The following is a 58,944-nucleotide window of genomic DNA, read 5'->3' as shown; positions in this document are numbered from 1 at the left end:
TGTTCTCCCTGGTCTGTTTTTAGAAGATTTACTATTTCAAAGAACAAGTCATTATTAGAAATGTATGAACAAGTTGAGCCCACTGTTAAACTTCAATCTGATTACCAATTTGAAGTCTTAAGTGCTTAGATTGAGGAACTCAGAGCTATGGTCTATGCATCAAAAAGTTTGAGACATTCGATCAGTTTCCCCCCCTCATATTAATTAGTGATTTGTGAGACTATAAGTTAATAGGAGTGTATATTAACACCATTCCCACTACCAAAAGTTTGTGTCCGTTCTACCCTACCCCCCAGTGAAGCTGACGTCTATCCTCACCCTCCACCTGGAGATTTTTACTTTGGTGCCATACTGCAATCTCAGTCAGATTCTGTTTTGAGTTTCCCTTTCTGTTCTTCTTTCTCAACTTCTGTTTATGAGTGGGATCATCCCATACTTGTCTTGTCTTTCTGACTTCACTTACTTAACATAATTCCTTCTAGCTCCATCCAGGATGGGTCTGAGGTGGGTTCATTGTTCTTAATAGCTACATAGTATTCCATTGTGTAACTGTATCAGCTTTCTCAGCCATTTATCTACTGTTGGGCACCTGGTTTTCTTCCAGGTTTTAGCTATTACAAATTGTGCTGCTATGAACATAGATGTACACATATCTTTTTGGTTGGGTGTTATGGAGTCCTTAGGATATATCCCTAGGAAATTACTGGGTCATATTGGAGGTCTGTTTCTAATCTTGTGAGGGTTCTCCAGACTGCTCTTCAGAGGTTGGACCAATTTACATTCCCACCAGCAGTGTAGGAAGGTTCCTTTGCCCTCACAACCTCTCTAGCATTTTTGATATATGACATTCTCACAAGGGTGAGGTGGTATCTCACTGTTGTCTTTATTTGTATTTCTCTGACAATCAGTGACCTGGAGTAATTTCTCATGTTTGTTAGCCTTTTGGATTTCTTCGGTAGTGAATATTCTGTTTATATCCTCTGCCCATTTTTGGATGGGGTCATTTGCTTTTTTGTTGCTAAGTTTGGTGAGCTCTTTGTATATTTTGGTTATTAGCCTCTTGTCTGATGTGTGGCATCTGAAGATCTTCTCCCATTCTGTGAGGGGTCTCTGTTTGGGTGATAGCTTCTTGTGCTGTGCAGAAGCTCTTCACTTTGATGTACTCTCGTTGATTTATTTATTCCCTTTTTGTTGCCCTTGTTGTTTTATTGTTGTAGTTATTATTATTGATGTTGTTGTTGGATAGGACAGAGAGAAATGGAGAGAGGAGGGGAAGACAGAGAGGGAGAGAATGATAGATACCTGCAGACCTGCTTCACCACTTGTGAAGTGACTCCCCTGCAGGTGGGGATCTGGGGGCTCGAACCAGGATCCTTATTCTGGTCCTTGTGCTTGGCACCACATGTGCTTAACCCACTGTGCTACCGCCCGACTCCCTTTGTTGATTTTTTAAAAATCTTCCTTGCAATTGGGTTTGTATTATCAAAGATGTTCTTGAGGTTTAGGTGGGAAAGTGTTACACCAATATTTTCCTCTAAGTATTTGATTCTGATCTAACATCCAGGTCCTTGATCCATTTGGAGTTGACTTTTGTTTCTGGTGAGATAAAGTGGTTCAGTTTCATTCTCTGCATATTTCAACCCAGTTTTTCCAAGCACCACTTATTGAAGAGAGCCTCCTTCTTCCATTTAATAATTTGGGTCCCTTTATCGAAATTAGATATCCATAGGTGTAGGGGGTAACAAAACATATTTGATGGGGGCAAGCCTTTCATGATATGTGTGCTTAACTGAGTGTGCCACCTGGCTCTTGGGGGCAAACTTTTGAAGCCCCAGACATCCCTGAAACAATGTGCTTGGTTCCTACTGGAGTTACTCGTTAGACATGTGTCTGGAGGCAGAAGGGGAATGCATTGCAAGGGGCCAAGTGCCATGGGTTTGAGTCCTTGCATGTGTTAGCATTGTGACCCTGGACTTGCTGCTGAGATCTGTGAGCCTGTGACCTCAGTCCTAGTTTGTAGAGATAATGTTTAAAAGGATATCAGGGTGCCCACTATACAGTAAACATGTAGGAAATAGATAAGATCCTGGCCAGGGGAGGTACATGTTAATTTTTAAGGTGCAGTTTGTCCCATAAGGGAGCAGGGGAGTCAAGAAGAGAGACCACACATTATAGTTCATTCCATCTCTAGACACAAACGAGAGTTTATCTTTCTTTTTTCTTTTAATTTTTGATAGAAATTTAGAGGGACGAAGACATGGAGCACTGCTTCATCTCTCATGATGCTCCCCCCTACTTATAGGTGGGGACTGGGAGTCTGAACCTGCATCCTTATGCATGGTAAAAACTATCTTTTGAAAGGATTTAGTCATATATTTTATTGAGAGAGACCAGAGCCTAGCACTGGTGTTTTAAGACCTCATGTGTACAAATCCTGTGCTCTACCCATTGACCCACGATCATGGGGCGGCTTTTTTTTTTTTGTGTGTGTGTGTGTAAATCTGATATCAAATGCAGTTTCTTTTATTTTTAAAAAATTTTATTTATTTTCCCTTTTGTTGCCCTTGTTGTCTTTTTATTGTTGCTTTGGGGGTGGGGGTTTTAACAGGATAGTCCCTTGAGTGGGCGACAAATTAAAAATCTTACTGCTACATTCCTCCATCGGCAGGCAGGACACTCATTAGTGTGGTTTAGAGTACTGGAGTCCACCCTCTGTGAACTGCAGCAAAAGTGAGTAGGTGCTGGTTGGTCCAGGGAGGGCAGGGAGTGCCCCATTCCTGCATTGCATTCCTAATCTCCCACAGTATGGTGGAAACGCACATGGTACTTTAGTGAGTGTCCTTGGCCAAACCAGAGCCTTCTCAAAGCCATGTATACCTTTGGAAAAGTGGGACTATTATGAGAACTAAAAGGGAGAAGAATATCATCAGATCTATAAACCTTGTGTATGAAGAGAAATCCAAGACATATTCTCCTTTCTAAGAATCTGTCCAAGTCTGATAAATTGTTCTTTCTAGGAGTCCCCTAACTGATCAAATGAAGATGTTAAATACATTTTAGAAAAGTTTTTAATTTGAACAATTTATGATTAAAAATACATTTTATAAATAATTTTTCCATAGACTTGATTGAGGATTGTTGCAAACTTCACAAAAAAGACGTACTGTAGCAACAATGGGTTAAAGAAATTACAAAAAATATAGCTATAGCCTTCCTATTTAAAAATACACATTATACATCACAGTGTTTTCTTTGTGCAAAGTTTGAGTGTTGTCACATATTCACTCAAAGGGAAGTAAACTTTAATGGTTACTTTGCATAATAATAGAGGCACAGCTGAAATAATAATTCTTTTTCCCTTAGAAGTTAATATACCTTAGTTCAACATTTAATTTTTATTTTGTAGGACAGAGGCTGAGCCTAGCTTTATACACGTGTGTATGTGTGTGTGTGTATGTGTGTATGTACGAAAACAAATGTCTGTTTTGAAATTAAGTAAACCACCAACTTATTTACAGTCTTTTCAAAGAATATGTTTTCCGAAGTAGTTCTCTATTAAACAACTCTGCCAGTTAGTGAACATCCTCCGTTGAGACTTCCAGTTTTCGTTGTGGGACAAAGAGTGTTCCTATAGAGGTTTTACTAGCACCATCGAAATCCATGCAGGGTGAGCCCAGCAACTTGGTTGGTCCACCTGGGGTACGGAAGAAACTTTCGGCCACCAATTGTGACCCTTTGGGTGTCACAGGAACAGGCTGAATGGAAAGAGAAGGATGTATGAGTCAAACCTGTGTACACCAGTACAATGGCCTAACAGCCTGAGAAGATTGGGCTGGAAGGATGCATTGCATGGTGGGAGCCTAGCAGACATTGCAATCAGCCTTTATGAGTTCTACTTTATTTTTGTTCAGCTGAGACTAAAAGTTCATAACAACCCAACACTCTACCTGGGCTCAGAAGGAAGGCAGACCTTCATTTTCTTATCTTTCCTATCTCCCTCCCTCACCTCTCCAAAGAAAAGTGAAAGCAACTTTTCCATTATACTGAGATTTAGGGTTTAACAATTCTAGGGAAAAATAATTATGTGGAAATACTCTCACCTGCTGTGCTCCTGGTACAGCAACTGATTGTCCATTCAGCTGGTTCTGGCCTGGAGCTGGTGAATCATACTTGGTGCCCCTTCCTTGTTGTTTGCCTGCATTTTCTGGGGCAACACTAACACCCTCTATTCTTGGAGACATGGGAATAGTTCCGGCCCCAGGGCTGGCTGACACCTGCATGCTGGGGGAGATGAGTCCCAAGTGCTGCAGGGTGAAGTTTACAATGGCTGAACTTGGGTTCTGCATGGGAATGGGGTGGCTCGAAGTGAGAGCCGTGCTGTTCCCGACAGGTACAGCGGCCACGGAAGTTGGAGAGACCATTAGCTTCAATGGTGTTACATGGAAAGAGGGAAAATTAACAGCAGTGAGTTCGGATGATGTCACTGGAATAACACCTGGAAAGAAAAGTGGGGGGGGGGGGGATATCTTAAAAGCACAGACATTTATCTAAGAAACTTACAAGGCGTAAGTGAACTTGAGGCTGGCCGACGGGGCTAGTGTTTTGCACACACTCACCTGTGATTGGGGAGCTGTAGATCCTGTGGTTTGGGGAAAGTGTACCTGAGTTTTCTTTACTGGACAGAATGGACTCTGCCCCCAGGGAAGAGCACTGAGTGAGAGGGATTAGATATCCTGATGGGAACAAGGTCTAGAAAACAAGAGAAAAGGTTTATTTTTCACATAAGTCATGGGGAAAAAATCTTTTTAAAGGAACAATTATCTTTTGGTGCTTATTTGTGTTCTCAGACCAAAATCCCCAACAGTGTAGGATACAGGTAGACACCTCTTAAGCCCATCCCTCCCCCCTCCTGTAGAAACCATTTCTTTCTTTACCTCTTAAATGCCATGTGCTAGGCAGTGTCCTAAAGATAGCTCTGAGTTTGCTTAAGGATATACTCTCACACTGGCATCCTGAGTCCATCTATCAGGTTTATTCCCTCCCCTCCCTCCTTCCTTCTTTCTGAGAGAGACCAAGCACCACTCCACCAACTCTATGCTGTTCTATACCTGTCTTTACTCTCTTAAAGTTGGGGCCTCACATGTGCTCTGTTACTGAGCCATCTCCCCAGCTCTAGATTTCTGGGTATGATGTGGTACTATGAGAAGCAAGTTTCCCACAGGAGATTACTGTACTGGTACTGTTCATGATAATCCGACGGATCTGCAGTCACACAGGATGGCACATCCCAGTGTATTCTGAGGAATCCAGCCTCATGAGATACAGGCAGATACTATTTGAATCATGGTCAAATATGTTTGGGGAATGTTGAATCAAACAAAAGAAAATGGTGTTTTTACTAGAGAATTTCAGACAGACTCTCATCATGAGAGTAGGACATCTAATATGCAGTGTTTTTCAGGTTATTATACAATTAACTTTTTTATTATTATCTTTATTTATTTGATAGAGACAGCCAACAATGGAGAGGAAGGGGAGATAGAGAGGGAGAGATAGAGACACCTGCTGCCCTGATTCACCACTCATGAAACTTTCCCACTTCATGAGAGGACTGGGGGCTTGAATCTGGGTCCTTGTGCACTGTAACATGTATGCTCAACCAGGTGTGCCACCACCGGGCCCCTGAGAATTAACTTTTTATGTTGATATTCAGGGAAAGCATTAAGAACATGTTGAATTACAGAAAGGAGGTTGCCAAATTACAGACCAAAATTTAGCCTCTTGGCTGTTTTTTTTTTTTTTTTTTATGTTAAGAAAAGTTATGTTGGAACACAGCCATGATTTTGCGCCATGGGCTCTTAACCCACTGCACTACTGCCTGGTCCCCAACACAGCCATGATTTTTATTCATTTAAGTATTGTGTACCATGACTCTTATTTTCTCACAATGGCACAGTTAAGTAGGTACAACAGAGGCCATGGGGCCCAAGAGTCCAGAAATATTTAGTATTTGTCCCATTAGAGAAACTTTTGCTGACCCGTGATTTAGAACAAAAACCACCGTGAATTTTCTTTCTAGTATTTTAGGTTTCCATGATATCAAACAGTTTTATAATGATACCCAACAATTTTATACTGTACAAACTAAAGGGGCAACATGGCAGATTTAAAGCAAACTATAGGTAAAAAAGAAAGCTGTTAAAGACCCATTGTTGAACAAAGCTGTAGACAATATCATCATCTCCCTCATGGACAAGGCCAAAGTATTTTGTGTACCGTGTGCACTGCCCACCACACCTGTTAGCTTGCCGTACTTTATCAGGTAAAGAAAGCCTGCCTGGGTAGCTGAACTGCCTGAAATGTCTGTTGTAGCCTTATCATGAGTAGGACAGACAAAAGGTAAAAGCAACTTTTGAAAGTCAGGGAGCCCTCCCTTTTATCTTCATCTACTAGATCATCTCCCCAATGTCAAAACAACAATCTACACAGTCTACTATGATCTGTTCATAGTTTCTGTCATCTCCTTGGGAACCAGTTAATTCACAATTCAGGTTCAGCAGTGTTAAATGTGTAACACAAGCCTTTAATTTTGTTTCCTAGATGCTTGATACAGTTTGGTATCTTTACCAGAAGATTCCTAGATAGCTGCAGGAATAGAAAACTTTAAAGGTTGGATATAGGTATATTACAAATAATTGTTGTTCTGATATCTTTAATTGTACTTTCCCATAATAGTGTTTTACTAGTTTATTTCACAAGACTAATAGTAGTGTATTACAAAATATCCTAAGAGTCCAACTCCTATTTCTTAAGTTTGGAGGATGAATTTTACATATTTTAATGTGTACAGCATTTTATCTAGCCTACATGAACTCTCTTACTCTTTTCGATTCTTAAGTAAATACTTGAATGAAGGGAACTCTGTCTTTGTTCTGCTCATGCTGTCCTAAAAAGAAACAGTCCAAATTAAGGCATAAAAATAAGCAAAGAAGTAGGGAGACATGGAAAATCAAGCCCTCAAAATCCTAACCCTGACTAACTAAGTGGGCAAGGAAGATCATTATTTACTCATACCACCAGCATGAAGAAGAGATTCTAGACCTCTCAGATAATGGAATCAAGACAAAGCCTTGATTTCCGTTCTGGCTTACAGATTAAATGCACAGTGATGCTACACCAACATGAGACATTTTGGGTGGTTAATATAAGGCCAACCTCAGGGAAGATTTGACAAAAACTAAAGTCTCCTGAGTAACAGTTATGAATAATAACTTTCAGCTTATACAGTGCCTTAACAGGACTATAAACTCCATTATGAATTTCATCCTCTTAATAAATTCACTTAATGTCACAAAACTGCAATGTAGTTCTGTCACCAGGGATAGGTACTAGGTGTGATTCGATCTGAGTATAGTGCTTCAGATAGTCAGAAAAATGGATGAAGCAAATTCTTTATAGAGGCAGAAACAAGATGTGGAGAAGTGAAATAATTATATTAACAGCAGGGATAAAATGAGCTTAATTTCTGCTTCCACACTGAGTAGTGTTTATCCAGGGATAATGTCTCTCATACATAATTGTCCTAAGGAAGAGAAATGAGATAATGTATGTAAAAGTGCCTAATAATCCTGCTGTCTGGTATTTGAGTAGGCATTTCTATAAATTCTCATTCCTTCCTGAACCAAATTCCTCCTAAGGGGGTAAAAATTATCTAGAACTTCAAAATCATTATAACCCAATGTGTCAAACATACTTACAATTTGCCAAGTTTGACGTTTCTATTTACACAAAATGGAAATTCTCGTTTAAAGTTCAGGTAGAAAGTGAAAACTGAGGGACAATTTATTCTTCTAGGCAACAAATGCTAGATACATGACATTAAAAACAAACAAACAAGTCATTAGGTAATGACTCAGAAAGCAAGAGTTATAAGAGCTCTATATATCCACCCATTCATTCAGGGTTACGTCTGCTTGTAAATTATTTAAGACTTTCATGACAGGTGTTTGGAATATGTGATGAAGAAATGGACTTAAGGACAACCACCCAATGTGCTTTAAAAAGACAGCAAATAATCCCTTCCTCCAAAGGTTAAAAATGTCCCTGCTGTCATCTCCATCAGGGGATTAGTTGTCTGGGGCCTTGTTTGAATTACAGGATGCTAAGGAGCAGCTCCTTGTCTTCCAAGAGGCTGCTCTTTGCTCTGGTATATTTCATAAGCCACTAAATTCCACTCTAATCAACTGAGTTTCTAAGGCTTCGCACAGTTCAAGGTTGTACTTACTGTGGAAACGTTTTCAAGTCCTTTTAGTTCTTCTTTAAACCTCTTTTTGGAACCACTGTCCTCGAGTGTGCTGGCCCTCTTTGAGCCTCTTTCTCCAGTTGGCTCCCTGTCTAGGTTCTTTGTACCTTGCCTCTCTGGTCCTGGCAGCAAGCTTCCAGGCCTTGTGGAAACACTGGAATTAGCAGTATCATTAGCCACCTTCTCACCACTGGCGTCTGTGGAGTCTTTTGATCCCACAGTTTCAGAGGAGGGGATGGGGCAGACCGTGGGGCTCAGGCCTTGTGGTGGGGTCAAGGTCTGGGCTTGAGCTGGCTGCAAATAGATGGCATAGGATGAGCCTGAAGGCGCTTGAGGTAGAATCACGGGTACCGCAGATGACAGTGGGCTGGGGATGAGGGGGACCACCCCCAGAGGATGGATGAGGGATGGTGCTGTCATCTCTAGCTCAGCATTTGAGGGGGTATCCAGAGGGGCCACAGGTTTGTAGTGTCCAGATCTTGCCAGATGAATTTTCACTTTCTTTCTGGAGTCACTAAAAAGACAAGATTCAGACATGACACAATGGGAACACATTTTTCCTAAAATGCTCTACTATTTTAAGCCTCATGTTAAACTGTGAAACTTTATCAGAGTTTCTGTAATGACTGCATGAGCTGTAGAAAAGATCTTCACATCAGTTTCCAAGGCTAATGTCTAGCCTGACATATAATATGTAATCCTAATGACGCAATGTAAAGGCAGTTCATTCTGTTCCTAAAGAACACTGCAACCTACCTTGATTGCTCTTCTAACTGCATTTTGCAAATTGCTGCCAGCTGAGCCATTTTATTTGGGAAGGCTGCAGAATTCTGAGAACTTTCAACTGGTAAAATAAAAACAAGAGGGGTTGGTCAAAGCAAAATAATAAAATACTCACAAATGAAATATTACTTAAGTCAAAGAAACAAGCACTCCTCACACTTGAAATCATTCAGCAATTAAACAATAAACCCCAATTTACTTTTTTATTTTACTTATTTATTTGCCTCCAGGGTTATCCCTGGGTCTTGGTGCCTGCACTACAAATCCACTGTTCCTGGCGGCTATTTTTCCTATTCTGTTATTGTATAAGACAGAAATTGAGAGGGGAGGGGAGATATAGAGGAAGAGAGAAAGACAGACATATGCAGACCTGCTTCACTGCTTGTGAATTGAATCCCCTGCAGGAGGGGACCCGGGGGCTCAAACTGGGATCCTTGCACAGGTCCTTGCACTTAACCCAGTGCCCTACTGCCCGTCCCTTTAGACTCAGTTTTCTACATCACACTTTTAAAAAAGCTAGTCAATGGTGTATTCGTTTTTCATTTCTGTTAGGGAGATTAATCCTTTGTTTAAAAGCAGATTTTTCATCAGAGTCTATTGATTCATTTTACAGATACAGACAGACTTGTTACTGCCTTAAGACAAGGCATCATCTTAATTTTTTTTTTTACATAGCAAGAGGAAGGTAAATTACAGGTTTCAGTGTGACAATGTCAATAGTTAAGTGCATTTAATTATTAAAGTATTGTGCTAGTGCACAGAAGACTCTGGCACCCATCCTTCACAAATTTAGGTAAGTAAGTAAGTCAGAGAAAAACAGGACATAATGGAAGGCAGTATGTGATTAAACAGCAGAGTGGAGCCAGTTGTGAAGTGACCCCCCCTAAGGGTGGGGAGCAAGGGGCTTGAACCCAGATCTTTGCTTGGGTACTTGGACTTCCTACTATGTGCGCTTAACCCAGTGTGCCACTATCCAGACCCCCAACTTTACTTTTTTATCCTTTAGAAGGTGTGGGAAAATGAGCATTGAAATGATTCTTTATGAAGCACCTTGGGATCAAGTTAACAAATCAGGCAGACACTGAATTCCTCCTAGCAGAGTCTTGACATTATTGAAAACATACCTTTGTTGGTCTTAATAGGGCTACTGGGAGCAGAGTTTATCTTTCTCCGATCACTTTCAATGCTCTTTACTAGTTTGATAAGAGATGGGTGTCTAGTAAAACTTGGTTTTCCACGTGTGGAAAAGAGGTTTTTGGCACAGTTCTCTTTTGAAGGTTGCTTCACTTCCAAATTAGAGGGGGCAAAAGGAATAATTGGGCTGATACCTGGAAGAGAAAAGGGTAGTGTTTTACAACAGTGGTGATTCTGCTTTGTTTTCAGATGTGAAGTGTTAAGTACCATTCTAAATGATTTTAGGAATTGGGGTGGTTATATAGTTATAGAGTAATGCCTATGTGCCAGATGTTATTTCAAAGGCTTTGGACATAAAAACCTTGCTTATCCTGTTAAATGACTTCTGAATAGAATAGTATTTCACTTTAACATATTTAAAATTCACCTTATTTTATAACTAGCAATGTTCTGTGTTGTCAACAGCTTTTTTCTCTTATTTGTCTGTAAAAAAAATTATCTTATAATCAGTGAAATCTTAGTTTAGTGAAGTATGGTGGTCTTTATTGTTACACACTGAATAGTTATGTTCCCTCCCCAAATTTTTATGTTGAAACCATATCTAATGCACACTGTAATGGTATGGGGAGGTGGGGCCTTTGGGAGGTGCTTAGATCAGGAGGAACTAACCATCTTGAATACGATTAGTGGCTCTTACAAAAAAGACCACACAGAATTCCCAAGTCCCCTTCCACCATTCAAGTTACAACCAAAAGACACTTATCTCTAAAGTGGGCCTTCACTAGGTAATGAATCTGTCAGCACCTTGATCTTGGACATTCCAGCTTCCAAAACTTTGAGAAATAAATTTCTGTTGTTTATATGCTATCCAGCCTATCTCTAGTAGTAGCCTGAATACTTTCAAAGACTCTATTAAATAGGTACTTCTCAGAAAATGCACCCCCATTTCAGAGTTATTAAGCAATTAAAGCAAGTTCTCTCAGTTATAGAATGTGGACCCAGGAAGTGAACTAACTTAGCCCAGGCATAGAGCTTGTATATCTAGTCCCTGGGTATGGACCTCTCTGAAATTATACCCACAAGTACAGTATCTTTGCAAAAGCACCTCCACTTTTTGTTCTCCCATTTTGTTGGTTGAGGAGACTAAGCTTTGGAGTTGAACTTTCCCAAGGTCACACAGCAAATAACTGGCAGAGCTCAGACTATAATGTGAGTCTTTCTCTGCCACCATGTCACATGTTGCAAAGAACATTTTTGCTGGAATGCAAAATGTCAGAACCTCAGAGCTTAGGTGGAAACCAGTAGAATACAGACACTGGGATGAATTCATTCCATATTCTCAATGTGTACAGGCTCTAATATGGTCACAATAATGACAATACCAGTAGCTTATGTCTTATAATGTTCTTGATTTTTTTTTTCTCCCTAATCCTTTCATATAGACTCTTTAACCAAGGTAGAGAGAATTGGGAGGTGGTTATGAATCTTGGTTTACTGATGGAACCAGCTGTCAAACTTTCCATACTGGCACTCATCTTTATCTTTTCAATCACTTATTTTAATACCCTCTCCCAATGAGAGTGTGGTAGGGTAGGAAAGGGGGGGGATATATTTCCAAATGTGCATTAATTCCAAATAATGAAGTAAAAAATGAGAACACAAATACATACCACTGTGATTTGGACTGATTTCTGGGCCTGTCCATTTAAAAGCTGGCTTTCGGCCTCTTTCCTCTGTAACATGAACTTTCTTGATAAGTTCCAGACTACTCAGAACATTAGCTATATCATATAGCCTCCTAATTTTTGCTGGAAAAAATAAAAGTATATGCATCACTTAACTGTATTAAGAAAGATCAAAGGATCCCATTTCATAAAGAAATCATGTATACACAAAAAGTAACCTACCCATTGTCAGAAACAGAAAAATGTGACTTTTTCAAGTTATTTTAGTAGTACCACTTTAGTTAAAAGATAGCTTTATTTTGTTTTAGGTAGAGGTAGGGAAGCAAAGAGGCAGAAAGAGGGAGTGAAAGAGACCACAGCACAAAAGCATCCTTCAATACAGTGGGGGCTGGGTTTGAACTTGGGTCTAGCATAAGCCAAGTGATAATCCAAGTGAACTATTTTACTTTTTATTTTTTTTACTATTTATTTTTTTATAGTTAAAAGATTAACTATAAAAAGAATCAGTTATTATTGATACTGAATTTTGAGATGGCAAAAAAATATACACTGAAAAAAAAAAGACATCATGAGATTACCCTACTGGGACCTTTGCTAAATTTTTAAATAAACAGTTACCATTGCTAGGTATGTTCTGATGAGGATTCAGAAGTGTTTTAAGAACAAAGCACCAATGATAAGTATAGTAATTTGCTACTGATGGTGTAAGGTTTATTTAGTATCATATGCTCAGAAAATTCTATATTTCAAAATTTGCAGATTTTTACATTGTGCTTATGTAATGCACAGATTTTTAATTTTACAAATCTTAGAAAGTGTGGTTGCAACAAGTCTCCCTTTACTTCCAGCTTGGTTGTACAAAATTACAAAATTGAACTCCTTTATAGCCTTGTCTCAAAGTTCTGAATTCCCTGGGGATACAGCAAATCACATACAATTCCTGAAATCCTTTCCAAGGCTGAAATGGAGAGCTGAAAACTGTCTGGTGACTCAGAAAAAAGCAGGCAGCCTTTCAGTGGTATCAGGATGTGTTTTCTGAAATTGCAGATCTCCCAAGCCAATTGCTACTATTATTGTCTTTACTTAATTTTTTCTTTATAGAGACACTAGCAACATGGAATATCTGGATATATGGCATTACTGGGATGGGAAGGAGTCTGTGTGAAAGCCTCCAGGCAAATAGCACAGTTGGGGGACCTCTACTGGCCCAGGTTAAGGCTGCCTCATGCCCTGCTTGGAGGTTTGCTAGGGTCCTCAGGAGAGATGCACAGACAGCAGGGCCCAAGTGCTGGCCATTTTTATCCTGCAAAGCTTCTCACAGAGGTGAGAGCAGAGCCTTAAGAACCCCACCTAGGGTATTTTTCCAATTTAAAGCAGGTATTCTGGCTAAAACCACTCTTTCAAAATGACAAACCAGCTGTGCTGCAGGGCACTTCTGGGGACAATTTTAGAATAGTTATTTATAACCTCACATGTGAGAGTCAGCAGAGAGAGTAAAGAGCTATGTCTCAATGCCACTTTGCAACTACTGCTCATTTAGATGTCGACCGCTAGAGATTCTAGGAACAGGATATGGGAACAGTGCTACAGTATCAAACGAGGTTAAGTGTAAAAGAAGAGATTTTATTTTACTAAGATTTATTTAATAAAAGAGAGAGACACCAGAGCACTGGTCAGCTTTGACTTATGGTGGTGCTGGAACTCCTTCCCATCCCTATAAACCTTAGGCATGCAAATCCTGTGCTCTTAACCTCACTCCCCAGACTAAATATGGGTTTTGGGGGCATTTTTTATTAGTTATTATTTTATTATTACTATTTTATTATTTTATTATTCAAATATCGATTTACAAAATTACATATTAACAGGAATATAATTCCATTCCCGCCACTAGGATTCTAATATAAGGGTTTCAAATGATTTTTGGAGACCCAGAAAAGAGATATAATTCATTCTAAAAAAAAACCTGAGCATTTGATGTTGTTTCAGATTATGCCTTTCTGACTTACATACTGCCATTCCCCTGACTCTGCACATACTGAAGTTCAGTGGAAGGTGATATTGTTTCTTTTACTCAGACACATTCTGCTTCCTTTTAAAATTCCCCTATGCCTGATACTGTGATCCATTCACAAGAGATTTATAGTAACAGTTGGCAGGTCCTGATACTGTGATCCATTCACAAGAGATTTATAGTAACAGTTGACAGGTTTCACTGGGACCACTCTACCTCCATGGTCTTAACCTTAACCACTCTACCTCCATGGTCTTAACCTTAACCACTCTACCTCCATGGTCTTAACCTTAACCACTCTACCTCCATGGTCTTAACCTTAACCACTCTACCTCCATGGTCTTAACCTTTTAAATTTCCTTCCTGATGTTTCCTTTTGTCTCTTACAAAAGAGACCAAGAGCTGTTCTTGGTCTTCCTCATGAGCCTTACATCTTCTTGTTCCCAAGATTATCTCTTCCCCTCTAGCTCTGCTTTCATTCTCAGAACAGCCATTCAACAGTGTGTATATAGTGCCACACTCAAATCCATTATTTCCTTGAATAATCCTCAGTAACAAGATGATACTTCCTAGATATTAGTGTGAATGACATCCCTAGTCCTTTGTAAGAGAGTCTATCCCATCACATTGGAACAAGTTAAACTTTCTTAGTATTATAATCTGCTAATTGCTTTACTATATGCACTAAGGTCATACTTAAAAACCAGAGGGTATCTCATTTCATTTTTAAAATATATACCAATTCCCCCCCTTTTTTATTGAGAGACAGAGAGAAGAGAGACCAGAGTACAACTCCACTATTTTATGAGGTGCTGGGGATGGAAACCAGGCACTCACGCAAGCAAGACATGTGTTCTGTCACTACGCCACAAGAGAGGTAGCTTTTGAGGAACTGTTCACAAGCCAAAGTGTAGACAAGTAGAGCAATTAAATGCATATCTCTGAATCCTACAAGTTAACTAAAGCAACATGCATAGTCAGAGAATATTTGTTTATTATAGCAAATGCATTTGGAAATTCATTTGTTACTGAGATTTAATTGTTTAAGAATTGGGTCTGAAAGCTTACAGCAGTCATGACACTTACTTTTAAACTTGCTTTTATCCAAATCTTCTACATGGTCCTCCCCAATTAGAATCTTGGCAGCAATTTCTAGGCTTACTATCTGAGGCGTTGACACCAGAAACAGCATCACAAATTTTTGGCTCATCACTCTTAAAGACTTGTCTTTGCGGCTGTTTACAGAAGCTTTGGAGAAGGATGAAGATTAGAGAATTAAAATCCATGAAGGGACAAGTGACTTCTAAAGTAATAAGACTAAAAATACCATGACCTGATCATACAGTTAACAACTGCAGTGCTTTAACATTAAAGGCAGCACGAGCTATACAGCAGTGTTGGCCAAGGAACTTTAAGTCCTATGAGAAGTGCCACTCTACCTGTGCTTTTTAATGAAAACCATCTCTCACCTGCCCGAAATTCCACTCCAGGGAGTTCGACAAAACACATATCTGGGTGTTCATTCTGACCAGTACTTGATTTGATTATATGGTCCTCTATACTGTAACTCTTATTGAAGTCAAACTCTTGTTCGTATTCTTTCTTTTTGATCATCATAATCTGCTCGGCATACTTGTTCTCCTCTCCGACAATCTTCAGAGTCCCAAGGGTTTTAGTGAGATTGTGCCGTCCATGCCAAGTATACCTGTTTTTGGCCAGTCTGCTCACCATGTGCAAGCTCTCTAGGACATTGACAATATCATAAATGCGCCTGCGCTCAACGTCTGCAAATAATGAGAAATTACAAATCACTATGATTAGTTTTTATAGTATGTGTAGACTTGACTAATTTTTTTTCTGCCTTTTAAAATTAAATCAGTAGGTTCTGGACTATATGACTAGATAGTCTACAAAGAGGAATAAAAGGAGGAGAGGAAACATATCAGCTTTTGAAAACAGAACACTCAGAGATGGCGCTGGTCCTCAGAATAGCACTGAGAGGCTTTGGGCATTAAAGTCCTGCTCCTACTCACAGAAGGTGATGGAGCATTAACAAAAGTCTGCAAGGTAACTCTAGAAGGAGAGCCAAGAAAGAAGGCCAGATCTGTAGCTATTTGTGAAACAGTGTTGCCTTCCTCAAAACTTCAGAGCTTTTGGAATGCAGTTAAAAGCAATATCCTTTGTAACTCTTTCTGTTTTGAGAATCAGTGATATTGGAAACGATACATCTTTATTAAAAGAATAGGGCTCTGAGGTCGGGCGGTAGCACAGTGGGTTAAGCGCACGTGGCGCAAAGCGCAAGGACCAGCAGAAGGATCCTGGTTCAGCCCTTGGCTCCCCACCTGCAGGGGAGTCCCTTCACAGGCAGTGAAGCAGATCTGCAGGTTGTCTATCTTTCTCTCCCCCTCTGTCTTCCTCTCCTCTCTCCATTTCTCTCTGTCCTATCTAACAATGACATCAATAACTACAACTACAATAAAAAAACAAGGGCAACAAAAGGGAAAATAAATAAACATAAAAAAATAGGGCTCATTGTCAACTGTTATTACAAACTGTGGCTACATAAGCATGGGTGTGAAGGAGTAAGTTCATAAAGTTAATTATTAACCATTTTAGTGAGCTCTTGGATACTTACTCAGTTCCTCTGCTACTTCATCAAGACAAATGTCATTATTTACTGCAGGGTTGGGATAATTAGGATATCTTGCTAAGAATTTATGACACAACAATCCTAAACTTTTTTCTTTTCGACTTGGTTGAGATTTCTCATATTCATCTCCAGATAAGTGTTCCTATAAAGCAAAAGGTAAATAATGTCTTATTCTGAAACAAAGTTTGACAGATTTATTAGAGGCACCTGTATTTGATGACTAACACTTGCTTAACTTCAATTAACTGCAGTTTGAGGGTGGTGGTGGGGGAGAAGGAGCTAGTATAAACTAGCTGGCATATCTAAAAGGGAAGATGTAATGGGAAATAAGTCAAAGGTTTGGAATTCCTAGTTTTAATGGGATCCGAACCTTCCTGATATTCCAAAGGAGGCTAAGTTTGCGGAGGTAAGACTTTATATTGCAGGCACTTCTATAACTGCTACAACTCCCTTTATCCTCCAGCCTCCCTAATCTCCACCCAGTCTTCTACAAACCTACATGTAAACAATCTTTGGTCTCAGGCAATCCATTCCTATTGTCAAATAACCCCCTTTTCTGATCTCTGCTGCGAATCTCGGGGCTCACAGCACTGATGAGCATTTTCAGATTGGCTGTTGGTGTCCAGGGTTCTCCTTGAGTGCTTTCCTTGGGTTTGGTGGGTGTGGTTAGAGGGCCAAGGTCAGGCTGGATTTCTGGTAAAACTATATTTGCTGCAGTAGATTCTTTCAGTGGAGTTTTCATCAGTCCTCTTTTATTAGGCTCAGGAAAGAGATTTTCCTGTTTTAAAACAAGAAAATAATTAAATGAAAACATAGCTTTTGACTCTACACATTGTACAAGAAATAAAACATTACACACAAGCAAGCTATTTCACCACCCCATGCCCATTCTTATTAATAACTAAATGTTCAATTTTTAATTTTGCAGCAAAGCATGAATCTATTTTTTAAATCTCATGTTCCAAGAATTTAAAAAAAATCTGCAAGACTTATAATTTTCAACTTTTTATCTTGAGGTAATTAATTTTAGATTCACAGAAGAATTATCAGAGATAGTATGAAAAATTTCCTTCTACTTTTGACTCAGCTTCCCGTTAGGGCTAACAGTTTTAAGTGTTTCAAAGGTAAAAGGAGCATCGTTTTCTTATGTCATTGTACTAAACAAAGCCCCTCTATATCCCATTCATTTGTGTATTCACCTATTATATTACAATAGTGAAATGTATTTGGCACTCAGTAAAACACTGCTGACTTGAAAGGGCCAGAGAAACAAGGAGACAAGACTGAGGGCTAGTATATGGCCAAACACATTGGCAATATTTAGTAGGGAACAAAATCAAGAGTGTCCAAGAGCAGGATTCCTAGCCAGAAACGTCAGCTCTTTTGAGTATCTAAATGCTTCACCTTACAGATGGAGAAATAGGGCACAGGGGCCAGGTAGTGGTGCATCTAGTTAAGCACCCACATTACAGTACTTAAAGACCCAGGTTCAAGTCCCTGGCCCCTACCTGTAAAGCTTCATGAGTGGTGAAGCAGTGTTATAGGTATCTCTCTGTTTCTTGCCCTCTCTGTCCCCTCCCCTCTCAATGTATGTCTCTATCCAATAATAAATAAATAAAAACAATTAAAAGAGCGCGCGAGAGAGAGAGAAATAGGGCACAGAGCACTAAAATTAGTTACCAGATCACAAAGCTATTTCCTGGAAGAGGTGAACTAGTCACTGGGACATAAAGGTAAAGTAACAACAGCTCATAAATAAGACTGTAGGATATGTTTCTTTTACTTGGACACTTGGGACATTACACATTCTTTATCTTTTAAAGGAAATATTTGGAATGACAGTTAAGTGAACAGATTCATTAGTTTTTCAGTAACTCTGGGAACAAAGATTACTGGAACTAGGTTATATCTGTGACATCTTGGGATTTATCAAGTGTTTTTTCCATTACTATTTTCACCCAACCCTGTAGTCAGTCCTGTTTTGCAGAAACTGATATCCAGGCAGGGAGAATTCACATAGGACTGGGTCTGAATCCCCTCAATCAAAGTGTTATGAATCCAATGGAGGGCATATGTGAACATGTGCATCTAAGAGGTATGACTCAAAAATAGGATTGATCTAAAGGCTGCCGGTCTTGGCCTCAGACTATCAAGAAGCAGCATCAACTTTCTAATCAAATTTCCTATAGTTTTACTAGTCTATAAAACTATAGGAAATTTGCAAATGCAGTCTTTAATCTATCAGTAGTTAAAGTTAAATCAAGACACTCTCATTGACAATTCTTTTTCTATACTGCAAAAATGACTCATAAGTAGGTGCTTGTAAAGCTGATTTACCAGAAAATTATCTAAACGAAGTTCAGTTTCAAAGTATGTCAAATCCTCTTTCTGAATTTTGATTGTTCAATATATCAGAAATATTGCAATGCAACATGTTTTATTATTCTTGAAATCCCCTTTCTCTCTGCTTATCAAGACTTACACTAAACCACTGAAAACTAGTAAGATTCCTTTAACTCTAGACAACTTTCCACATCTTCAAAATTAGACTTCCCTGGTAGATTTTTAGAGCTAACTGAAAATGAACATGCCATCAGTGAGCTATCAGATATTGAAAAATTAGAGTTAACAGAATGATAGTGACCTTAAGCTGTAAAAATGAAAACTGAAGTAAAAAAAAGAAAGTACCTTTTCGTTCTCCATCCTATATATTTCTCATTCATTTAGTTTCTTTTAAAATGAAAACTTCTGAGTTCGTCCCAAGTAGCCTGCTTATTCAAGTAACCCAGTCGGTTTTATACAAAGTTTAATATCCTAAGAAAAAAGAGAGAGAGAGAGAGAAGGAAATAGAAACAGTTAAAAAAAATAAAGGAAGGAGAGAAGGAAGGAAGAAAAAGAAAGAAGGAAAGAATGCCAGAAGATCACTGGAAGTTCCTTCATAGATACCTTTGGTCACTGAAACAAAGACAAACGAAACTAACAAACTACATTTACATTTCATTCCAGACTGGCCGATGGCCTCGGTGGGCAAAGGACTCCATCAAAGGTCAGTAATTCCTTCAGTCAACTGATTTCGCTGTCGTGAGATTTCAAGCATTCTACAAACACCCCTAGTGACAGTCCTCTATCATCCTCACAGACAGTCCTCTATCATCCTTTCTCCGGGTGCCGCGGAATGAACAAGGACCCACCTGTTCACCGATCGATCAAGAACTTTGGTCTAAGAGCCCCAACCCGGGCTTCCGCTAAGCAGAAACGACCCCAAGTATCTGATAGAAAGAAGTCCGCATCTAGATGCCTGGATGTCTCCTCTAACGCACACGCACCTACTCGGTTCAGCACTTAAGTCGCGGGAAACTCTTTGATAGCAAACTTCCAAATTTCAGTCTTTAGCTCCCAAGTTACTCTTGGCATTTAAAGCGCGCCAAAACGACGGAGAAACCCTGTAGAACTTCCCTCGAAGAAGATGTACAGTGCCCGGGAACTCGAAGTCCGCTTAGCTAGCTCACGCCACGGCGTCCAAGTCGGCCAAGCGAGGCTGCATCGGCTCAGTCTCCCACCCAGGTACAGTCGCCCTGCCGCCACCCTCCCCGCCTGGCTCATACTTCCCCCTCCGCCCCGCCAACTGCACCTCCCCCCCGGCCCAGTCCGCGCGGAGTCAGCCCCGCGGTTCCCGGACCGCATCCCGCAATCTCCAGGGTAACGACGCCCGACCAATCAGAGGGCCGGATGCGGACCTGCGATTGGTCGGTGGCGCTGAGGGCGGGGCCTGACCTTCCGCCTTCGATTTAAAAATTTGGCGCGGAAAGCCGGGCTGTGGTCGGCGCCGCCCCGTAGAGCGCGGGGCCAGAGCGCGGGCAAAGCCGCGCCCGGAACCCAGCCCCTCCCCCTCGCTCGCCCCCTCCCCTCAGCGCGGGAGCTCAGCTCCTCCCTTCACGGCCCCCGGCTGAGCGACAGGCGGGAAACGGCCGCTGCTGCGGCTGCCCTCCCCAGCCCGCTGCTCCGGCTTTCGGGAGGACCGGGCGCCTAGTTCCTCTGCGCCCCGCTGACCTGTCAGTTCGCTTCACAGTTGGAGCTGGCGGAGGCTGAGCGGGGGCTCGTCGCCGCCCCTTCCCCGCTCAGGCCGGGAACCCGCGTGTCGGGCCGCCCGTGGGTCCTTAACGCCGCGCCGAGGTGGGTGCCGGAGGGAGATGCCGGGGTCGCGGCTGGCGGGCCAGCGGGCGGACAGTGGGAGCGTGACTGTCCAGGGGCAGTCGAGTCCCCGATTTGAAATTAACCCGCTCCCGGCGCGAGGCGCCCCCGCGGGTGGGGAGGGCCGCGCCCCTCCCCCACCCCCCGCTCTGCCCGGTCTGGACCCGCGAGCCAATCAGCTCCCGCCTCCCCGAGCCAGCGGCCAATCAGGGTGTAGCCTCCGCCCCTGGACCCTCCTCCGACCAAGTTGAGGGAAAAGTTCAGAAACTTTCCCCCACCACTTTTTTTTGTGTGTGTGTGCAAGTGCCCCCTCCCCGTGCTTAAAAATTGGGGAATACTATTTGGCGCGATCGCCACGTGAGCTGGGACGCTGGAAGCCCACCATCCCCAAGCCGAAGGCGACATCCCCCTGGGCCGCACTCACCTGCTCTGCAGACCCCGGCCAGGCTATTTGCCACCCAGCCCAGTTAGCAATTCCAGAGCTGCCCACTAAGGCGCCGGGAACCGCCGTGCGGAGGCAGGACCCTGGCCATCGTGCTCCAACGCAATGGACGCGGGGTCTGTGTCCACCGGGCCGTGAGAATCCAGGTGCGGGGCAGGGAGAAAGGTTGCAAGCCCGCCCAGCACCCGCCACCTCCCTTCGCGGGCTCCCTGCAGCTCCTCCCTCTTCCCTCCCTGTCTTTTTCCCTCGCTTTCCTCTTTTTCCGGTTCCCGAGCTCTGGATGGCCTCAGCATGAAATACTGTAAGCGCCCTGAAGGAGTAGCAGGACTGGGAAACCGAGGCCCGGGATGGCAGCACGGACTGTGCAGTGCCCGGGTTGTTTGCACCCTCACGGGCTCTCTCCGTTATTCTCTGCCTTGAAGCGTTTCCCCTTTTCTTGTGACCCCTGTCTGGGAGCTTGCAGGACCGTGTGGATTGCCCCACCGCGCCCACATCAGGGCGCCCATCTACCGACTATTTGGTTTGAGCTCTTCCTCCTCTTGTGTAACCGCTAAGCTCCTGCAAGACCCCGGGCCACCATAGAACCCCCAGTCTTAGCACAAAACTGACTAGTCAGTGAGTCACCTATTGCACACTTGCTGCGTGGGACAGCCCTCTATTCCCCAAGGCAATGGAACAGCAGATCCTGAAGGGACTGGGACCCTGCTGGTTTTTTCTGTAGTTGGGGTGACTGCACCCTCGGGTTCTTGCCCCTGCTCTAGCCACCAGCCAGGGCGCAGGGCTACTAGGTTCAGCTTCAGGCAGGGATGCCCAAGAGCCTTTCAACCTGAAAGCCAGCCTTTGGCACTTGTCTGTACAGAAGCATCTGTGGACTCAGTAGTTCTCAGATTTAAAATAAACTAAGGATCAGATCGACTGCACCCAGCAGCTGTTCTTACTGAGTCTTTCTTGACCTTCCCTGGAGCTAGGTATGGTGATAAATGCATCAACAAAAGGTGGGCTGTTGGTGCCTCAACTGAAGCCACTATTTGGTTTCAGGAATTTGTTTTCCCCTCTCTGCCCACCCCTCACCCCATCATGAGTCAGTGCTTAGTTTACCCATTCAGCTCTCCCCAACCTGCATGTTCAGTTCTCACAGCCTGGGAGTTCTCTTAAAGGGATTCTTCAGAAAGCTACCTGATGCTTCCAGTCAACAAAGGCGGTGACTAATGCATTAGTTACTAGTGATCTGTAAGCCTAGGCCTCAGGTGTCTGAGTGTAAGGAGCAGGAACTTCTGGTGACAGACACGCACACACATACACAAACTCACATTTATTATTGCCACCAGTATCAAGCCACTGGAGTTTGGTGCTTACATGACAAATCCTCTGTACCTGGGGACCTTTCTCTCTCCTTCTCTCTTTCTCTAATGTACAGGGACAGAGAGGTTGAAAGAGAAGGGAGAGGGAGGGAGAAAGACACCTGCAGCACTACTTTATTGCTTTGTGTTGCTTCCCCCTTGCAGATGGGGACTGGGACCTTGAGCCCAGGTGGGTTTTTGTGGGCGATAATGTGTGTGCTCTTAGGTGTGAGCCTCTGCCCAGCCCCCAGGGACACTCTAGGAGCCAAATATCATTTCATACTCAGCACAGATGTTAACTATTGGTTATGAAAGCAAAGTAGAGCAAGCATGGCAAGTGCTATGGTGTCTCTTATCCTCTCTATCTCTATCTTAAAAGGGGAGGGGGGAGTTCAAGGGTCAGGAGAAAGCATACTTTACCATGTGCAACGTAGTTTTGCCCCATTTTATAGGTAGGAAAATTAAGGCACAAATAAGTTTAATGGGGGTCGAAATTAATTAGGATTAGAATTCAGATTTGCTTGCTTCCAGCTCATATCACATACATCTCTCTACCTCTGAAAATTCCTAGAAAGTTTAGACTAGCCCTTATCCATCTAACCTTTCTCCTATAGCAAACATAGAAAAGTGGGATATATAATTCTTTTACTGACACTAGTAGTTAGAAGTCATTGGAGTATGCGAATTTATCCAACTCACTGACTGTGATGAAAAGTGGCTCAATTAAGAGTGAAGATGTAACCATTTTTACAGACTTCTCATATAAAGGTAATGAAGAGGAAACAAGCTGACACAGTTTTATTTTGTATAAATGTGAATGAAGCCCAGCATGCATGTAAAGAGAAGATACGAGACTTGGACACTTTTATTCTTATTGCACAACCAAAAAGGAAGAATGATGAGATACATTTGAACTTTGTCTCATACTTCCCACCAAACGTGTTTTTCAGTTATTAGTTCTATAACCCAGGGGAATATTTCTGCACTTGTTTCTGGCCCTGTGTTCCTTCACCATGCTGTCTAATCTGTGTCTCACTGAAGTTAGACCAGTTTTTCTACTCTCTGCTGCTTCCCATATGGTTTGTACAATTTAGACGACTGAGATATGTAGCATGTTCAGCACTAAACACTGAGTAAAAGATACTGGGCACTGGGAGTCCTCTAAGGTGTCTAGAGTCAAAGGTAACATTCAGCATTTCAGAACCCTGTCCCTTTTTATCTTCACCAGAGCCTCACACAGAGTGTGAAAAGAGCAAACTGTCCTCCCCCAACCCCCATGGCCAGGGTGTGATGAGTTGCTAAGGAGATGGTTGCACTAGCTAGTAGGGCTCCTAGACCTTTTCATTTTGCTCTCTTGAACTCCCCCGTCTCCCTAGTGCTTCTGTCACCAGCTCTACTTCCTGAACCAGCAGACCACTGCCAGGTAGGCTGTGTAGTACATGTTAGCATAGCTACAGAAAAAGGATTGGGGAAAAAAAGCTGTCTAGAGCTTTAAACTGCACAAATCTCCACATCCTGGGTCAAATGGCAGCTGCACACACACAACCAGGTCTCAGCTATTTGGGGGTCTTTTAACTAGTTGGCTATTTTTCAAAAAAAAAAAAAAAAAAAAAATCATGTTGGGCCCTGGGCCCAATGTTGACAAAGTTTAAAGAAAGTGAATATGACAAGTGCTGGCGCTGATTCTGGAGCTAGAGTTGATCACAACTTGCCTATAGATAGCAAAAGTGATCATTTTATGTTTAGTCCCCTCTAATTCTTCTGTGACTTCCTGTTGGGGGTCCTCTCTGCCTCACCTGTCGTCAGCTACAGCATCAGTCGCTGTCATTTATTAAGCAATAACCATCTGCTTTTATTTTAAAAAGATGCTTTGGGGGTAACAGCACAAAATACTGAGAACTCTCTTACAGAACTATAGTCTGGGTTCTGTCTTCGTTGTGTCCCTACACCACCAAATCTCAAAATTGTCACATAACTGAGGATTGTTAAAGCTTAGTGCTTATCTATGGGCTTGAAAAAGCCATTTTTTGGGACTCTAGAATATTTAAAGAATTTAAATACAGATTCCTAGGAATAAAGGCAGGAATTTGTTACATGAAAAAGACTGTCAACAGAGGAGTCTATTACTTTCTTGATCAGAGATTGCTATCCTTTGCTTGAAGTTCAGAGATAAAGGTAGCTGTGTTAACTCTTTTCAGACAGAACCCCTCCCTTACTGTTCTGGCCATAACTCTGTATATGAAACTGTTACAGATGACCAACCAACAGCTCCTGGAGGATAAAGAGAGACTTCCTTCTCTCTCTGTCTCTTTCTCCCCATTTTGCCCAGCCTGACACTGGATAGGGATTTGATGAATGTTGGTTAATGAACTACCTTCTTTGAGTTTTATCAAGCCCAGAAGATATCTTATCTTTTAATCTCTTTACCTTTAGGGCCAACTTCAGTGCCTAGCACATAATTATTGCTGAGTGATGTTAGAAAACATGAGCTCAGAATTACCATCCTTTATTTATTTATTTGATTTATTTTCTGTACCCCAATAATATGTGATTCCATCACTCCTGGAGGTATTTTTCCAAAGACAGTGAGAGAGAGAGAGAGAGAGAGAGAAGAAAAGACACTACAGCACTGCTTCACTGTGTGTGAAGTTTCTCCCATACCGGTGCTCTCATGTGGTAAGCATGGTCGAACCCTGGACTTTACACATGGTAAAGAGTTAAAAAAAAAAAAAAAAGAGTGCTTTCTACTGGGTGAGCTATCTCCTGGCCTTTAAAGTCCCCCACCCCATTTTTTTTAGATGGGGGAGGGGGACAGAGAGGGTAAGAGGAGAGATAGCACTTGCCATGCATGATACTCCCCTGTGATACTGACGGCTCAGACTTTAAGCATGGTAGGAAGGTGTGAGCTCAACTGGGTATAGCTCTCTCCCAGCCACCCCTTTTTTTTTTTATTTTAGCTAAGTATTATTTCCAAACCTCCCACCCATGACTTCTGTTTTATCTATGAGTTCATTAATAGATAAAATTGGAAGCACCTGTTTTTCCCATTCAGAGATTACTAAAGCCCTAAACTGAGCTCCTACTGTGTTCCCCAGTTTCTGAATTAGGTGCTTGGTGTACACAGGTGAGTAACAGAGACATAATATTTTGAGATTAGAACCAGTGTCTGGCGTAAAGTGTTAACTGCAATTATTACTATTATCCATATCTATTTTTTCCCTTAAATATGTTAGACAGTTTTCCTATCCCTCAATTTAACAAATTATCTTTTTTTAAAACTATGTCCTGCCTCTGTAGTACTAATTTGTTTTTGTTTTTTGTTGTTCTGTGGGAATTTTCCTTCCTTAGGAACCCAGGTTCTGTCCTGTCCTTTGTTTAGCCCACATTATAATTACCTGCTTTAAGCCTGGGGACAGTGCTGGACACCAGCTAGAGCACATAGCGGCTGCCCTCAGGTTACAGTGACAAAGTCAACCTTTTACCTAACAGTCTTCTTTCTCTCTCTTTTTTTTTTTCAGGGAACTTAGACTTCATTTGAAGAAATGATCTTTTCTGAGTCTTTGGAACTGCTGCTTCAGAATTATTGGAGGCAGCCCAGTTTCTCCTGGAATCGCTGAAGTCAACACGAGTGGATTAGTTGAGCCTTAGCCAGCTCTCTTGTTTGGGAGTCAGGAGTTAGCAGACAGAGCAAGTTCTTGGCCAGGCAGGCTGGGTTTATAGACTTTCACTAAGCATTCTAACACAATCCACTTTTCCTCTGACAGATTTCTTTTAACTTCTTAGCACTTAGGAATTTCCCTCCGGGTCATGAATTTTAGGCTCTGACTTGACCTGTCATAGCCCCATTATAGCCAGATAGATCAAGTTGAAATTTTTCTGCTCTATCATATATATATATATATATATGTGTGTGTGTGTGTGTGTGTGTGTGTGTGTGTGTGTGTGTGTGTGTGTATATGTATATTTATGAGAAAGATAGAAGAGAGAAAGAACCAGATATCACTCTGACACATGTGCTGCCAGGGATCGAACTCAGGACCTCATGCTTGAGAGTCCAAAGCTTTATCACTGTGCCCGCCACCTCCTGGACCACTGCTCTATCATACATTAAAGAGAGATTGCACCAGATGTATATAATTAGTTTTCTTGACAAAATACCTAGGATTTTCCATAGGAAATCAGTACCTCTTCTTTAAGCATTACTTGCTAATATATAGTGAAATTAATACTATTTTTCACTATGGAAATTGGTTGGAATGATTGCATTTGAATCTGCCCCAAATAGATACTTCTACATGTGCTTTTTAAACAGTGTTGAGGCTTGCACAGAATCCTTCTCCTTATTATGGCTATGTGGCATTGCCCAAGTCACTTGATCTCCCTGAGTCCCACTTTCTTCTCCTTACTAAAATTGGAATCAAATTACTCAACTTGAACAGTTGCCATACAGATGAGATGAGATGATAGATATGAAATCTTTAGCTCATTGTTTTGATTTAGTAGTCAATAATAGTTGTCAGGCACTGGGTGGTGATGCAGTGAGTTAAGTGCATATGGCGTGAAGCGTAAGGACTGGCCTTAGGATCCCGGTTTGAGTCCCTGGCTCCCCACTTGCAGGGGGGTCACTTCACAGGAGGTGAAGCAGGTCTGCAGGTGTCTATCTTTCTCTCCCCCTCTCTGTCTTCCCCTCCTCTCTCCATTTCTCTCTGTCCTATCCAACAACAATAACAACAATACTACTTACAATAATAATGGTAACAGCAACAATTAACAATAAGGGCAACAAAATGGGAAAAAATAGCCTTCAGGAGCTTGATTTGTGGTGCAGGCACCGAGCTTCAGCGATAACCCTTTATGCAAATAAAAAAGCAATAATAGTTGTCAACTTATTGTTATTATCTTTTTTATAGATTTCTTAAAAATTTTTTTTAATTATCTTTATTTGATTTATTGGATAGAGACAGCCAGAGATTGAGAGGGGAGGGAGTGATAGAGAGAGAGATAGACACCTGCAACACTGCTTCACTACTTGCAAAGCATTCCCCTGCAGGTGGGGACTGGGGACTTGAACCCGGATCCTTGGCATTGTAATGTGTGCTCAACCAGGTGCGCTATCACCTGGCTCCTGTTATCTTTTAAAAAATTTTTAAAAATATTTATTTATTTATTTTCCCTTTTGTTGCCCTTGCTGTGTTATTGTTATTATTATTATTATTAATATCTGTCAGGAGCGGCAGATTTTTTTTTAAAAAAATACTTATTTATTCCTTTTTGTTGCCCTTGTTTTATTGTTGTTGTTGTTGGATAGAGCAGAGAGAAATGGAGAGAGGAGGGGAAGACAGAGATGAGGAGACAAAGATAGACACCTGCAGACCTGCTTCACCGCCTGTGAAGCGACGCCTTTGCAGGTGGGGAGCCGGGAGCTCAAACCTGGATCCTTATGCGGGTCCTTGCGCTTTGTGCCACGTGCGCTTAACTCGCTGCGCTACCTCCGGACTCCCATTATTATCTTTTTTAAAAAAACATTTTTTAAATATTTATTTATTGAATAGAGACAGCCAGAAATTGAGAAGGGTAGACACAGATTGAAGGAGACAGAGAGACACCTGCAGCCCTGCTTCACCACTTGTGAAGTTTTCCCCCTGCAGTTGGGGACCAGGGGCTCAAACCGAGATCCTTGTGCGCTGTTAACATGTGCACTCAACCAGGTGCGCCACCACCCGGCCCCTATTATTATCTTTTTAAGGCCAAAGTTTTCACTCTTTATTTTAGAAGGTAGAAAGATAAGAGAGGAATGACCACAGCAACATTCCACAACCCATGCAGCTTCCCTTGGTGCCAGCCATGGTACTATCCTATGTGGTACTAGGGCTCAAAACTAGTGCCTCATGCCCTGTGAATGACAAAGCACATGCTCTACCAGGTGCATACACACACACACACACACACAACATACATGGATTTAGACCTTTTAATTAATGGGAAAGGGGAAAGAGAGACAGAGACATCACTCTGGCATGTATAATGTGGATCAGACTCAGTACCTCATACTTGAGAGTCCAGTGTTATATCCACTGCATACTTCCTAGGCTGCTTTATTGTATTACTACAATCCAAATAAATCCAGATAAATGAATATTCATGTTCATTTTCATTGTTGTTGGCTTTAATCACTCTTGAGGAAAGAAATTCTTAGCAGAGTATCCAGGAAAGTGAGTCTGAGTCTGTCTCCTGCCCCTTCTCTGACCTGTCTTCTCCCTCGCACCACACCCCCACTGCAAATATGCCCAGTGTGCAGTTGTTGGTGACATCAGTATTTTTGGAAGTCTTATCATTAGAGACCTGGTTTATCACATATATGATTTTATATACAGAAATACTTGATACAGATACATTGAAGAGGAAGTATACTATGGCACAATCTTATCCCTTAGTAGGATTGGTAAGTATCATAATTTAAGGTTTCCTGTCTCATTTTTTGACACTTATTAGTGATATCCTCTCTCCTGTCTCTGTTCCCAGCACACAGACATTTTAATTGCTCTAAACATGGGTCTGAGCATAGAATTGGATTCAGTGCATACTTACCAACTTGCTTAGAATCTGAGGATTCAGCCTACCTCCCTCACTGTGGTACTTGCTAGTTCTGTGATCTGGGTTAGTCCACTAAACTCTCCCTCTGTGAAAGGACATGGTGATATCTGTGGCAGAAAGCCTTCAAGGGTTGTGTGGGACTTGACGATATTACTTGCCACTTGATGCTAAGGAAGTAGCCTTATTAATATGTGCACATCTATAACTAGCTTATTGATTTCTACAGTGGGAACTGTTATGTGCTGTTCAATCTTAGAGTAGTTACTCAACAACTGAGTTAAGAGTTGTCTCCCCCATGATATGAGGAAAACAGACTGGACTATGTTTATTTCCCAACGTGGTATAATTCTAGGTTGATGTTGAGCTTCCTTTGGAGACTAGTAAATGCACATGATTTAAAGTCTGACAGGCTCCATCTTCTAACTTTCTGTCTGTCTTTCTGGACCCTTCCTTTAAAAGATGAACTTAGAGGGTTCTGGGTACTTTTGAAAACTAACGGTAGTTTGGCTGAAGGACTGTTTTGTCTGCAGTAAGGCATCAGCTGTGAGCAGAGCTCTGCAGTGACAGGAAATGGACCAGACCAAGATTCAGGTCCTTAGTAACCAAAACCACAGTGACTTGTTTGAAAAAACCAGTTAGTGTTTGTGTGTTAAACTGTTATTGACTAATTAACTGCTCCAAAAGCTGGCATGGTTTATTGGTCCCTTGGGCTGGTTCTGCTGCTCTCAAGGTACGGCTAAAGCATTCCAGACAGGCCACCTCCAGCCTCTGGTCCAGTGCTGTGCAGCTGTGTCAACAGGCCTTTGAAGCTCACCATCCCCACTGACTGTCTGCAGCCCCTAGGATCATCTCACAACCTTTGGCACAGGAAGTCAGGAAAAGTATGTGGAAGCTGACATTGCTAGGAGGTGAGAGGACGAAACTGATGGAGTCCTTACTGACACGGGAGAAATTTACCTGTATTCATGGTCCACCTCCATCACTGGAATCTGGGATTGCTGTTGACTGCTCTTTCTCCTTCTGATCCACAGTCAATATGATGTTTTTTTTTTTTTTTTTTTTTTTTTATTTTGCCTCTAGGCTTATCACTGGGGCTTGGTGCATGCACTACAAATCCACTGCTCCTGCAGCCACTTTTTCAACTTTTGTTTTGGATAAGACAGAGAGACATTGAGAGGGGAGGGGAAGATAGAGGAGAGAGAAAGACACCTGCAGACCTGCTTCACTGCTTATGAAAGAACCTCCCCACAGGTGGGGAGATGGGGGCTCAAACCAGAATCCTTGTGCTGGTCCTTGCACTTCGTTTCCTACTATGTGTGCTTCACCCGGTCTACCACCACCTGGCTCCCAGGACTTGTTTATTTTTGTTCTGACTTGAATTTATGCTGACCATTGCTGCTGCAGGGGTTTTAGCATAGTATGCTGGTGATGCTGGTGGCTCTGCCATGTCCAGAAGGAGCTTCTAAATCACCAAAAGCTGAATGCATCATGTTCAGAAGAATTGAAGGGCAGAGTCTTCTCCTCCTTCTTCTCCTCCTTCTCCTCCTTCTTCTTTTTCTCCTCCTTCTCCTCCTTCTCCTCCTCCTCCTCCTTCTTCTTCTCCTCCTCCTTCCTTTCTTCTTCTTCTTCTTCTTCTTCTTCTTCTTCTTCTTCTTCTTCTTCTTCTTCTTCTTCTTCTTCCTCTTCTTTGCAGAGTATTCTTCGTCATCATCATTATCATCATCATCATCATCACCATCATTTTGCATCCCCCTGGGGGGATTATACTGAGAGCCGATCCTTTGCAGGTGCTTCTATTTTCATCTGACTTGATCTTTGCATCCCTAAGAAGTAGACTGTCTGTGGGCCGGGTGGTGGCGCACCTGGTTGAGTGCACATGTTACAGTGTACAAGGACCTGAGTTCAGACCCAGGTCCCCAACTGCATGGGGAAAGCTTCACAAGTGGTAAAGCAGTGCTGCAGGTGTCTCTCTGTCTCTCTCCCTCTCTATCTCCCCCATCCTCTCAATTTCTGGCTGTCTCTATCCAATAAGCAAATAAAGATAAAAAAAATTTAAAAAAGAAGTAGACTGTATTTCTATTTTGTGAGTGAGAGAGAACTGGTTGAAGGACACTTGTCTGACTTAAGACCTGGTAAAGAACTTGTACTCAGGTAGAGCTGTTTGGATACTATGCTGAGCAATTGGCACCCGAATCTTTGGTTAACTAGCAAGTTTCCCTTTCTGTCTGTCCAGTCCCCCAAGTTTGAGACCTTGCAACCAGCTATCCTCTGGCTAGCCTTTCTCTGCACCTCACTTTGCTCACTGAAACCTGTCAGTGTTTGTCTTTCCTAAAGTTCTTCACTTCTTTATTTTGATTTTCATACATCCCACTGTTAGCGCATACTTGGACCACTGCAGCAGCCTCCCAGCCATATTTGTCACCAATCCATTTCATCCTTTCTGTGAAATCTGTCTTTCTTTAATACTGCCATATCCTAAACATTTTCACTTAAAATGACCCAGGGATTCTCGCTCATAGGATAAAGTCAGTACTCAGGTCTTGACATCAAGACCTTTCCCTTCATTTCATCCCATTCCAAGCCCCCACAGCCACAGTTTATTTCACCCTTTTCTGGGACCAGGCAGTAGTGCAGCTGGTAGAGTGATCATTTTAACATGGTCACGGACTAGGGTTAAGGTGCCTGGCCTCTCTTTCTCTCTGTCTCTTTTCCATTCCCTCTCTGTTTTCTCTTTCTAAAAGAATATAAGTTAATAAATAAATACATAAACAAGTTTTCTTGAGGGCCAGGTGTGGTGGTGCACCCAGTTAAGTGCACATTAGTTACCGTGAACAAGAACCTAGGTTCAAGCCCCTATCCCTGCTTTCCCACCTGCAGGGGAGAAGCTTCACAAGTGGTAAAACAAGTATTTCAGATGTCTCTGTCTCTCCTAACTTCTCTGCCCCTCTCAATTTCTCTGTCCTATCAAATAATGACAAAAAGGGGAAAATGGCCATCAGAAGCAGTGGATTTGATGTGCAAGCACCAAGCCCCAGTAACAACCCTGGTGGCAATAAAAGAAGAAAAAGGAGAGAAAGAAAAAAGAGAAAGAGGATTTTTCTTCTTCCCACCCCACTTTTTTTTCCTGATAGAGACAGAGAGAATTAGAGGGGAGAGAGAGACACCTGTAATGCTGCTTCACCACTTGTGAGGCTTCTCTCCCTGTAGCTGGGGACTGGGGCTTGAACATGTGCACTTCACCAGGTGAGCCACTTCCTGGCCTCAGGAAAAGCTGCTTTTCTCATCCATACCCATCATTTCCAGCAATTACTTGATGTTGCCTTGGATTTTCTGTTTCCTTTGTCCATGGTGTGTCTTCCCTAGCTGAAGTGGTGGTGCCTTGCAGGGATGATGCTCCCCCAGAAAACTCTTTCCTAAAGTTCTCCACATCGCTTCACTTTCTCCTCATGCTTTCCATTGTTATATCACATGTTGCTTCACTGCTATTACCTGTGTGTATGCATGTATGTATATAGTGTATATATGTATTGTTCTTAGTACGGTGCCTTGCACTTAGTTGGTCTTTTTTTATTATTGATTTAATAATGATCAATAAGATTGTAAGATAAGAGCGGTTTCGTTCGCACCACCAGAGTTCTGTATCCATCCCTTCCATTGGAAGCTTTCCTATTCTTTACCCGTCTGGGAGTATGGACCTATGATATTTATGGGGTGCAGAAGGTCAGAGCTCTGGCTTCTGTAATTGCTTCTCCACTGGACATGGGCAGTGGCAGGCAGATCCACACCCCCAGCCTGTTTCTAGCTTTCCCTAGTTGGGCAGGGCTCTGGAGAGGTGAAGTTCCAGGACACATTGGTGAGGTCATCTGCCCAGGGAAGTCATGTTGGTTTCATGGCAGCATCTGCAACTTGGTTGCTAGAAAGCATTAAGATATAAAGCAGAACAGATTGTTTAATAATCAGGAAACTAAAGGTAAGAATATAGCAGATGAATTTTGTGGTCTCTATTTTGGACAAAGCTAGTGGGTCTATTTTAGGTATACACCAAGGGGCCCATGACTTTACCAATTTGTTGAATGAATGAACTAATGAACAGAGAAAACGAGATAGTAAGAGATGTTACTTATTGAGTATTTATTGTGCCAGACAGTACAGTTAGTGCTTTTATTGGGTAGTAATCCCTTTCATCCTAATAATCCCAAGAAGGAGATAATATTTCCATGACAGGGCCAAGGAAGCCAGGGCATAGGGTACTTCTTCTTCTAGCGTTTGCCCTTCTTCCCATAGCCAGTCAACAGCATCAGGTTGAGCCTGATGTCTGCTTGTTGCTGGCTTTGAAAGTGACTGGGATCCATGTGGATTCAGTTGGCTAGGAAGGATCGTCAGTTTCCCCAATAAATGGGTACTCACGGGATGCACCACGAGAAGGTCGATCCAATGTGCTGAACTGTCAGAATTAGCAATGAACTGAGCACTCAGATTCAAGTAGCCCAGCAGGTTGGTAGGCAGGCTCACAGAGAAGAGCCACTTCACAGGCTTGTAGCTTTCTCTTTTGCACCAGGTTTAGCAGAGTGTGGGGGTGTCTTGGTCCAGTGTTTCTTGTCTAAACCAGTAGTCAAAGGAGGCCTTGTCCACTTCAGCAGCTACAAGGGGACCAACTGACAAGAAAACCAGTCCCAGTTCTTAGATTCCAAGGTGACGTCTCAAAGTGAAGCATGTTTTCCATTTCCTATGGGTTGTGCTGACTTCTTTACATAGGGGGCAAGACTATGATTCCCTTCTTACTGAGATGATTGCTCAGTCAATAATCCTAATTGGCCTGGTGCACATACCCTGTGTTTACCATTCCCATCTCATAATTAACCTTTTATATTTTCCTTGACTTTACAACTCAATCTGTGCGTCAGTGCCTGCAAACCCCTATTTATCTAATTTAGCAAACATTTGCATATGTGGCAATTAGACTCACACGCTTGTGAGCAGCGTCCTTTGCTAACTGCATAATTCCTTTTGAATTTAGTTTTTAGATGGCATTCTTCATCTTACTTAATTTTTTTGTCTATATTTCTTGTTGCTGATTGCGAGCTGCAGACAGAATTTCAGGTGAAGGCACCTGCAACTGCAGAGCTAAAGACTTTCAAGGGCTGGACAAACTATCTTCTTTCTGAAAAATATTTATTTACTTATTTTTAAAGATTTTACTTATTTATTAGTGAGAAAGATAGGAAAAGAGAGAGAAAGAGCCAGACATCACTCTAGTACATGTGCTGCCAGAGATTGAACACATGCTTGAGAGTCTAATACTTTAACCACTGTGCCACCTCCAGAATCACTATTTTATTTTATTTTATTTTATTTTATTTTATTTGATGGGAAAGAGAGAAATTGAGAGGGGAGGGGGGAAATAGAGAGGGAGAGAGACAGAGAGACATCTGCAGGACTTCGTCACCATTTCTGAAGCTTCCCGTCTGCAGATGGAAACCATGGGTTTGAAACCGGGTCCTTGTGCACAGTAATGTATATGCTCAGCTAGGTAGCCACCGCTAGCCAGGCCCCTGGAACTATCGAACTTCTGTGCCAGTGAAGACATGGAGGCCTAGGAAGTGAATTGTCTGTGATTCAGACAATTCATCAACAGTTCCCAAAGGAGCTGGGAATGTGTGGACACAGAACTTCAGTGGTAGGTGTGGTGTGGAACTATACACTGTAATCTTCCAGTTTTCCAAGAATAAATAAAAAATGAAATAAAGTTCCCAAAGAACTTGAAGGATTAATACATCTGCTAATAATAGCTCCTAAACCATTCCAGTGTAGAAAGTTCATGAATAATTCAAGCCCATCTTGCAGTTAGCACTGAGCTCCAATCTGACTAAGACTGGCCTAAAATAAGTACAGACAAGGAAGAAACTTAAGGTGTTTTGAACCTATAATCCATAGCAATTGTTTTTCTGCATCAGACTCTTTATTGCCAACATATTTCTTATTATAAGTAAAACTAGTTGTATTTGATTGTATTCTTTCTGCCTCCTTTTGCAATTTTTTTTTCTTTTGCAGACTTTTTCATTCTGTGAGGCTAGACTAGTGTGGTTTTCCCCCCAGAATTAGCACAGAAATATTCAAAATTTTAGAGATGAATAAGAAATCAAAGACTTAGTCAGATTATTTCATAGTGAAGTCTGGAGGAATATATCTAAAAGCACAAAATTGGCCAGGAAATAGCTTACCAGGTAGATTGCACATGCTGCTGTGCCTTGGATTAGAGCCCTGACACCACATGGGAGTACCACAGACAGCACTTTGGGTGGGGGGCTCTCCATGAATGGTGGAGCAGTGGGTGGTGTATCTCTTCTCTCTTTCTCTCATACAAGTAGGAAATTAGACTGAGAGGCTTTTAGCATTATCATGCATGTGCCAGGCCTAGGGTTCATCCCCCAATTGCCACATAAAAAACAATAGGCACTAATTTACTTGACTCATGTCTGTTCCTCTTGACAGTTCACTCTTTGCTCATGACAGAGCTTTGCAAGTGAAGAGACCAAGAGGACTGCATGCTTCTTGATTCTTCTTCCTCGAGCCCTTTATGTTGTATCTAGGAGTACCAAGACAGGAGTATAGGGATACCGATGCCCAGACTTTGACTTTGGCTGAATGAAGGAAAAGGAAGGGGGGGGGGACCTGCCTGATCAGTGTTTAAGAGAGTACAGTGGATCCCATTACAGTGCTGCTGCCCAGTAGGAACTGTGCAGTAACCAGGTAGGTAAACTGTTGACCAAATGAGGATGAAGAACAACACACTGGCTTCCTTGTTGGGCTTTGCTTGGAAGGCCAGGAAAATCAAGAGATGCCTGATTCAACAGTCTTTATCTCTTCACCTGCTCAGGAAGAAAGGTCTGCCATTAAAACAAACAGACAAACACATCACTAATGTAGAAACACCAAGAATCATAGGAATTGGAAAATATAGTTGGTGATGTGCTCTTGGAAACTTCCCATTACTACTGATGGCAATGGGGATGCCCTGTTGTCTGAGCTTATGTCCAAGTCCACTGGGACTTGTTCCACTCCCTACCAGAGGGTATCTAGGTGCTTGCTATATCTCTAAGGGTTAGTATGTGCTCAGGAAATGTATATTGAATGAGTGAATGCACGGATTGTACACAATGTGTCTCTTACTCAGCAGGGAGAGAACAGTCGGACCGAACTAAAAGTATATTAATAGACCATACATGTGAGCCGGAGGAATAAAACTAAATTTACCTCATGTAAATGTTAACACGGTTAATGTTTATTATTTTTTCACAGCTTACATTTAGTTGATTGTCCAAACAGATTGTAATATTTGAACTTCTGCCGCTGAAGTAATTTTTGTAGGGTTGGTCTTAGTGGAACGGTGTGGAATTGGCCCCACTTAGAATAAGATTATGAAGAAACTGCTAAGGCAGTGCTGAACTTGATAAGGAGACACCTGATCCAGGTGACACCGGAGCTTTCTCAGGTCACATGTGGGGTGTGATGTTCATTTGGGGTTATTTATTTATTTAAATATTTATTTACTTAAATAAATAAATAAATAAAGATAGAGAAAGAACCAGACATCACTCTGGTACATGTGCTGCTGGGGATTGAACTTGGGACCTCATGGTTGAGAATCCAATGCTTTATCCACTGTGCCACCTCCTGGACCACCCACTTGTGGTTTTATTAATAGCCACACCTTAACCTGGATCTTGTGCTTTAGTTTACAGTGTTTTCCCAGGCATTATCTTGTTGCTGTGACTTAATTAGATGGCTTCAATACAGGCGAGGGCAAGCTGACTTGCTCAAGGTCACCTAGCTAAGTAACCTTCTGACTCTTTGTTCATGCTCTCTCTGCTGCTGCTGCTGCTGCTGCTGCTGATCAGAGCCCCTGCTGTGCAGCATCTGAAAGCAAGACCAGCATGATGCTTGTCAAGCTCTGTCAACAGTGGACACGCTCAGATGGGCACCTTGCCATCAGGCAGCCTGACAGCCATGTCTCAAAAGCCACTTTTGCTAACTTAGGAGGGCTTTGATGGGCCAGCTCACATCCGTCAACACAGTGACCCTGGCCTGTTTCAAAAGTGACAGCAGACAAATATTGAACATCACTTCTGAGTGAGCCCAGGAAAGAACAAGTCTCCATCTTTAGCACCTCAAATGTTATAGAAAGGATTTGTGAGCTGGGCTGGAAGGAGGAATAGAAGCAACATAGTGAGGTGCTTTTTATGTGTTTGGCTCTAGATATTCCAGTCATGTATCCTATTCTTTAACTCAGGAGCTGTATTTTATAAGGTTTATAAGTGGGAAGGCCATTTTTTTTTTTTTAGTTGATGTGGTAACTGTGTCATTACAAATTGTGACCAGTAGGTGGCACTCTTGACCCCAGGAGGTTCAAGAGCCCTTTCAGTCTTCAGGCCACAGCTTTCATTTTACACTCATTACTGTACTTAAAATCAAATTCTAAGCCATATCATTGAAAGGCTGTATTCAATTTGATTTTAATCTCATTTATTTGCCACTAATTGTTGCACGCTTTTCTGAAAATGGTCAAATTAAGTCTTGCTGTGTTAGGGTTTTCTGAGTAAGTGAAAGCCATGTCCAGGAAATTCAGGCTCTTAAATAAATTAGCACCTCTGGTGGTTGGTGCTAGGTCCCAATTCCTTTCTTCAGAAATGGTCACAAAAAGTTAATGCTGTGGGGGAGATATCTGGAAGGATATACTCTAAGATGTTGTTATAATTCCCAGTGGTAGGAATACAGATATGTAAAATATACTTGTCTATACTTTATACACTTATTTAATAGTAAATATGCATTGTATTCTTATTTGTTTTAAACTTTTAATTGAAATATAACCTACTAATGATAACAGCTTGGATTTACAGATCTTTGCACATGAGTAACTTCCATTCAAATGAAGATAAATATTACTCCAAACCCCAATTTTTTATCCTTTTCTAGTGCCCCCCTGCCCCAGCCTGACCACTATGACCATGGATTGTGGCTATTTTTGAATTTTACATATAGTACATGGACTTTTATAAGATATTTTTCCCTATCTGGACTTTATTCAATATTATCTTTAAATTGATATGCATAAATACACGAAGGTTTACAATCCTGTGTAGCAGAATTTTGTTACTTTTTCATCAGTGTGCATTATCTGTGAACATATTTTTTAATTTTAATTTTATTTATTATTGGATAGAAATGGAGATAAATTGAAAGGGGAGGGGGAAATAGAGATGGAGATACAGAGAGACACCTGCAGTCCTACTTCACCACTCATGAAGCTTCCCCCCTGCAGGTGGGATCAAGGGCTTGAACCTGCATCCTTGTGCACTGTATTGTGTGTACTTAACCCCTGATCTGTGACTATCTTACAGCTGTGTATTTTATATAACTGGAAACAATATATTAAAAGTGATTAAATGTAAGCAAGAAACTACTTTCCTTTTTTTCCTCTTTGTGTTTCTTTTGATTAGTTTTGAAAACAGGCACTAATGTAAGTCCTTTATAAAGGCAAAGTTGTATGTGCAAAGAATCTTAGAAAAGCAGGAATATCAATAATAATACTAAATCCTGCTCATGGGATGCAGTTGCTTGTGAGAAGGCATTCTCGGGCAGAAAAGTGTTCAGTCAAGATGCTACCATGATGCCAACCGGACTCCCTGGGCAGACAACCCCACCAATGTGTCCTGGAGCCCTGCCCCACTAGGGAAAGAGAGAGGCAGGCTGGGAGTATGGATCGACATGCCAAAGCCCATGTTCAGCGGGGAAGCAACTACAGAAGCCAGACCTTCCACCTTCTGTATCCCACAATGACCCTGGGTCCATACTTCCAGAGGGATAAAGAACAGGGAAGCTTCCAGTGGAGGGGATGGGATAGAGTTCTGCTGGTGGGAACTGGGAATTGTGTGGAGCTGTACCCCTCTTATATGTTTTGTCAGTGTTTCCTTTTTATAGATAAATAAAAAAAAATAGCTTAAAAAAAAGTGGGCAGTCGGGCGGTAGCGCAGTGGGTTAAGCACAGATGGCGCAAAGCACAAGGACCAGCGTAAGGATCCCGGTTCGAGCCTCTGGCTCCCCACCTGCAGAGGAGTCGCTTCACAGGCGGTGAAGCAGGTCTGCAGGTGTCTGTCTGTCTCTCCCCTTCTCTTGTCTTCCCTTCCTCTCTCCATTTCTCTGTCCTATCTAACAACGACAACATCAGTTACAACAACAACAACAATAACTACAATAATAAAACTAACTAGGGCAACAAAAGGGAAAAAATAAATATTAAAAATTTTTTTTTAAAAAAGTGTCTAAAGAACACAGGACCTGGAGCCGCCTGGAAGGCGAGCGGAGCCCGTGGCTTGAACTGAGCCCTGTGCGCCCCCGTAGGTCAGGGCACGTAGGGCCCGTGTGTGTGTCTCGCGCTCCGCTCGCGCTGCCCCGCCCGCGCTGCCCCGCCCTCCCGCGTGGAGACTGTGCAGTCAGGCTCGCAGCAGAACACGGACCTTTTCAGTCAGGAAGCCGCACCACAGAGAGGCACCGTGCAGTGGGGCTCTGCTCGTGACTGAACAGGCAGCCCCTCACCTCCAGATGCCATCTTGACGGCCCTGCGTGGGGACATTTAAGTGTCGCCTGTGGAGGAGAGAGATGAGGTGCGGCTGCCGCGTGGACGCCGTGACTGCAGGTAGCCGCCGTGTCACTCTGTGTGGGGACATTTAAGTGTCGCCTGTGGAGGAGAGAGATGAGGTGCGGCTGCCGCGTGGACGCCGTGACTGCAGGTAGCCGCCGTGTCACCCTGTGTGGGGACATTTAAGTGTCGCCTGTGGAGGAGAGAGATGAGGTGCGGCTGCCGTGTGGATGCCGTGACTGCAGGTAGCCGCCGTGTCACCCTGTGTGGGGACATTTAATGTCGCCTGTGGAGGAGAGAGATGAGGTGCGGCTGCCGCGTGGACGCCGTGACCGCAGGTAGCGGCCGAGGGCGCTGACCTGGTGGCCTCGCTGTGGCCGCCGCTGCGTGGAGACCTGGCGGCCGCACAGCCCAGGGAGACCCGCCAGGCGCTGGGAAAGGCCCCTCCCGCCTCCGAGGCAGACACGGCCGTTTCAGGCAGAGGGAAAGGCGACCTTTATCACCTCAAAGTTGGGGGACAGGAGGGGGCAGGGTATAGCTCACCTGGCAGGGCGTAGCCTGCCTTGTATGTGAGGAACCAGCTCTGAGCCTCTGGCCACCAGATGAGAAGATGACATCATTATTATTATTAATTATTATTATTATTATTTTTCCTCCAGGGTTATTGCTAGGGCTTGGTGCCTGCACCATGAATTCACTACTCCTGAAAGCCACCTTTTTTCCCATTGTTGTTGTTATTATTGTTGTTGCCATTGCTGTTGTTGGATAGGACAGAGAGAAATGGAGAGAGGAGGGGAATGTTGTATGCTTTACATTGGTTTGGTCTAGCTCTCCCCCTGCCAGGAAAATTGGTTTAGTCCTGCTAGTTTCGCAGGCCTGCTTGTCCCCGCCCAAGGAACCCCGACAGAGTTGAGTTCTTGGCGCCGCCATGTGAGAAGGATGCAGGAGAGTTCTGTTTGGTGATTAGTTGGTTTAGTTATGAATTGTTGATCCTAAATAAAGAAATACAGCTTCCTGGCCCTGCAGACCTGCTTCACCGCCTGTGAAGTGACCCCCCCCCCTGCAGGTGGGGTGCCGGGGGCTTAAATTGGGATTCTTACTTCAGCCCTTGCTGGATGCCATGTGTGCTTAACCCACTGTTACCCCTGCTCATTTACCCTACTTTTTTTTTTTTTTTAATCTTATTGGATAGAGACAGAAATTGAGAAGGGAGGAGAAGACAGAGAAGGAGAGAGACAGACAGACACCTGCACCCAGGCTTTACCACTCTTAAATTTCCCCTTGCAGGTGGGGACCAGGGGCTTGAACCCAGGCCCTTGCTTCCTGTAATGTGTGTGCTTAACCAGGGGCTCCACCCCGGCTTCCAGACATGTGCTGTTTAGTGTTAAGGTTTGTACAGAGCCCACCTCATCAGTACGGCTGTGTGGCCTTAGGCAAATCACTTGATCCCTCTGAGTCCCACTTTCTTCTCCTTACTAAAGTTGGAATCAAATTACCCAACTTGAACAGCTGCCATACAGATGCGATGAAATGATAGGTATGAAGTCTTTAGCCCAGTGTTTTCACACATCAGATATACTTGTCAACATTATTATCTTTCCAGTGCCAAAGTTTTCACTATTTATTTTAGAGGGAGGTATAAAGAGGTAGGAGAGAGTGAACAGGACAGGCAGAGAAAGGAGAGACCATGCAGCTCCCCTTGGTTTACTCCATGGTCCCCTCCCATATGATGCCAAGGCTCAGAACTAGAGCCCTGTGCCCTGCGTATGATAAGGTACATGCTCTACCAGCTGAACTACCTCCACATACACATAGGGGAAGCTTCAGGAGTGTTGCAGTAGTAGTGTCTTTATCTTCCTTCTCTTACCTTCTTTTTAAAAGAGAGAAAGAAAATTAAAAAAGAAAAAAAAAGTTTGCCAGGAATAGAGGAATCATGTAGGCACAGAGCCCCTGGGGACAGGCCTGGAGACAAACACACACACACACACACACACACACACACACACACACACACACACACACACACATACACGAACCTCCCCTAATTGCAGATGGTCAAGTGAAGGTCTGTTTGTCTGACATTTTTAGGTATTGCACAAGGGGGAGGGACTATGGACTTTTCTCCAGGAGCCTCCACCACAACTCCCAGAACATCTGGAAACTGAGGAGTAATTGATTCTTTGCATTTGTGCAAGCGACTCAGCACAGTCTAGACCAAATTCTTTCTACCTTTGTAGTCTGTGTGGTGAGGTTAGCACCAACACTAATATTTAAATACCTTGGGATGGCTGTGACACCCAAGCACAGAGGATGTCTTATGTATTTTTTCTATTATAGCTTAAAAAAATTTCACTGCTAGTCTGCAATGATGTTAAAAAAAAAGCAACAACAAAGCTCCACCACAGCTAGTTTGAGAGATTTTGACATAGCAGTTGCACAGTTGGGGAAAAGGACTTATTGTAGCTCAATATTTTACTGTCTGGTTGACCTTAGTTAAGTTGCATAATCTTCCCTGTGCCTTTACCTATAAAGTGGGCATAAGAGGGGATTGGGCATTAGCACACTCAGCTCAGTGCACATATTACCATGTGCAGGGACCCACGTTCAAGCCCCCACTCCTTACCTGCAGGGGGCACTTCATGAGTGCTGAAGCAGATCTGCAGGTATCTTTCTCCTCTATGTCCCTGACCTCTCAATTTCTCTCTGTCCTATCAAGTATAATAGAAAAGGAAAAAATGGCCATTGGGAGCATTAAATTTGTAGTACTGGCACTGAGCCCCCAGTGATAACCCTGGTGGCAAAAAAAAAAAAGGCATAAAAGGCTTTGCAATATCAGTGAGGTGCTATCTATGAAGCAATTAATGCAGCGAGGGGTACAAAAATGTTGATTCATTATGACAACTACTAGTATTCAATATTCATTCATTCTCTAAACAAGCCTATTGAATCCCTAATGTGTGGGTCTTCTAGGTATAAAAAGAAAGCTTAAAAGTAATCCCCTTATTGCTCTTGTGTGAGAGAGAACAATAAGTGAATTAGTCAAGCAAGTCAGATGGTGATAACTGCTATGAGAGAAATAAAACAAGGGAGAGAGGGGCTAGCAAAATGGCTCACTTGAATAGTGCACTGCTTTTACAGGTGCAGCCTAGGTTCAAGTCTGGCTCCCACCACATTGAAGAAAGCTTTGGTGCTGTGATCTACCTCTCATATCTCTCTTTCTCTCTCTCTCTCCAGCTTGGAGTAGTGAAGCCCAAAGATGACAGGAAGGAAAGTAGGAATGAATGGGGAAGGTGGAGATGGCAGAGAATATCTCACTGAGTTGAGGAAATGGTGAAGGAAAACAGATTGAACAACTGTGAAAGAATGTTTCAGGTGGGGCAGAGAGCAAGTACAAAAGCCCAGAGGTGGGATTATACCTTACTATGGTGTCTTCAAAGATAGAGTAACAGAAACAAGTCAGGGAAGGAGAGAAGGGCAGGAGATGAGTCAGAGATGAAGAGGGACTCTAACCTCTCCACCATCCCCAGCAGACACACAAGAAGTTCATTGTTGGAAACTCTCCCTGAGGACAGAACCTTGAGTCCAGGAGGGGTAGGGGAACCTGTGCCTGGCTTCATGATGCTCCCCAGGCTCAGATTCAAGTTGGGGGACCTTTATGTCTGCTTGTTACATTTTTTAGCCTGACGTATACAATGTCAAGTCCTCTTTAGGAACTTAGACGTTTTTATGCTGAAGCAAGATCAGTGCAAAAGACATGTGAAATCAAATCTAAATTTCTGACACCTGTTTCTTTCAGTGTACATGAACTTTTTAGGTCCTTTTGTATAGGTAGATCTAGAACCTTACATATGCATAACTTAATTGCTTTCAGGGCCAACTTTTTCACTTATGTAGAGAGACGGAGATTAACCACAGCACTGGAGCTTCTTCTAGTGTTACAATACTCCTGTGTGGCTCTGGGGCTTGAACCTGGGCCATGTGTTTTGCAAGGTACATACCCTACCCAGCAAGCTTTCTCTCTAGCTTATGTTTTAGCAACTTAGTTGATTCTCTCTCTCTCTTTTCCAACTCTGTATTTGCAAATATGTCTACCTGCTAAATGTATCTATAACCTCCAAATCAATACTCACTTTCCTGGTAATTTGCTGATATGCAGAGATAAACAATTAGTTGCCTGCTTGTACATTCCAAGCTGAATTGGAACAAGACGATGGTTGCCTTCCTATTACAGTTATACTACAGACAAGTGTCCTTTTTGCAATTTACTTAGTACCATTTTTAAAATTAATTAATTAATTAATTATTCCCTTTTGTTGCCCTTATTGTTTTATTGTTGTAGGTATTATTGTTGTTGTTATCGTCATTGTTGTTGGATAGGACAGAGAGAAATGGAGAGAGGAGGGGAAGACAGAGAGGGGGAGAGAAAGATAAACACCTGCAGACTTGCTTCACCGCTTGTGAAGCGACTCCCCTGCAGGTGGGGAGCCAGGGGTTTGAACCAGGATCCTTACACTGGTCCTTGTGCTTTGTGCCACTTGCGCTTAACCCATTGCACTACCGTCCGACTTGGTGTCATTTTTGAGCATCTTTGTGTTTTTTGTTGGTTTTGCTCTTTCCCCCAAATGTTCTGCTGAAGTGCTCTCAAGTAAGAGCTTAAGAAGGCTGTTTTATGCCTTATGGAGAAAATACCCTTGTTTGATAAATTCCTTCCAGGCCTTAGTTATAGTGCTACTGAGTCTGTTTAATGAACCAACAATACATAGTATATTAAATGAGGTGTCTTTAAACAGCAACACAAATGCCACAAGGTATGTATTGATCAGCTGACAAAAATGTGACCAGAGGCACACAGTAACCTAACCCTGTATTTCTCCCAGGAGCAGTGGTTCTCTGTTCATTAATTCAGTGTTCATAGTCACTTCATAAAATGTTTAGCTATTGGGAATAACAAGAATCGATGATACATGGTTGAAGTCTTTCCATACAAGTATAATCAATATGCATTTTTTCTAGCATGGTATAAAGAATACCTACTTACTTAAGATTTCCAGTATTAGATATTATCATTTAAAATGTTCTCTAATTTGACAGATGGATAGAATATTTAATTCTAAATTTTGTCTTCTGACTCCTGGTGAAGTTTTTCCCTAGTTAACATCTGTGCATCATATTTCAAGGCAGAGCTCCTTGACCCTTTTTGAGAGGATCAGTGTTTCCAGTTTATCTCTATAACAACAAGGCAGCACAGGGGCTGCACATGGTTATTTATTTCATCAGTATTTTTGTTGTTGTTATTATTATTGTTGTTTTTGGTCTAAGGAAGCCATAATCAAGTGAGTCCCTGGTAGGTACCTACAGGCTTGTGCCAGGCTATTGGAGTAATGCAGCCAACTCTGGCACTGGTGCTTTTGTCTATTGTGGATAGAGCAGAACTTTATGGTCAGGTAAGTTTTTTTTAAAAAGAAAAGAAATGCATTTTCAGGGCACTGGAGTGATAACTTACCAGGTAGGGCATAGCTAGCAGTCTTTTACAAAAGGAAGAGCTATGGATTCAAGGACCTAAATTACTTAGTGGCTATGTCTTCATGATCAGTTAAGTCTAAAATTAATCTAGCATTCATCCTACTAATTGATATTTTGCTTCCTGTGAATACCATGTTTCTTGTTTTCACCAAATAAGTGAGTTTCAATCATGCTCTCTGATCCATCTTGTTTTCTGGCTGGATGCTCTTTGGCCTTTGTGAAAATATCCAGTGCTTGCTTTTCTTGTTTGTCCTCATTACTCCTTCTATGGCATCTTTCTGAAGCTGAAATAAATGAGTTATTCTTCCTCTGAATTTATCTGCACTTGGAATGTTTAAACCATCTCTAGATTTTTATTGAACTGTTGGAAAAGTCACGATGCATTTTCGCATAGAGAAATACATCGTGACTTTTCTGACTACCCAGTATTTGCAGCCACCTGGGTGACTGACTACTGAACATGTCACCTCTATGCTCTGTCTCCTCTTGGAGATTTTAGATCTTTCCTTTTCATTATTTCAATCTGTGCAAATTGAGCTCACTATGGGAATACATTCTCATGACATCATTTATACCCTTTGACAAGGACAAACATTGTTTTGCTGTTTGACATTGGCAGACCAAATGCCTTGGTTACCTTATTACCATAGTAATAAGTGGTATTAAAATTTAGACCTTTTGTCTGTTGATTGATCATGGGCTTCCTAAACCTGTGGATGGTATATCTGAATTCTAAAAATTAGCAGCCACTTTGAAAGCCTCTGCTTCATCTACCAGTTCCTTCTCAGGTGATTCCTTTTTGCAAACAATCTGTCTGCTGGTGGAGTGTTTGCCTTATGTCCTTATATAAGGCCTGTCCTCAGCCAACACAGAACTTCTCTCTCTCTCTCTCTTTTGCCTCCAAGGTTATTGCTGGGGCTTGGTGCCTGCACTATGAAACCACTACTCCTGTGGCCATTTTTATTTTATTTTATTTTCAAATTTTTTGGATAGGACAGAAAGAAATGGAGAGGGAAAGGGGAGATAGGGAGAGAGAAAGACGGACACCCATAGACACCACTCGTGAAGCAACCCCCTGCAAGTGGAGAGCTGGGGGCTTGAACTGGGATCCTTGCTCGTGTCCTTGCACTTTGTACTTTGCAGCATAGAACTTCTCTTCCACCATCAGTGGGAACTGTCTTCTCTAGATTAAAAAAAAATTATTAATTTACTTTATTTTAATGAGAGATAGAGAGACTTTCACCAGAGTTTTGCTCAGCTGTCTTAATTGGCTTAAGGTGGTGCAAGGGATTGAACCTGGGACTTCACAGCCTTGGGAATGAAAGTCTTTTGCATAACTATTATGCTGCCTTCTCTGTCCTTGTTAACTCAGTTCATCTCAATGACCATTTTGAACATGCTGTACTCCTTGACTTGAATCCTTCTTGTCATTCAATTCACAAATACATGTCATTCATTGTTCTAGGTGCTGAAAATGGATCAGTGAACAGGATAAAGCCCTTACCTCATGGTGCTGATATCCTAGTGACCTTTGTGTGTGTGTTCCATGTTTGTGTGAGGATAAGCATGTCAACTAGTAAATATCACTGAGAATGCAGTAAGTGCTATGCAGTTGATGAACTCACACTCATTTTTCAAGTCCTCCTCCATGAATATTTCTCTGGTCTAAACTGCTGCTTCTGTGTTTTTTCCTTGTCCTTACTGTTTACAGGCCTTGAACATCTTGAGATGCTGCATTACAGTGTATTTCTCAGTAGTCTTATTTCTTCTGACTCTTTTCTTGCTTGTTTATTTGATACAGAGAGAAATTGATAGGGAAGTGGGAGATAGAGAGGGAGAGGGAGAGAGACAACTATAGCACCATTTCACCACTCATGAAGCTTGTCCTTTCTTGCATGTGGGGATGGGGACTTGAACCTGGGTCGTTGCACATGGTAATGTGTGTGCTCTACAAGGTGCACCACTGCCAGGCCCCTTTTCTGACTTCTATCTTGACTATAAGCTCTTAGAGATCAGAAACAAAGTCTTATTTTCAATTTCTCTGCATTTGAGAAAGGCCTTAGAATAGCAGGAATTTTTGGGGCTGGGCGGTGGCGCAGTGGGCAAAGCACAAGGACTGGCCTAAGGACTCAGGTTTAAGGCCCTGGCTCCTCATCTGCTGGGGGGGGGGAGTCACTTCATAAGCTGTGATGCAGGTCTGCAGGTGTCTATCTCTCTCCCCCTCTCTGTCTTCCTCTCTTCTCTCAATTTCTCTGTCCTATCCAACAACAATGACAGCAATAACAACAACAACAATGATAAACAAGGGCAACAAAAGGGAAAAAATGGCCTCCAGGAGCAGCGGATTCATAGTGCAGGCATCAAATCCCAGTGATAACTCTGGAGGCAAAAACAAATAAAAACAGCAGGAATTTAATAAATTATTATTGAAAGATTAAATGAATGAATAAATGAATGAATGAATCGGTGGGTGAACTATGTCTGGATACACTCTGTTGCCAGTTTATTCTTATTTACAGCTGCCATATCTAATACTGTCATGTAAATAGATTCTTACTTGCAGACTTATTTGAAAAACACAGTATGATGAATGTCACTGGCTCAGGAAAAAAAATAAAGTGATACCAAAAGAGCAGGGAACCCCAAATCAAACAGATTCTAAATCCAACTGTAGGCAAACAAACACCCCTTCTTGGAACCTAAACTGAACCCAAGCATCTGCCATCTTTTGGAATTTCCAACTAAACTACACCCCACCACCCCCATCTGTAACCGTTTTATTTGATAATTACTCACAGTGTGAGTCAAACTTATTTATATTTAATTCTAGAATGAATAAATGAGTTCAAAAATATTGTCAGTACGGATTAAGACAAAACTTCATTTTACATGGCCGGGTGGTAGTACATTTAGTTGAATACACATGTTACTATTCACAACGACCTGGGTTCAGGGCCCCACTTTCCACCTTCAGGGGGAAAGTTCAATGAGGGTGAAGTAGGTATGCAGGTGTCTCTCTTTTTCTCACTATCTACCCACCTCCCCCTCCCATCTAAATTTCTCTCTGTCCTAAATAAAAGAAAAAAGGTTGGTATGGGGTGGGGGGAAATAAAGAGCCAAAAGTGGTCATCAGAGCACAGTGGATTTGTTGTGCATGCACTGAGCTCCATAGATAACCCTGATGATAATTAATAAAATAATAATAATAATAATAAACCCCCATTTCACTGACATCCTATCCTCCTGAGAGTCTATTTTATGGATCAAATAGCCCCTCATTGACCAATAAGCACATTAACAGAGGTGGACAAGATCCTGCCCTTGTTTTCAGAGACAGGCCTGAAATCAAACACTCTTGCCCTTGACATCAGGTTTGGTGTCACCAAGAGATAGTTGTTAACTCCTCAACCACCCATGTCCGTGGAAATTTTGATGCTTCCAGGCCACAGTCAGAAGCTGGAACCAGAAGTGGCTCTTTCATCTAGGCAAACCCAGCATAATACCCTCATTTTTTTTTCAATAATTAAATCAGTAAGCTTTATTTATATGGTAAATCAGTTTTTCTTAAAATAGGCTATTCACATAAGATGTTAGACCAAACAGCTTTTTCACATCTCTATTATTATTTTGTTTATTTTAGTGATTGAATAATGGTTTATAGGATTCTAAGAGTATAGGAATATACTTCAAGACCATGACTACCACCAAAGTTTGTGCCCCCCCCCCACAAAAAGATGGGGTTGCCATCATAGTTCTCACAAAGTCTTGGAGACACTTTGGGCATTTCTTTTGCAAGTTCATTTTATTCAATTTCCTATATTTCATATATGAGTGAAACCATCTGGTAGTTGTCTCACCTCCTTACTTTGTTAAGTATAATCATCTCTAGTTCAATCATTTTGTCCTGATGGATACAATACCATCTTTTTAAATTACTGTTCTCACTTTAAAGATAAAGAAATGGAGATCAAAAAGAGCTAGACAGTGGCACACCTAGTTGTGCATATCACCATGCACAAGGACATGGGTTTAAGCCCCTGTTCTCTACCAGGGAGAAGCTTCACAAGTGATGAAGCAGTGCTTCAGTTATCTCTCAATTTCTCCATCCTGCCAAATAATAAAGAAAAAAATATAAAAAATAAGTGAATAAGAAAAGAGCAAGTGAAAAGAAATGGATACCAAAAGAGGATAAGTGATTTGCACACACATGCACACACACACACACACACACACACACACACACACACACACACACACACACACACACACTTTATTATTCCTCCTGCCTTTATGATTCAGTTGTACCCTGCTGCTCATTGGCCTTCACAGAGTCTGGTTCGCAAACAATAAAATCGTCCCCAAGTGAATTTGAACTCAAGGTATAGGAACCCATCCAATAGGGGAACATTGTGTCCTGTGTCATCAATTTCTCAGTGTTCCTCCCTTTCTCCGCCAATTTGAGAAAACCCTGGTGTTGTAATAAAGAGCCTGATGTAGAGGTTGGGGGACAAGGGATGGGGAATTGCTAGTCTTCAAAATGCTGCAGCCGCAGAGGTATGATTATTGCCTACCATCCTGAGAACTCCTCTCCGGCAGGAGCCCAGACAATGGTGCCAACACCCCCCCCCCCCCAAGGCCCTGCACCTGCAGTTGCTGCTGGTGTTCCCTGAAGGGACTCTGTGGATCAGGGACAGCGGAGCACTCTCCATCACGCTGGCAGGAGGTTGGGCACACACATCTCTAGTTGTCTTTAAACAAAGCAGAACTCAAAGGGAGGCTCAGACTGGAGTCTACCAGCCCCTAAGTGGGTGTTTCACCCAAAGGGGAGGAGACAGGTGAGTTATCAACACCCCAGGCTGTAGGCTGTCCAAGTCTGGGAAGCCATTATATGGTCAGGAGAAGAAGGCAAGTTAGCTAGGTAGAGGGACTATCTGCCCCTAAGTTCTCCCTGGGAAGCCTTAAGATGTCTGAGAGTTACAGAAAATCACAGTGTAATGGACTGGAATGTCCATGCTTATGTCCCCTCCAGGTGTCCCTGAGTGTCCCCTGGTGGTCTGAGAGATACTCTTTTCTTTCTTTTCCTTCCTTCCTTCCTTCCTTCCTTCCTTCCTTCCTTCCTTCCTCCCTCCCTCCCTCCCTCCCTCCCTCCCTCCCTCCCTCCCTCCTTCCTTCCTTCCTTCCTTCCTTCCTTCCTTCCTTCCTTCCTTCCTTTCTTCTTTTCTCTCTCTCTCTCTCTCTCTCTCTCTCTCTCTCTCTCGTTTTCTTTTTGTTGCCTCCAGGATTATCGCTAGAGCTGAGCCCCTGCACCACGAATCTACTGCTCCTGGTGGCCATCTTTTTTTCCATTGTTGCTACTGTTGTATAGGACAGAAATTGAGAGAGATAGGAAAGACAGAGAGGACCCTACTAATGTGTCCTGGAGCCCCACTTCCCCAGAACCCTGCCCCACTAGGGACTGAAAGAGACAGGTTGGGAGTATGGATTGACCTGTCAACACCCATGTTCATCCTGGAAGCATTTACAGAAGCCAGACCTTCCACCTTCTGCATCCCACAATGACCTTGGGTCCATACTCCCAGAGGGCTAAAGAATAGGAAAACTATCAGGGGAGGGGAGGGGATACCGAGTTCTGGTGGTGGGAATTGTGTGGAGTTGTACCCCTCTTATCCTATGGTTTTTGTCAGTGTTTCCTTTTTATAAATAAAAATTAAAAACAAAAAGAAAGAGAAGGGTAGAGAAAGACAGATACCTGCGGACCTGCTTCACTGCCTGTGAAGCTACCCCTCTGCAGGTGGGGAGCTGGGGGCTCGAACTGGGATCCTTGCACTAATCCCTGTGTGCCATAGTATGTGCACTCAGCCTGGTGTGTTACTGCCTCCCCCCCCCCCCCCGAGATGTTCTGAAGAGTCCCATGGAGGAATATTGAATTCTTGATCTAATAGTTGTACATTTTTCTTTCTTTTAAAAAATATTATTTATTTATTTATTATTGCATAGAGACAGAGGAAATTGACAGGGGAGGAGGTGATAGAGAGAGAAAAATACAAGGAGACACCTGCAGCCTTGCTTCACCACTCACAAAGCTTTCCCCCTGCAGTTGGGCACCAGGCGCTTGAACCTGGGTCCTTATGCAATAGTTGTACATTCTAATGCACCTCTTCTTTTTCTGGCAAGTCATATAGGTTTTAAACCAATGATTATAATCTAAAGTTTCCAGGAAGGAAATAGACATTGATAAGAGAATTGACTTAAAGTAGCATAGTGTTCAGAGAATAAATCCTGAAGTCACATTGTCATGGCACCCCAGATCCATTCTGACTGATGGTAGAATCACTGGCAAATAATTGATGGTGCTTTAATTTTCTTTTTTTCTTCTTCTTTCCTTTATTGGAGGATTAATGTTTTACATTTGACAGTAAATACAATAGTTTGTACATGCATAATATTTCTCAGTTTTCCACATAATAACACAACCCCCAGCTTCAATTTTCTTATAAGTAAAACAGGAGTTACTGGGCCCCAGCAGTGACTTACCCAGTTAAATGTATACATTACCATGTGCAAGGATCCAGGTTCAAGCCCTCATTCCATACCTATAGGAGGGAAGCTCCATGAGTGGTGAAACAGTTCTACAGATCTCTCTCTCTCTCTTCCTCCCCCAACCCCCTCTCAATTTCTGTCTGTTCTATCAAATAAAAAGAACGAAAAATGTATTGCACCAAAGTAAAAGACTCTAGGGTGGTGGGGAAGGGTTCAGGTCCTGGAATGGGAGAGGAGTAGAGGTGGTTAAATTGTTATGTGGAAAACTGAGAAATGTTACACATGTACAAACTACTATATTTTACTGTTGATTGTAAACCATTAATCACTCCAATAAAGAAAAAATATTTACTAAAAAAAAGGCGTAAGGATCCTGGTTCGAGCCCCCGGCTCCCCACCTGTAGGGGAGTCACTTCACAAGCGGTGAAGCAGGTCTGCTGGTGTCTATCTTTTTCTACCCCTCTCTGTCTTCCCCTCCTCTCTCCATTTCTTTCTGTCCTATCCAACAACGACTATATCAATAACTACAACAATAAAAAAACAAGGGCAACAAAAGAGAATAAATAAATAAATGTTAAAGAAAAGTAAAAAATGGCCTCTTGGAGGTGGTGGATTTATATTCCAGTCACTGAGCCCCACTGATAATCCTGGTGGCAAAGAAAGGAAACAAAGCTGGGCAGTGCCACACCGCTAAACCATACATGTTACCAAGCGCAAGGACCAGGGTTCCAGCCCTGTTCCTTATCTGCAGACAGTCTGCTTTGTGAGCACTGAAGCAGGTCTGCAAGTGTGTGTTTTTCTCCTCTTCTCTCTATCTCTCCATCCTCTCTCAATTTCTCTCTTTCTAAACTAATAAAATTATAAAGAAAATAAAAGGCTGCTGAGAGTGGTGGATTCATAGTGCAGGCACCGAGTCCCAGCAATAACCCTGGTGGCAATAAATAAATAAATAAATAAAAACAAAATCAGAAAGCACTGCATAGGGTGAGTAGATATTCAGGTGTAGTTCAGGCATATTCACATATAAAGGACTAAGCATTTCTCTCTTTCTTTTTAAAAACAATATATATATATGTATGTATTTATCAGAACACTGCTCAGCTCTGGTTTATGGTAGTGCAGGGGATTGAACCTGGGATTTTAGAGCCTCAGGCTTGAGAGTCTCTTTGCATAACCATTATGCTATCTACCCCCACCAAAATATTTTTTATCTTTATTTATTTACTGGATAGAGACAGCCAGAAATCGAGAGGGAAGGTGGTGGTACCGAGGAAGAGAGAGACACCTGCAACACTGCTTCACCACTAGCAAAGCTTCCCCCTGCAGATGGGGAGTGGGAGCTCAAACCTGGGTCCTTGTGCATTGCAAGGTGTGCATTCAACCAGATGCACCACCACCTGGGCCCATGAGAACATTTCTCATCTCTTACTGTATGAGCACTATATGAGTAACTGCAAAATTAATTTTAGTGAAGGTGGAAGGGCCTAACAGGGCTTAAGGCATGAGGCTAGATCAGAGTTATAAGGAAATCTGGCCTTTGTGGTCCATCCCGTGACACATGGGAACTCAAGGCCTAGACAGCAGGCAGGATAAGTCCAAAATTATAAATCCACCCAGCATAGTGGGGCCGGGATAGAATTGCTGTTGTTGGTCACCTGGCTTGCCATCCCCTGCTGAGTTGCAGGGGAAGACACATTTATAAGGGGAAGGTGATTTGCTTCAATAGCCACTGCACAAAATAGCAAGCAGTCTTCAAGACAGGTGACACATACATTTCTCTGGAGGAACTCAAGTTGACCTAACCTCTCACATGGACACTCTACCTCATAATTTTCTGAACACTGGTAAACCAACCACAACTGTAAACAGTATTTGGTAAGAGGTGTCCCCAACAACATGGCTTCTGCCCAAATCACACTGGTCATGGTCATGTCTCAGTCTGGGAACTAGATTCCAAATAGGTAGGGGCAGTGTGAGAAGTCCCTGAGGCTGGATGCTAGGCTAGGTCCATTGACCAGAGCAGGCGAGAGTTCCAGGGCTGGAATGTATCATTATTGAGAGTTACTAGGCTCAGGGTCTGGATGTCAGTGATCAGAGAGCGGGGACTGAAGCAGGCTGCGAACAGCCTGCCGGAAAGAGAACTAGGCTCCCAGCAGGTCTGAGATGACAACAGATGCCAGTTCACATGAGTCCTTTTCAGCATGAGATCTTAGAACTTGTCCTTTTACTTCTCCTTTTATGCTGAAGTGTCCTTTTTTTTTTTGACAGAAACAATAACAACAACAAAGACATTGCAATATATAAAATAAAAATTTATTATCTCATGACACCATGTACAGTGCATTCATTCATCTAGTCAGCAAATATTTATTGATTCCTTTTAAAGAAACTGGCACTATTGTTGTCTTAGTCACATAAAGAAAATCTCCATATTTATGTAGTTAACATTCCCTCAGCTAAATCAATTATTTAAATTATTTACTAAGATGCATCAGCAACTTTATCATCTGTGCTAAGAATAGTGTTTGTCATGTGATAGATGCTCAATAACTATTTCTGAACTGCTGAATAAATATATAGGTTAATCAGTTTCAGCATTTAGTAAACAAGGAAGCCATCCAGAAATAACAGATTTGGAAGTCAGTTTCCAAGATGGTCTCTTTTAAGGCCAAAGGGCCTATAAGTACGTAAGACTCTGGGATTTCACAGACTGTTTTCTTTCTTTTATTATTAGTTATTTAATATTGATTTATAAAATTATAAGATAATAAGGGTATAATTCCATACAGGTCCCACCACCAGATTTCTGTGTACCCTTCTCCTCTATTGGAAACCACAATAGTTCTCCCGAGGTCAAAGATAGGGGCTGATTCTATAACTATATCTATCAGACTAGTATTTTTATAAACTAAAAATGCCCAAGAAAAACAGAGGAGTTAAAATTTTCCAACCTTTCATTCTTGTAAATAAGGAGGTGGATAAAGATATTACCAATGATTGTTATTTTATAAAAGGAGATTTTAATATTACAATTGCATGAAGGCTATTTCCAGAATTAAAAAAAAATGGGCTCTGTGGAAAAGGCACTATATTGTTCTTATTTCTCCTCATTTCACTGAGGATTGGTGAAAATTTTACTGATCCGTGTTGAAGGGACAGTCTTGGATTTAAATGGGTATTTGGGAGTCTCCATCCTAGAAGAATCAGCTGCTCAAGTTTTTGCCTCCCCCTCTCTATTTCTATGTCTCTCCCTATCCTTAATGTCTCTACCACTGCCTCCCCCCTTTCTAGCTCTTCACTCAGATTCTTTTTCTCCTCTTTCAAACATGTTCAGAGGCACATTTCATTGTTCCAAAGAAAATTATCCGTGTTTCAGAAATGGGCCTCAGGTGGAGAAAAAAGGCTATTCTAAATGCCAAATTCCTAACTCTGGGGAAAATTAAAAAAAGGAGGAGGAGGAGGTGGGAGTGGGGGAGACTCTCCCCAACTTCCCCACTAGCCTTTATTGGACTTTCAATATTCGTTTATGATTGCTATTTATCACATGTAATAACCCTTCCAATTATTAAATTATGGAGACATGCATTCCCTCAGCCTACTAAAACGAGTTAACATATAGAAAAGCCTCAGTTCTATGGAGGCTGATAATAAGTTTATCAGGTATAAAAGAAACTAAGACACGCTTCTTTTTTTTTTTCCCCTGTGAAATAAATACACAGATTACAGTGAAGCTTATTCATGTTGGAATCGGGCCATTTGCTATTTCTTTAATAAACACAGCTCAAGTTGTTTATCTCTTTTCAATATAATTTATCGAGGCTCTCCTTTGCAATTAACAGTTGTGGTAGGAGTGGGGACAACATGTTTCTACCAGCCTTCTCCTGCAGGAGCCCAAAGTTGCTCATTTGGGTCTTCTTTTATGCTTTAATAGGCCTGCCAATCCCAGAGTCTGGCACAGGGATCTGATTTGTGTTAACAATATATTTTTCACTGGAAAAGGCATCCACAGGACATCAGCCTTAGCAGGGAGGGGAGCCAGTCAAGGGGAAACAATTATGCAAATTTAAATTCTCTAGAACCCCTGCCATGACCTGGCAAGAGGATAAAGGTCTGCCTTTCATTCCTTTTCCTATATATCTTCCAGAGGGATTCCCACATTATTTAAGGATTTTCAGAATAGCCTCATAGACTCATGGTTGAGAAACAGGATTTATGGGCAATTAGGTAAGTAGGCCTGAAATCTCTTAATTTTTTATGGTACCCACTAATCAGTCAGTCTCCTAAATTTATCTTTAATAGTGATTTAGGAACTGTGTTCAATGTTCACAATAGGCAATCAGATCATTCACTCATTCAACAAGTATAAGTTCTAAAATAAAGTACTGGTATCTCATTGAACTTAGTTTATGTTATTATTTCATTTAAAAATATATGTGGGGGGGCAGGGTGGTAGCACAGTGGGCTAAGCACACATGGCGTGAAGCACAAGGACCGACCCAAGGATCCTAGTTCGAGCCCTGGCTCCCCACCTGCAGGGGGGGGGGTCTCTTCATAAGTGGTGAAGCAGGTCTGCAGGTGTCTTATCTTTCTCCCTCTCTCCGTCTTTCCCTCCTCTCTTGATTTCTGTCCTATTCAATGACAACCATAACATCAACAACAATAATAACAAAAATAATAACAACAACAATAACAAGGGCAACAAAAGGGAAAACATAGCCTTCAGGAGCAGTGGATTTGTAGTGCAGGCACCGAGTCCCAGCCTAGAGGCAAATAAATAAACAAACAAATACATATGTACAGGGGATGGGTGGTGGTGCAACTGGCAAAGCACTTAAGTTACGATGTCTAAGAACATAGGTTCAAGCCCCTAGTTCCCGCCTACAGAGGGGGAGACTTCATAAATGGGAGAGCAGTTCTGCAGATGTCTCTTTTTCTCTCTCACCCTTCTCTCCTTGCTTCTCTGTCTATCATAATTAAAAATAAAATAAAAACATGACATTCAAAAATACATAAAATATGAGTAGGCAGGGATGGAACTCTGATCTCTATTTTCACAGATTATGTAAATCTTTAAAAATCATTTTTTTTATTCAGGAACATGGATGGAGAGGTGAACAAGGTAGAGATAAAGTTCTTGTTATAATGGAGTTTGGCTTTTAGATGGTTAGGGAAAGGAGTGAGGTAGCCATGACACCTGGGAGTCATAATCTGTGTAATTCCCAACATTTGAATGTGGATTGGAACCTAGTTATTTGCTTCTAAGAAGCATAATAAAATGACCCAGAGGTGGCATAGTGGCCAGACATTGAACTTGCAAGCATGAGATCCTGAGTTCAAATCCATGCATTGCATGTGGCAGAATGATGCTTTAATCCTCCCTCCCCTCCTCCCTTTCTCCTTTCCTCACTCTCTCCTTCCCTCCCTCCTTCCTTCCCTCCTCCCCTTCTTATCTCCCTTCCTCCCTCTCTCTTTTACAAATAGACAAATCTTTAAGAAAAAAAAAGAAGAATACAAAGTGAAGGGATGCCACTTATGACTAGGCTATACAAATCCTGTGTCTTCCATCTTGCTAGCTCTTGAGTCCTCTGTCTTTGTCTCTCCATCACTCACTGTGATGAAACAAGCTGCCATGCTGCAAGACGCTCCATGGAGGGGGTCAGGTAGTTGAGTGGCGAATCTGGTAGATCTTAAGTATGATAATGCACAAGAACCCAAGTTCAAGACCCCAGTCCTCATCTATAGGGGTCAAGCTTCATGAGCAGTGCTGCAGATGTCTCTTTCTTCCTCTCTACCTTACCCTTCTCTGTCATTGTCTCTCTTTCTCTATCCAATAAGTAAACAACAACAACAAAAAAATTTTTTAAGATGTTCCATGAGGAAAGCAACATGTTAAGGCACCAAGGGCAAGTACTGAAGCAGCTTCTGAAGAACCAAGGCCTCAATCTTATTCCTTGAGAAACTGAGCCTGGCCAGCAGCTACCTGGAGACAGGAAGATGGCGCTCCTAATTGAACCCTGGCCAACACTTTAACTGTAGCCTATGAGACTGAAAGTCAGAGGACCTCACTGACTGCTCCTGGATTCCTATCTCACTTAAACTGTGAGAAAGCTAATATTGCTTTTAAGCTGCACAACGTTAGGAAATTTTGCTGTTGCATAATAGATAACGTCATGAGAGCAGTATTATAATCAACAAGGAAGAAAGGTATCAGCTGGTGATCAGGCAGTGCTGAGCATTAATGAATAGTGATAAACTTGAGAGTGACAGAGTAGGTAGTAAAATCTGGTGTCTGTGGGTTGGGATGGACCCTAAAGCCCCTCCAATTGCGGTGCCCCAGGGGAAGATTCCTTATGTTCTCTAGTCCCTTCCAAAGGGCATCCAGCCCTGGGTCAGATAGCTCCAGTGGCAGGAAATTCTTTCCAGTTGCAACACCCCCCTCCCTCACATACGTATTTGTTGGTGGGATGTAATCTCTATCCTTAAAGTTTTATCTTCCTGTTTTTGGTTCTCCCCTTTGGGACTTCATGTCTGCACTGGACTTTTGAGCCCCTTTCTCCTATGCAATTGTCCAGACCAACCCTGTTTGTTGTCTAATTCTCTAAATTGATTCACTTTTTTTTTTTTTCAAGATTTCTGGCTTCTGTTTTTATAGGGTTCTTGGCCTTTGTGATATGTCTGCTTTTCAAACTCCCTTTCCTCTACTCCTTGGGCTTTCCTTACTGTCTTTGCTTACTCCTGTGCGTTTGGTGTCTCTGTAGCTTTACTTAGAAATTCTGAGGGGCCAGGTGTTGTCATGCCTGGTTAAGCATACTCACTACTGTACACAAGAAGCCAGGTTCAAGCCCCAGGCCCCCACCTGCAGGGGGAAAGCTTCACAAGTGGTGAAGAAGCACTGAAGGTTTCTCTCTGTCTCCCTCCCTCTCTACCTCCCCTTATCCCCTGTCAATTTCTCTCTGTCTCTATCCAATAATAAACAGATAATTAAAAAAAGAAATTCTGTAGCCCTGTAGTTGGCTGACTGCCCCTAAATGCATCATAAGACCCCTGGCCAACATAGCAAGCCCTTCCACTAACTCCAAGTGGCTAGTGGCTCATCTTCTGGCTAAA

The 58,944-nt window shown here is 42.3% G+C and overlaps 1 protein-coding gene and 1 long non-coding RNA gene across 8 annotated transcripts; one reads left to right on the top strand and one right to left on the bottom strand.

Moving 5' to 3' along the window:
• Positions 1–3,054: 3,054 nt before the first annotated feature.
• On the bottom strand, positions 3,055–21,319 carry E2F8 (E2F transcription factor 8). 7 transcript variants are annotated; one of them, XM_060177045.1, is made up of 13 exons: positions 21,184–21,319; positions 19,257–19,382; positions 17,068–17,346; positions 16,554–16,710; positions 15,388–15,702; positions 15,005–15,166; positions 11,890–12,027; positions 10,210–10,413; positions 9,059–9,146; positions 8,285–8,816; positions 4,617–4,749; positions 4,101–4,495; positions 3,055–3,755 (listed from the first exon to the last, which is right to left on the bottom strand). In XM_060177045.1, exons 2-13 carry the CDS (start codon positions 19,269–19,271, stop codon positions 3,573–3,575), a joined length of 2,601 nt encoding a protein of 866 aa, XP_060033028.1. In that variant the 5' UTR covers positions 19,272–19,382; positions 21,184–21,319; the 3' UTR covers positions 3,055–3,572. The 7 variants fall into 7 exon arrangements, 6 of the variants coding, with proteins under 6 accessions (XP_060033028.1, XP_060033025.1, XP_060033024.1 ...); XM_060177042.1 differs by lacking the exon at positions 21,184–21,319 and adding an exon at positions 20,619–20,891; XM_060177041.1 differs by lacking the exon at positions 21,184–21,319 and adding an exon at positions 19,760–20,099.
• LOC132533902 (uncharacterized) lies at positions 20,608–26,782 on the top strand. Its single transcript, XR_009545659.1, has 2 exons — positions 20,608–20,741; positions 26,060–26,782. It is a non-coding gene; the product is annotated as an uncharacterized LOC132533902 (long non-coding RNA).
• Positions 26,783–58,944: the final 32,162 nt, after the last annotated feature.

Source organism: Erinaceus europaeus, chromosome 17 (assembly GCF_950295315.1).
Source record: "Erinaceus europaeus chromosome 17, mEriEur2.1, whole genome shotgun sequence".
NCBI lineage: Eukaryota > Metazoa > Chordata > Mammalia > Eulipotyphla > Erinaceidae > Erinaceus > Erinaceus europaeus.
This window is presented reverse-complemented; position numbering and strand designations above follow the sequence as displayed.

Coding starts and splice junctions, on each gene's coding strand:
- E2F8 (XM_060177045.1), bottom strand. Junction 8,817..9,058: donor CAGTTAGAAGAGCAATCAAG/GTAGGTTGCAGT, acceptor TTGTCTTTTTAG/TGACTCCAGAAAGAAAGTGA. Junction 4,496..4,616: donor CTACAGCTCCCCAATCACAG/GTGAGTGTGTGC, acceptor TTTTCTTTCCAG/GTGTTATTCCAGTGACATCA.